Here is a 72089-nt window from a genome sequence, read left to right on the forward strand (position 1 = left end):
CTTCGCGAACGGCGCTTTCGCCCCTATCGTCGCATTGCCCGGCGGCTTCTTGGCCGCTTTCTTCGCCATCTTTTTGGGGGCTGTCGGCGGCGCCATGGAATGGGGAGAGGGTAGCGGCGGCGGGTGCACGGCGGGAGGGAGAAAGAAATCGGCGGGATAGGAGAAATGGATCGGCGGCGAGGATATGTTTTGGGAGGCCTGTGCGCGGCGGTATAGGCGCGATTTGGCGGGAGCGGCGGGATTTGGCGGGAGTGTGAGACGAATTTTCCCTGTGCCGCCGACGGGTCGGGCCCGCGTCGGTTGGCCTCGCTCGTTGTGTCCGGCGTCCCCGGAGCGTCCCCGTGGGACGGGGACGGGCTCGGGCGCCGGACACCGTATCGGGGCGCGCCGGACAAAAATGGGCTTTGGGGGACGCGGCTGGAACGCTTTTTTTGTCCGGCGCGCCCCAAATCGCTTTGGGGGACGGTTTGGGGGATGCGACTGGAGATGCTCTAAGACCTGGCGGAAGCTGCAGAGCAAGCTAGCTGCAGCTTGGTAAACGATCCAAGCGTACGGCGGATCAGATTTACGCACCGTCCTAGCTGCAGATTAATCCGTCGACCGATCTCGTCGCGTGCGCGCGGCATGCGCGCACGCTCGTGCCCCAGAGACCGACAGTGAGGTGATTTCATCAGTTATTAAGAGCTAACAAATGAAGGACGGATCGATGTGCAGCAGGCGTCCATGTCGCTCCGCTCCTGTAGAGATTCGGGACGGGCTTGTTCGATCGATCCGTTACATCGCGTACCCTGACGCGAGCATTTGCTTCGCCTGGCTATCCAGGATGATTCATAAATTTGGTTGGAACAGGACACAGGAGTAGCTTCTAGCTAATCTCCTGCCGCTTGCTCGCTACTATGGGAGATATATTAACTCCGGGAGCCGATCGAAAACCCTCTCAGAATGGTTTAGTGTGTATGGGCCCGTCTTCAGTTTTCTGCACTTGTTTGCCATATATTGATTATTGAACCGGTTTGGTGCTTCGGTGCTTGTTTAGCTAGGCTTCAGGGGAGGGAACTGGAGAAGATGCTCCCCGCCTTGCAAACCACTTCAAGCTCGATTGTGTAAAAAAAAAACCACTTGAAGCTCGAACCAATTCCGTGCTCCGGATGCGTGTCTTTGTACGGAAGAGAAGACAGAGTTTAATGGCCTCTTTTGATAGTAGGAATTAAATTTATGGGCACAGCTAGTGATCAGCCGACTGAGATTTACTAAATCTCAGTCACCTAACGTCAGGCTGACTCATTTTGGCTTGTTTTGACTTCGGATTGAATTGCCTAGGCGTTAGCATGCATATACAGGTCTAGAGACAAAGCGGCTATAAAAGCAGTCATAATTTTTTTTAATGCTTGAAAATAACAAAACTCAGTACTGGAATTTTTTACAGGATTGTTTTGGTTGAAAAAAAGGCTCAGCTACAACCCATACATAACTTGGAAAAACTTAGTTGTAATATAGACGTAACAAGAAAAATTTCAGTTGCAATCCACGTGAAACTGAAAAATCTCAGTTACAACCTACATGGAACTGGAAAAAAAATATCATAGTTGCAATGTACGTGCAACTTGGAAAATAAATCTATTACACCATTGCGCAGGAAAAAAATTTAATCACAACCCACTTGTAACTGGGAAAATCTCAGTTGCAATCTATGTCCAACAAAGAAAATCTAAGTTGCAACCTACATGCAACAGAAAAAAATCTCAGTTGTGTTCCACATGCAACTGGAAAAATCTTTGTTGCAACCCACATAAAACTAGGAAAATCCTAGTTGCAAGCCACATTCAACTAGGAAAAAATCTCAGTTGCAACCCACATGCAAGTGGAGAAATCTAAGTTACGACCCAAGTGCAACTAGAAAATCTCAATTGCAATTGTACAAAAAATATCAGTAAAGACCAACATGTAACTGGAATTTTTTTATTTGCGATCCACATGCAACTAGGAAAATCTTAGTTGCGACCCACATTCAACTGGAAAAAAATCTCAGCGATCCACATGCAACTAGTAAATATCTCACTTGCGACCCACATGCAAGTGGTAAAATCTTAGTTACGACCCACATGCAATAGGGAAAATCTCAGTTGCGACCCACATGCAACTGCGAAATCTCACTTGCGACCCACGTGAAACCCCGGAAAGAATCACAACTGCAAACCAATGTATAATTTCCTAAACTAGCACGAGTCAGGATGTAACCCAATGACCTGGACCAATTTTCTCAACTGCAACAGATGTATCGCTATTTCTTTTTGCAAAAAAATAGCAAAACACAGGGGAAAAATCAACAAATATTTTTTTTTTGCTAAACACCACATGCTATAGAAGGCGCGACAGATACAAAGCAGCGCATGACAAAACAACATCCACGTCAAAGTGTGCAGCGCCGTGGAGAAAAAATTTGGCTGGCACAAAACATCAAAATTGCACAAATCTTGATGCACTAAACTAAATGGTGGATTAGGTGACTGAAATTTAATAAATCTCAAGCGCCTGATTTCTAGCAATTCCGTAAATTTATAGGGTTAAAGTGTCAAGAACCGTAGATTCCTAAACAGATCTTGAAACACAGGAACTTTTGCAAGTAAGTTTTGGATGGTGCATAGGAAATGAAGAGAGGCAATGGGCGCGTTTGGTAGCCTGCATGTGCACCACTGCGCCAGCGAGATGAGTCTTCCTGCGCGTTGCGAATGAGCTATGAGCCATGAAACACATGTCATTTGGTATCCTGGGCGGCCTTTTCTGCGCTGGAGAAGGAAGCCAGGCCCCATCGTTTTGTTCCCCGTTTTCAGCCCAAGTTGCACGCAGGAAAACAGGAATCAACTATTTGGTTGCTCAAATCACAGTTCTGCATCCTTACCACAATTCAAATAGAGTGAGATTACCATGCCATAGCATGTTACATACGATCAGACAACATTCAGAAGAACAAGATCCTCACGATCACCACAATAAGGAAGACGATGATGTAATCTTTGACCCGACTAGGACGTACCATCGGTGGTGCTCCTTGTAGAGCATGTACTTCCTTCGGCGGTAGCTGTGCTAATGACACTGTCTCATCGATGACCTGATCTTCCAGGAACTCCTCTTCCAGGAAGGTGAGGTACTCTTGATGTGCCTCCTCCAATGTTTCATACACTCGGTAGTTGTTGTTGGAGTAGCCATTGACCTGGTCTTGACAGACCCTCAATGAGCTGTAGATTCCTCGAACCCTTCCGCGGAACACCACATACCACTAGAACGACATAAGAAGAACATGTAACGATCACAACCATGAACCAATTCATAACACAGCAATAGAACCACACAAGTGTTGACATCAAATGATAAACTAACAAGGCATGCATGATCATTCCAAAAGTGGATCACAAGTTCATCCTACACTACCATGGTGTCATCCTACCACCATAACAAAAGCGGGTGACATCCTAACACCGCAAGTTCACCATCACCTAAGGGGTTAGTATATACCACCTCATCATAGTTACAAAAAGGGGCCAGGTTTTTCAACCCTAGCTACTGCCAAAATGTACCATCATCATCATCAAGAAGTTCATCACCTCCATGCATGCATCCCCTAAACCACCCCCTCAAGGGCACCACTACACGTTGCAGTGGTACTTTGCAAGGTAGTTCCTTAGCCAGAGGATGCGGTGTGGCTTGATCATGCCCACAAAGCTGCAACCCTGGGCCTTGTGGTCGACGAGGTGGTTGAGGGCGGCCATGAGATCATCCTCGGCGAAGCCAAGCATGTCCAGCTCGTCGTTGGCGAAGGCGCCTCTCTTCCTCTTGCCGACGGTCACCTTCTCAGGCACGTCGCCAGCCTTCTCAGGTGGCCCATCGAGATTGATCGTGTTAGACTCCTGGGTTTCAGCATCCTCAGGTGAAGGATTTGCTGCAGCCGAGCCCAGGGGCTCACTGGATCCCATGGTGTACTTGCCGGTGGCGAGGCCGAAAGAGAAGATGGTATGCATCTTGTCGTAGTTGGCAATGTGCACATTCAGGAACTCCGCGTCCTTTGGGTGATCCTACGGTACGGAGGAACAATGATGTTAGTTCTGCTAGTGGCTGATCAAAGAGTTAGTGAGGTGGACTAAGCATGCTCACCGCAACGTGCCCGCAGTAGTGCACACCCTCGAGGATGATGCATTTGGTATCCTCGCACCATTGAGCCCCGCTTAGATCGCGGAGCCTGCTAATGGTGAGCCACCTCTGCCTCCACTTCCTCAGGTGGTTGTACACCTGAGTGGAGCACACAGACACACCACAGTGTTCAAACAGGCCCTTCGTCGCACCAGTCAGATGGACTTCCTTGAATCCTTTATCAGTCCTCACTCCAGTCTTGATCAATGTGCACATCTTCTCCAAGACGAAGCTGGACATGAATGGAAACCATTTCATGGTGCCAGTCCCTTTCTGCGAGGCCTTCAAGGCCCTGTCCGCTTCCATGTGGTTCTCTTTCTTCTTTGTGGTGGCCAACCTAGTCGCGACCTCTGCCGCTACCTGAGCCACCAGGTCAGCCACAGGCCCATTGACAGACGACAGAGGGGTGACCGCCACCTTGGAGTCATAGGCGGGTCGTGAATCGGGAACCTGCGAAGGGATCTGAGAGTCCCCAACGCAGACAAGTGCTTGGCTGAAGTCATCACAGAAGGAGTCCTACACACATCATAGTACATATAACGTGAATCTACTTGCAAGCAAAGACATGCCTAAAGTGGACAACACAAACCATACCAACAATCATCCTAAATCAGACAAGCAGTTCATTGCAACCGTGAATAGCATAAACCCTAGCAAGATCATGGTAGGTGAGCACATTTGGGACAAACAAGCAATCGGAAATGTCGAATCCTAGAAAGGTCATGATAGCTCAGCACAATCCGGACTAACCCCTGCTACAAGACCAAACCCTAGACAAGATCCGACAACTCCTAACCTAGATCTAAACATTACCGCGGTACCGGGATAAGGGGTTCCTTACAGTCATCGCCGGAGGTGAAGATGTGCTGCACCAGGAAGTAGATGAAGCAGCCCAGATGTAGTCGCCGCCGCCGCCACCGTCGCCGACAGGAGATGTGTGCGCCTCTTCCTTTCTTGCCGACGGGAGGATGACCTCGAAATTTGGGGGGGGGAGAGAGTGGAGGAGGAGGGTAGAAATAGGCCATGGGGCGCGATGGGAGGTGACGGAATCCTTTCCGCCCCCCTTTTCGCTTTTCGCCAATGCGCGCCGCAGCTCCCGCCATCTCCATCCTCATCTCCGCGCGTGCGCCGCCGAAGATTCGGTTTTGCATCAGCTGCGTTGGAGATTTGCCTGCACCGCTAGGAACTGCCGAACCGGGTGTTCCTCCAAGGCCTGGTCCGAGGGTGCTTTGAGAACCGGTCGTGCAACAATGCCACTCAGCCCAGGCAACCAAACATGCCGATTTTTGCTGGGCTGATGCGAGCCAAGGGCCGCACAGCCTACCAAACGCGCCCAATAGGAAGAGAGTGCATCTGGGATTCTCAAAAATAGAATAGAAGGTGGCCTTACTTAATTGGGTTTGCTTATGTCGACTCAGATTTTCTTAAGTCTAAAATTTCAATTTTTTTATGGGTGAGTGAGACTTAAAAAATTCTCAGTCGATTGTGGCATAGCAAATCCATACTTAATTTTTGTCGTAAGATTGCATTAAAAATTACAGCGAGCATTCTGACAAACTCAAAAACACCCAAAAAAGACTTTCGCCAACCGGATAATTCCAGCATACGGATCGCTCCAACAACGAAGTTCTTCAAAATTCTCTAAGCCAGATGTCCGCAAAGGCAAATACGGATACCTCAACACAAGGTGTTGGACTCCAGTAAAAAACGCGGCGATGACGCTCCTTCAGAACATTCCACATCAGGTAGATCAAGTGTCCCACTGCGGTCTCGATTGCCGGCCTTAGGGTGCAAGGTGACAGTCCTTCCACGCACTAGCGGAGCTTAGTGGAGGCCAACATATGGGCCATGCCCCTCCAATTCAATTGAAATTTACATGCCAATACAATGTATTTATCATCTTTTGACCATACAAAACACAAATATTACAGGTTAAATCCTCGCGTGTAATCTCCTTTGGCCTGTCCCGTGGTAATGGTCTTCTTCTAGCAACAGCTAATCTTAGACTCGTTGTAAAAAACTAGGCCAGACGGAAAGAGCCCCTCAATTTTCTTAGAGCATCTCCAACAGGCGCGCTATATAGGCCGCGCGGCATAAAAACGTCCGATATAGCGCGCGCGGGAGGGAATGTGGCGCTCCAGCAGGCGCGGTAAACGGCGCGGCACTGTAAAAATTTTAGAGCGCGCGGCGTTTTGCACAAACCGGAGCGGCATATCTGGCGCGTCGGCTACAGCGCGCGGCAACGCTCGTCCAAGCGCGAAAAATCCCCCGCGCTGAAACTTCCTCTTCCGCGTCGCTGCCCCGAGCGCCCAATCCGTCGTCTCCCCGCGCCGCCGGCGATCCCGACGATGGACGACCCCTCCGGCAACCCGCCGACCCCTCCCTACTCTGTCCCACCCTCCGCCGCCGCCACTTCCGCCGCGCCACCGCCAAACCCTAGCGGCGGCGCCGACGGCGGCAACCCAACGGCTGCTGCGCGCGCGCTCTTCGTCCCGCCGCGCGGGGCACTGCACGCAGGCGCTGCCACGGCGCAGATGGCCGCGCAGGGCGCCGGCAACGCGCGGCCCGCGCCGAGGAGGGGGAAGGCGCCGTCGACCAAACGGCCGCACCTCGGCCCCGCCGCCGTCGCGCCGCCGAAGAAAGCGAAGGCGCCCGTCCCCCGCCGACAGCCTCCTCCTCCGGCGCCGAACCAGGCGCCTCCTCCTCCTCCTCCTCCGCCGACCCAGCCGACGCCTCCGTCCGGCAACCGCGCGGGCGCACATATGGTGGATGGTGAAATGCCCGAGAGGTAAAAAACACTACTTTTTTGTCGAATTGTGGTTTATTAGATGCATACCTAGCCGTATAGTAATGAATTTCATTGCAATGTAGAGTGGATGATGCGGCATTCATGGAGACAATGAATGTTGGATCCTCGTTCTTGCATGATGAAGCCGCCGATGGGGAGGAGGAATATGAGGATGTTGATGAGGAAGGAGAAGGGTTGATTGAACCTCGCCCTCCCGGCCGGGCCGCCAACTACACCATAGCGGAGGACAAGTTGCTTTGCAAGACGTGGTTGATAATTGGAATGGATCCAACAACCGGTACCGATCAAACAAGAGAAACATATTGGATGAGGATGACGGAGTACTTCAACACACACACAAGTGGGATCGAGCGAACCATGCGCTCACTTCGGTCCCGTTGGTCCGGTATCAACACCGATTGCCAAAAATGGGCGGGCGTGCAAGCCAACATCGATGTTCTCAATCCAAGTGGCACTAATGATAATGATAGGGTAAGTCATTCTACTATGTTCACCATATGGCTCATATGAGAAGAATACGGTTGTACTTCATATGGCTCATCTATTTTCTTTTCCGCATATGTGTAGAACTCCATGGCTCAAGGATTGTTTAGGGATGTGGGAAAGAAGAACAAGAAAGGCAACAAGATTCTTGGCAAGCCATTCACCTTGCATCATTGCTATGACGTGTTAGGGAATGAAGAGAAGTGGAAGACGCGCGGCAAGTTGGATGCGGCAACTATGGAGGCCAATGCTACCGGTGATGCAACAATCATCGATGATGATGATTCAAGTGATGAAGGGAAGAAGAGAAGCTCCACTCCTCACTCCGTCAACAATGGGCGGAGGAATGTGCATGGTAGGAAGACCGCCAAGGAAATGAAGGGAAAGAAGGCCGGAGATGATGACATTGCCATGGCTATGAAGAGGATTGCAAATGCAAGGTTGCAAGCAAATGAAGATAGAAAGATGCAACGAAACTTGGAGAAAGAGGCTATGGATGCTATTGAAGCTAGGAGAGCCGCTTTGGAGGAGAGGATTGCCGCCAACGAGGAGAGGAAGTTGGCTTTGGAGGAGAAGAGGCAAGCCACCGAGGAGCATGCACGCCTAGCGGAGGAGGAGAGGAAGCTTTTCTTGATGGATACTTCCCATATGGATGAGAGGCAAACGGAGTACATCAACCTTCTTCGCGATGAAGTGTTGGCCAAAAAGAGATTGTTGGTAGCCAACATGAACACTTCCACTACCGGCATGTTTGGAGGAGGCATGTTTGGAGGAGGCATGCCGACGTTTGGAGGAGGCATGGGAGGCATGGCCGGCATGGGAAGCATGCCCATGCCCACCATGGGAGGCATGGCCGGCATGGGAAGCATACCCATGGCCGGCATGGGAGGCATGGCCGACATGGGAGGCTATGGAGGCATGGCCGGCATGGGAGGACCAAGCTATGGAGGAGTGTTTGGAGGGACCATGGGAGGCTCCGTGAGTGGTGTGTATGGGAGTATGGGAGCACCACCGGGAGGCTTCGTGTCTTCCATGAATGCTACTATTCCTCCTTCAACCCAAGATGACGAGGAGGAAGAAGAAGGTGTTGACTTGGAAAATGCGGAAGTGTGATATGCATTATCTGTTCCACTTTGTCCATTTGAACCATATGTCGTGTGTCATTGTTGAACTACGTCATTTTGTGTGTCGTTGTTGAACTATGTGATGTTGTTGCACTTTGTGTCATTTGTTTCATGAATTGTGAATGCAATTATGTGTGTTTATTAGATCTTTGTGAATGCAAAATAGTCTAGAAATCTGTTTTCCGCGCCCGCGCGCGCTGTATTTTGCCGCGCCTGACGGAGGACCATTTTTTCAGCCCGCGCACGCGCTGCATATTAGCGCGTCCGGCGGAGGAAAAATCGGCACAGCGCGCGCTATCTGTTTACCGCGCGCGAATTCTTAGTTTTAGCGCGCCGCGATATAGCGCGCCTGTTGGAGATGCTCTTAATAAAAGATTGGTGTGCATGACACCGTGTTGCGAGTGCAGACTCGGACCCAGACAGGCTAGGACGCATCATCCTGTTCAAGCCACTAGGCTAAGAATCTTCAGTCGCGTCCCCCAAATCGTGCCGGATTAAGCATTTGGGGGACGTGTTTTGTTCGTGCCACGTTTGGGGACGTCGCTCCCTAGCTCCCCTAAACGCCGCCCCCAAACATTTTTTTAACACACAATCATTTATCAAATGTAACATAGGAATAAATATATTTGCAGAGATAGTTGCGGTCATCCTCGATGATCATGTTGTGCATGATCACACAAGCCTGCATCACCTCCCACATTTGGTCGTGAGATCAGCTTAGAGCAGGCAAATTATGCTTGAAGCCTTTGGCAGTAATTTGCAATTGTTTTTATTTGTAAAAACACTTTGTTCTCATAAAGAAAAATGGTTCATAGTAATATCACTTTACTTTTGTGATTCATGGTTTATTTCAAAATAATTTGAAATAATAGAGTTACCTTTATATTTTTGGAATAAGAAGAATAGAGTATTTTCCTTTGGAAAATATCTTTATTTTATAGAAATGACTTGGAATAATAGAATTTCATTTTGAAATCTTTGAAAACAAATATTTGAACTCATTTAAGATTTTTCCTTGATTTTAAAATACAAGGAAATAATTGTTTAAAATTCCAAGTTTTAATTTAAATTCAGAAAATTCCAAAATTTGAATTTGTTTCCTAAATTCCATTTCTTATTTTATTCTTGTTAAGAATGATTTATCATTTACAAATCCAATTTTTCATAGATTTTTAGAGGTATATTTTATTTACTAAAATTTGATGAAATTCTAGGCTATTTTCCAACATGGAAAAGACTAAAATACCCCTCTGGCCCCAATTGGGCCAGCCCATTTAACTTGGACCATTTGGACAGCCCACCACGGCTTGTCCAAAATGGTTCGGTGGAACCGCTGCGGCCCACCTCACTCACTCGCACGCTCTCCTCTCTCTCTGGTGACCTAACCCTAGCCTCTGGCGACGAGCGTGGCGATGGAGTCGCCGCCATGGCCGCCTCCGTGCTCCGGCCACCTCCGTGCTCCCCTAACCTCGCCGCCGATACGATCTGAACCGCAGCGCGACGATCTATCGATATGTCTGCGTGGTTCCGTCGTTCTCTTCCTCCTCTGGCAGATCGCCACCTCTCTGGATCTCGTGGAGAATCGCCTCCGGCGATTGGCGATCTCCGACGAGCTGGCGTCCTCACCGTCGTCGTGAGCGCGTGTCTAGGACTGACCTGGCGCGGGTGCTGTGCTCGCAGCGCCTGTGCCATCGTCTCTGGGTGCTGTGATGCTCGTGGTGTTCGTCGGCGTAACGCCGGCGTCTTCCCTGGCTTTGCAGCTGTTATGGCCGCGCGGGCACTACCTCGCCATGCCATAGCTTCTGCCTCCAGGCGTGGGTAAGGTGCTTCTGCTCCTCCTCCTTCTCAACGCCATGTTTGTGCGCCTCCCATGCCTCTGTGCTTCTTCTACCTCTTGGTCTCTGGCCTCCTGATGATCCTATGATCATACATGCCTTGCTATTGGTGCCTAATCATCCTATACTTCTTCTCTGCAAGCCCTGACCAATTCACCAAGCTCTGGTTACTGGCCAGTGTGTGATGCTTGTTGTTTATGTCTTGTGTTGCTTGCTTACTGCTTCTATCATGCCATGAATTACTATGCCATGATGTACATGATTATGAGCTTACTTGTGCTTACTGGCATCCTATGCTTGCTTGTCTAGGTGTACTGATATGCCTTACTGTGACACTTGTGATGCCTGTGATGCTTGTGAGGTGCTTCTGTGCCTTCTGTACGATCCAATGATCCATTGGATCAATAGTTTCTGTTGGCTAGACTCTCTGTGTTGCTTGACTTGATTCAGTTGATCTATTTGATCAATTAAATGTCAGTGACTTGGTTGCTGATGGGTTCTTTGGCTAAGTGGATGGTTTGCTTACTGATACTGCTACTCAAGCATGCTTATGCTTCTGTGTGTATGTGCTGCTGCTACTGTAAAAGTATTGCATGGATTTGTTATGTATTCATGCCTGGATGAATTAATTATGGATGAACTGCTTATATATGCAGTCTTGATTACATGACTTGCTATGCATGATCTGATTTTCCATGATTAATTTGGAAACAAATAGAGTCTAAATCCATTACTGGATAGTGATGCTTAATTGTTTGGCTTTGCTTTGGATGGTTCTATGTTTGTTGTGACCTCAGTAGCCTTGCTACTGACTGGTTGCTCACATAGTTGGCTAGATCTGGTGGTTCCTCATCTTGGTTTGCATATTTGGGAATCATAATCAATATGAATGCCAATATGCTTGCTTATGAAGATATCTAGGGTTTTACTGATGGTTATATGTTTAGGATCTTACTGTGTAGTTTCTGGTAGCTGCTAATCCTAGTAATTCATCTACTGGTGCTGTATGTGCATGTGTTCTTGCTGATGTGTGCATCCGTGTATGTACTCTAGCTTCTGTGCATAAGACTTGTATCTAGATGGTTTCTGTTTTAGTGGCTTTCTATACTGCCAGTGATCCTTGGTGAAAACCAAGTGATGATCTACCCATTGAGCATCTGCTCAAGCCCATGACATATGTCATGCATAATTTTATGGATTGGATCCACTGGATCCCTTCCAGGAACCAGGTATACCTTGTTCCAGCTCCTAGAATGAAATCTTTTGTTGATGCAGACTTCTGGTTTGTTTGTCACAGCCTCGCACCTCCAGTTCTTGGTTGATCTTCTCAGGTCAGCATGATTTCTGGTGGTTGGTTGGGTTATGTGTTGGGTTGTGATGTTCTTGAGCAAGAACAGGATGAACTCTACCTATTCTTTCTTCTGCTTACCTTGTGAATCTTTATCTGGTCGACTATGCACTGTTTCTAGGGTTTGTGCCCTTTTATACCATCTCTACTTCTCTCCTTGCCATGCCACACAAGCCTGGCTTGGTTTGGTGACTAGGCCAGTGCATGGCCTTGCTGTTGCTTGCACAACACACATGAGCAGTGTGCTCATATGCTGAAACTTGAGCCCCTGGTGTGTGCTCAGGTTTGGTCTGCTGTTGCTCTTATCCTGTATTGTCCAAGTCTTTGGACAAGCACAAGTGTGCATGACACTTGTTTCTGTCCAAACTGAATATTTGCTAATTCTTAACCCCTGGCTAGTGTTTTGGTTTGTTTTGCAGGTTTTTGAAGGTGAATATGACCATAGAAGAATTCCTCCAAGTCATTAGTCTAGATATTTAGTGTAGGATCAAATCATGTAATCTTCTATTTATTTCGGTTTATTTTTCCTTTAATTCTTGTATCAAGAATATTGTAAAGACAATGTATATTGTGTTGTGATATCAATAAAGCTCAAGTTTTGCTTATGAGCTTTTTGGTTTATGTAATGTTTATATTTCTGAATAATTGTTGTATGTATAATTCAATTTGAAATTCAAAGTCATTTGAATTTATAAGTTGTATTTAAATTGTGAATTCACTTTCTATAATCATTATTGCTTATTGTTTAATATTATCAATGTATTATTACTTGTCTACTGGAATCAACTCCCAAATCAATAAGATACAAAAGAGATCATGTCGAAATTCACACCTCGACATGCCTAACCCTAATTTGCAATTCGAGAGAGAACCTCGATCCCTCTTAGGTTTAGATGCAATAAGGCGCGAAAATTTCCCCCGTTTTGCGATGAAATGCACATCCCATTTCTAAATCTACCCTTCGTTGTTCCTATGTCCTGGGTTATTACAACCTCTCCCCCTTAACAGAAACTTCGTCCCGAAGTTAAGATGGGTACCTGAATAGCTCGGGGTAAGACTTCATGAGCTCCGCTTCCGTCTCCCATGTTGCTTCTCTTTCAGGGTGATGTTGCCATTGAATCTTGCAGTATTTGATTGCTCTAGTCCTTAACTTCTTCCACTGTACTTCCATGATCTTTTCAGGCTTCTCCACATACGTTAGGTCTGATTGCAATTCTATTTCTTCATGTGTGATGGGGTCATCTGGTGCCTTGAAACACTTTCTTAGTTGTGATACATGAAATACATTATGAATCAGACTTAGTTGCTTGGGTAGTTCTAACTCAAAAGATGTTCCTCGATTCTGACTGAGTATCTTGAATGGTCCTATATATCGAGGACTTAACTTTCCTTTTACTCTGAACCTCTTGAGTCCTTTCATTGGGCTAACCTTCAAATTTACCATATCTCCTACCTTTGGTTCTCAAACTCTTCTCCTTTGGTCGGCATAACTCTTTTGACGACTTTGAGCTATTTTAAGTCTATCCCGGATCACCTCGATGACTCCTTGTCTCTCCTTGATGTAATCCGGTGTAAATTCCTTGTTCTCTCCGGTTTCAAACCAACAAATTGGGGATCTACACTTCCTCCCGTACAATGCTTCATATGGTGCCATCTGGATGCTACTCTGATAACTATTGTTATATAAGAATTCCGCCAATGGTAGATGGTCCTCCCATGAGCCTCCAAAGTTTAGAGCACAAGCTCTAAGCATGTCTTCAAGTATCTGATTGGTTCTTTCGGTTTGTCCTTCGGTTTGTGGATGATATGCTGTACTGAAATCCAACTTGGATCCCAAAGCTTCTTGGAGTTGTTTCCAAAATGCTGATGTGAAAATCGAACCTCTATCTGAGACTATATTCTTTGGGACTCCATGCTTGCTAACTATTTCCTTAACATATATATCCACAAGCTTTTCCGAAGTATCCTTTTTATTTACAGCTATGAAATGAGCACTTTTGGTAAGTCTATCCACTATTACCCATATCATATCCTTCCTTTTACTAGTCATTGGTAGACCAGTAACAAAATCCATTCCGATTTCATCCCATTTCCACTCTAGTATCTCTAGTGGTTTGAGTAATCCAGCAGGACTTTGATGTTCCGCCTTCACTCGCTGACATGTATGGCATTCTGAGACATATTGAGCTATCTCTCTTTTCATGTTGTTCCACCAGAACATCTCTTTCAAATCCATATACATTTTAGTACTTCCCGGATGTATGGAATAAGGAGTTTCATGTGCTTCCTTTAATATGATTGACTTAACTTCTGGATCATCCAGTACACATATTCTTTTCTGAAAGTATAGTGAATCAAACTCCCCGAGATTGAATTTCGATGGTCTACCTTCTCCAATCCTTTTGATTTCTTCTTGAATGAATGAATCATCCGCGTACTTTCGAATGATCTCATACTTTAAGTCTGAATACATCTCATCCATGATCCTCATGGTTGCTATACTTCCCATGGTATCACCTTGAATAAATAAAATCTGGGCTTCCTCTAGCTCTTTCCGAAGTTCTTTTGGAATTTCCCATTTCGTAGGTTGATTTTCGGTACTCTTTCTGCTTAAGGCATCTGCTACTACATTAGCCTTGCCTGGTGTGTAATTGATTGTAAGGTCATAATCCTTAATAAACTCTAACCATCTCTTTTGTCTCATGTTTAATTCCTTCTGAGTGAAGAAATATTTCAAACTCTTATGATCTGTGTATAACTCACATTTGGATCCATACAGAAACTGTCTCCAACTCTTCAGAGCATAAACAACTGCCGCTAACTCTAGATCATGTACTGGGTAGTTATGTTCATGTGGTTTTAACTGTCTTGATCCATAAGCTATTACTTTCCGATCTTGCATAAGAACACATCCAAGTCCATTCTTGGAAGCATCACAATACACCGTGTAATCCTTTCCGGGTTCAGGAACTGCTAACACCGGTGCTGTGGTTAACTTCTCCTTAAGTGTTTGGAAACTGGCTTCACACTCATCAGTCCACACAAATGGGGTGTTTTTCTTGAGTAACTTGGTCATTGGTCATGCAATCTTCGAAAATCCTTCAATGAACCTCCGATAATAACCTGCCATACCAAGGAATCCTCGTATCTCCTTAGCATTTTTGGGTGACTTCCATTCCAATACTGACTGAACCTTGCTTGGATTCACCGCTATTCCTTCTTTGGTTATGACATGTCCAAGAAATTCAACACTATCTAACCAAAATTTGCACTTACTGAACTTTGCATATAGCTGATGTTCTCTCAAAATTTGCAGAACTATCTTCAAATGCTTGTCATGTTCTTCTTTATTTTTGGAATAGATTAGAATATCATCTATGAACACTATCACGAACTTGTCCAAATACTTCATGAATATCTTGTTCATCAAATTCATGAAAATAGTTGGTGCATTTGTTAGTCCAAATGGTACAACCAAGTATTCATGGTGTCCATACCTTGATACAAACGCTGTTTTGGCACATCCTCCTTCTTGATCTTGATTTGATGGTATTCTGACCTTAAATCTATCTTCGAGAAGACTCCAGCTCCTTGAACTTGATCAAAAAGATCTTGTATTCTTGGCAAAGGGTACTTGTTCTTGATTGTTACTTTGTTAAGATTCCTGTAATCTCCACACATTCTCTTTCCGCCATCTCTTTTATCCACAAAAATGACTGGTGTACCCCATGGTGACACACTTTCTTGGATAAATCCCTTCTGTTCCAGTTCATCTATTTGAGCTTTCAGTTCCACTAACTCCTTTGGTCCCATCTTATATGGTGGTTGAGCTATTGGTGCTGTGCCTGGAATCAGATCGATTGTGAACTCTATCTCTCTATCGGGTGGCATTCCCGGTAGTTCCTTAGGAAATACATCTGGAAATTCATTTACTACAGGGATATCTTTAATCCTCACCTCCTTTCAAACTATTGAGCTCCAATCCTATCTCCAACTGAGTGTATTTGTCTCCTTGGAAGACTATTTGACCTCCAATAGAGTTGCGAAGTGATACTGTTTTGTTTCCACAGTTGATCACTGCTCCATTCTCCATCAACCAGTCCATCCCTAGGATGACTGATATGTCTTTCATGGGAATGATGAATAGGTCCGCAAAATACACACAGTCACATATGGTTTATGACCTGTGCTTCTTTCACGTGGGTTACTAAGATCGTTCCCCCCGCAGATAGGACAGTTATAGGGGTTTCTAACTTAGAACATCTAAGCCCGAATTTTTCCACAAATTCCAGTGCAAGAAATGATGTGGTTGCTCCAGTATCAAATAAGACTTTGCCAGGATTAGTAAGAATGCTGAGCGTACCTAAGACTATTTGATCCGACTCTTCTGCTTGCTCCAAAGTTGTGCAATTCAGCTTTCCATACGGCTTGCCCCTCTTGTTGTTGTTGTAGTTGCGGTTGTTGTTGTTGTTGTTGTTGTTGTTGTTGTTATTTTTGTTGCCACTTCCACCTCGTCCTCCTGAGCTTTGTCCACTCCACGACGCCTTGTTTGGACACTCTGGCTTGATGTGTCCCTCCTTCCCACAACCATAACATATGATCCTGGGTTTCTGACAATCCTTCTGCACATGACCTTTCTGTCCACAACTGTGACAGATGATCTGGTTATTTGGGTTCTGACTCTGACCTCCCCGGTTGTATTGATTACCAGTAGGTCGGAATCGGGGTTTAAAACTCCGGTCAGGTATTGGTTTGCTGACTGGGTACTTCCTTGGCTCGATACGAGCCTTCTTCCTCCTATCCTCTTGGACCTGTCTATAGTCATCCTCGAAAGTGATTGCCGAGTCAACCAGTTCCTGGAATTCAGCAGTCCGTGCCAACCTCAGTTGCATCTTCATGTATGGATTCATGCCTTTCATGAATCGCTTCTTCCTTTTCTCATCCGAGTCAACTTCCTCAGGTGCATACCTTGACAACCTGTTGAAATCTCGAACATACTGTATAACAGGTGCAGTGTTCTGACGTAATTCGTCAAATTCTCTCTTCTTCAACTCTACCACACTTTCCGGAACATGAGCATCCCGGAACTTCTTCTTGAATTCCTCCCAGGTGAACACCTTCTCTGGAGGGTGTACTTCCACCAGATTCTCCCACCATGATGCTGCTGGTCCTGACAGCAAGTAAGTAGCATACCGAATCTTCTCCTCATCGTTGCATCCAACGGTCTTTAACTTTCGTTCCGTATCCATGAGCCAGTCTTCTGCATCCATTGGTTCTGGAGCTGATGCAAAAGGTAGTGGTCTTGCATTTTGGAAGTCTGATAAGGTTACTCCTTTGCCTTCATTAACCCTATCGGTGATGACTTGGGTAAAGAAATCTTGCATGTTCTTGCTTTGACTTTCCTGGTACCTCCTCCTATCTTCTTCCATTTCTCTCATGTATTGTTGGAAGTCCGGATGCATCATTGGATGTGGTGGTGGTGGTGCATTCTCCGCTCTCGCTGTTGCATCTGCCTCCTCTTTTTCTCTCGCCTCCCGCTCTCTCCGAGCATCTTCGGTTTCAACTAACGCCATTTCCCCCTAGTCCTGTAACAAAGAGCGATTACTCATAATTACACCATGCAAATGTTTTCTGAGCTCAACTCATTGCCCAGAACTAGTCACACAACGAAATCAAGAAGCAAATACAAACAAACATTTATTATGTATATACATCGTATATCACATAACATACACACTTATATTACATGTGGTACATATATAACCACTTATTTGGCTTCAAGCCCAAGCCAACGAAAATTTAAAATACGTTCTATTACAATACCACCTATACTACTTTATTCTTCCTTGGAGCTCTACTCCTCGTCATCATAACTCGCCTCCGCGTACATCCCTGGGGTCCATCCGGTACAACGATCCGTCTTCCGAACAGGTATGTAATCTGAATCGGACGAAGTGCCGAGACAGAGATCTGTCATGCCAAAGTAACTGGATAATGACTCGTATGTATCCCCAGTAGGATACAACTCCCCTTCTTCTGCCATCCATTGAGGATTTCTATTCACCTGCCCTCTCATCTTCTTTTTCTTCTTCTTCTTCACTCCCGAACTCCCACCTACTTCGTACTGGGATGTTTTGGGTAGTCCCATCTCCAGATCTAAAGAAATGGAGTTGGTATCTTTCTCTTCCTGCCCATAGCTTTGGTTAACGTCTTGGTTAACCTCGCCTCCTTCATCCTCTGTATCACAAGTGATGGGTTCTCCTTCATCACCAAATGGTTCCCCGAAACGCCAACCAGTCGAATTCTCGATTGGTGACTCCAAGCAGTTTAGGTTTCCGGAATCATCTCCCCCATATCCAGATTCATACGACGCTGACACATGCGGATAGTGTGGGACAAAGTTGGGTGTGAGTGGGTCTCTCTTGGGCAACTGGTCACTCAAATCTACATAGCTGTTTAGGCTAAAGAAAGGTGTAGTGTGTTGTGGTTGTGCCCTTAGATCATGCATCCGAGCTTGGATTTTATCAGGGTCCGTGAACTCAGCTAGCATGTGGTCAAGCTCACCCACCATCTTCATGTGTAAAAGGTACATCGTGGTCAATAAAGACTTACATCTGTCCATGTGTTGTGCTGCAGCTTCAGGACTTCTGTGTGCCAACACCAGATGATTCAGTGTGGGATCCTCATCTTCCTCGGCATGAGCTATATGAGAATATTCTGAACATAGCAGTTCAACTGACTTGTGCTGCCTTATCTCAAGGATTTCCTTGAATAGGGCCATGTGATATGCTGTGGTGATGGTTTTGGCTTCTCCGTATGGCATTATACGACTCATCATCAGTTGCATCGGTAGTTGGACTGAAACCCTACACTTGGCTAGGATCTCTCCGTCATAATAGGTATACTTGAGAACAGGTATCCGAGTTTCACAATGGAGTTCCTTCAGCATCCCACGCAGGAGATCTGTAATTGGTCCGTCATAATCACCGAGCCAACCCTCAACCTTCCTCAAAGTCCTCTTAGGAAACGTGTACGCCATTATGGCTGTATACAAAAGCAGAATATTATTAGTGATGATGTATCATAATAGCTATAATAAAGAATTATCGCACTAAAAGATATGGTTTTGCTATTCTCATGTGAATAATCACCATATTTCTAGAGAATCCTTTACTATTTCTACTTAACTCCTACAGGTTTCTTCCCTATACTAGGTTTTTTTCCAACCTAAGGTCGCAACATTTGCTCTGATACCAGCCGCGGTGACCCAGCATACCACTGCATGTTGTAGTATACAAGTCGTTGATATGATCTTTGTGAAGGGACTTCTTCACAATTGCCATATCCCTCAGAGTGGTACAACAGAAACATTGCAGGTCATAACACTCCACATATTATTACAAACATTGTCTTAACAAGTTGATATTCTCACAGGTCCGATGAGAACACCCTAAGATACTACTTAAGTACGATTACAACTCACATCTAAATATGAAAGAGAGCTCGGCAACTTATTTAGGTAAGTTCTACGCTGCTCGGCTCTATGATACTAGGTTATATCATTACTCCTCCGCCTCAATCTCGTCGGGTCCGTAGACTATCCCATAGTCTACTCCTTCAACTCCTCCGGTAAGATCAGGTTCCTCGTAGACCAGCTCGTAGCTTCCTTCTGGTGCTCCATCGGCGATGGCCTCCACTTCCGTATCACAGTGTAGCAAGGGTGTCGAAAGAAAGTGAGTACAGGGGTACTCAGCAAGTTCAAAAGAGTAAAAGGTGTTTGATGCACTAGCTATGACCATCGATCAGGAAATCGCAGGTCCATGCATGTTTTGTAAACATTTCTTCAAAATGTTGCTTTTATTATGAAAACTATGCCCGTCAGTCTTCACAGGTTGACCAGAACTTCGTGGAGTTCCTTTCCTGCCGCGTTCGCAGTTCCCTTCCTGGAACAAGGAGTGACAGCCACAATTTGATACACTCTGCAGAGGTGCGTTACTTTTCCCACAAGAGATTCCATCCTTTTTGCCATCCGCAGGGACTTGCCCCCATTCACACTTCCTTTGGTGTGAGGCCAGGTATGAAAATCCAAGCCCACACCGCCTTCTCCGCGACCCTGCAAACCCACCCTTTTGTCCACCCGTACACCCCCGGTAGATGTCTCCCGATCATACGGCTTTACCCACGGTGTACTTTGGACAATCCATCATAGACGGTAGAGCCAGTCATCCACACGGATGGGGATTTAAAAGGCCATCCCAACCTACGGCGAGTGCCTCCGAGCACCCCGCAGCTCTAACCAGTCCGTTGGCGTGCGAAGGAAAAGATACAGCTGGCTTCCCTAGAGCCATTATAGATCTTATGGTTAACGCGGTATGTACGGTGCTAGAATCACTGGACGGCATTGGTAATTATTCCTAGGTTAATATAACCCATGCAATGGAACCTCCACCATATCAACACATACCATGGTTCCATTGCCAGCCACATAGTCATATTCATAATTCGAAAAGTAACATTTTATTTGCCATGCAGGAGTGGTAAGTATATAGCTTTGCAGTAAAGTGATAGAAAATACTCAAGTTGATATGAGCAAGGGTGAACTTGCATGTGGACTGCGAGATAGTGCAGTTCAATGAAGTGGATGGAACCTGGACCTTGGGTTCTGTAAGAAGCATCTTTGTCCGGTAAGGACAATGTTATAAAATCCAAATAATGCATGCTTGGATGTATTATTCTATGTTGAATCCCTTACCCCAAGTATTTATTAAAATTTAGGGTTGAATTAAGATTTATGCCTTTGGCAGTAATTTGCAATTGTTTTTATTTGTAAAAACACTTTGTTCTCATAAAGAAAATGGTTCATAGTAATATCACTTTACTTTTGTGATTCATCATTTATTTCAAAATAATTTGAAATAATAGAGTTACCTTTGTATTTTTGGAATAAGAAGAATAGAGTATTTTCCTTTGGAAAATATCTTTCCTTTATAGAAATGACTTGGAATAATAGAATTTCATTTTGAAATCTTTGAAAACAAATATTTGAACTCATTTAAGATTTTTCCTTGATTTTAAAATACAAGGAAATAATAGTTTAAAATTCCAAGTTTTAATTTAAATTCAGAAAATTCCAAAATTTGAATTTGTTTCCTAAATTCCATTTCTTATTTTATTCTTGTTAAGAATGATTTATCATTTACAAATCCAATTTTTCATATATTTTTAGAGTTATATTTTATTTAATAAAATTTGATGAAATTCTAGGCTATTTTCCAACATGGAAAAGACTAAAATACCCCTCTGGCCCCAATTGGGCCAGCCCATTTAACTTGGCCCATTTGGACAGCCCACCACGGCTTGTCCAAAACGGTTCGGTGGAACCGCTGCGGCCCACCTCACTCACTCGCACGCTCTCCTCTCTCTGGTGACCTAACCCTAGCCGCTGGCGACGCGCGTGGCGATGGCGTCGCTGCCATGGCCGCCTCCGTGCTCCGGCCACCTCCGTGCTCCCCTAACCTCGCCGCTAATATGATCTGAACCGCCGCGCGATGATCTATCGATCTGTCTGCGTGGTTCCGTCGTTCTCTTCCTCCTCTGGAAGATCGCCACCTCTCTGGATCTCGTGGAGAATCGCCTCCGGCGATTGGCGATCTTCGACGAGCTGGCGTCCTTGTCGTCGTCGTGAGCGCGTGTCTGGGACTGACCTGGCGCGGGTGCTGTGCTTGCAGCGCCTGTGCTGTCGTCTCTGGGTGCTGTGCTGCCCGTGGTGTTTGTCGGTGTAACGTCGGCGTCTTGCCTGGCTTTGCAGCTGTTATGGCCGCGCGGGCACTGCCTCGCCATGCCATAGCTTCTGCCTCCAGGTGCGGGTAAGGTGCTTCTGCTCCTCCTCCTTCTCAACGCCATGTTTGTGCGCCTCCCACGCCTATGTGCTTCTTCTACCTCTTGCTCTCTGGCCTCCTGATTATCCTATGATGATACAATCCTTGCTACTGGTGCCTAATCATCCTATACTTCTTCTCTGCAAGCCCTGACCAATTCACCAAGCTCTGGTTACTGGCCAGTGTGTGAAGCTTGCTGTTTATGTCTTGTGTTGCTTGCTTACTTCTTCTATCATGCCATGAATTACTATGCCATGTTGTACGTGATTATGAGCTTACTTGTGCTTACTGGCATCCTATGCTTGCTTGTCTAGGTGTACTGCTATGCCTTACTGTGACACTTGTGATGCCTGTGATGCTTGTGAGGTGCTTCTGTGCCTTCTGTATGATCCAATGATCCATTGGATCAACAATTACTGTTGGCTAGACTCTCTGTGTTGCTTGACTTGATTCAATTGATCCATTTGATCAATTAAATGTCAGTGACTTGGTTGCTGATGGGTTCTTTGGCTAAGTGGATGGTTTGCTTACTGATGCTGCTACTCAAGCATGCTTATGCTTCTGTGTGTATGTGATGCTGCTACTGTAAAAGTATTGCATGGATTTGTTATGTATTCATGCCTGGATGAATTAATTATGGATGAACTTCTTATGCAGTCTTGATTACATGACTTGCTATGCATGATTTGATTTTCCATGATTAATTTGGAAACAAATAGAGTCTGAATCCATTACTGGATAGTGATGCTTAATTTTTTGGCTTTGCTTTGGATGGTTCTATGTTTGTTGTGACCTCAGTAGCCTTGCTACTGACTGGTTGCTCACATAGTTGGCTAGATCTGGTGGTTCCTCATCTTGGTTTGCATATTTGGGAATCGTAATCAATATGAATGCCAATATGCTTGCTTATGAAGATATCTAGGGTTTTACTGATGGTTATATGCTTAGGATCTTACTGTGTAGTTTCTGGTAGCTGCTAATCCTAGTAATTCATCTACTGGTGCTGTCTGTGCATGTGTTCTTGCTGATGTGTGCATCTGTGTATGTACTCTAGCTTCTGTGCACAAGACTTGTATCTAGATGGTTTCTGTTTTAGTGGCTTTCTATACTGCCAGTGATCCTTGGTGAAAACCAAGTGATGATCTAACCATTGAGCATCTGCTCAAGCCCATGACATATGTCATGCATAATTTTATGGATTGGATCCACTGGATCCCTTCCAGGAACCAGGTATACCTTGTTCCAGCTCCTAGAATGAAATCTTTTGTTGATGCAGACTTCTGGTTTGTTTGTCACAGCCCTGCACCTCCAGTTCTTGGTTGATCTTCTCAGGTCAGCATGATTTCTGGTGGTTGGTTGGGTTATGTGTTGGGTTGTGATGTTCTTGAGCAAGAACAGGATGAACTCTACCTATTCTTTCTTCTGCTTACCTTGTGAATCTTTATCCGGTCGACTATGCACTCGTTTCTAGGGTTTGTGCCCTTTTATACCATCTCTACTTCTCTCCTTGCCATGCCACACAAGCCTGGCTTGGTTTGGTGACTAGGCCAGTGCATGGCCTTGCTGTTGCTTGCACAGCACACATGAGCAGTGTGCTCATATGCTGAAACTTGAGCCCCTGGTGTGTGCTCAGGTTTGGTCTGCTGTTCCTCTTATCCTGTGTTGTCCAAGTCTTTGGACAAGCACAAGTGTGCATGACACTTCATAGAAGAATTCCTCCAAGTCATTAGTCTAGATATTTAGTGTAGGATCAAATCATGTAATCTTCTATTTATTTCGGTTTATTTTTCCTTTAATTCTTGTATCAAAAATATTGTAAAGACAATGTATATTGTGTTGTGATATCAATAAAGCTCAAGTTTTGCTTATGAGCTTTTTGGTTTATGTAATGTTTATATTTCTGAATAATTGTTGTATGTATAATTCAATTTGCAATTCAAAGTCATTTGAATTTATAAGTTGTATTTAAATTGTGAATTCACTTTCTATAATCATTATTGCTTATTGTTTAATATTATCAATGTATTATTACTTGTCTACTGGAATCAACTCCCAAATCAATAAGATACAAAAGAGATCATGTCGAAATTCACACCTCGACATGCCTAACCCTAATTTGCAATTCGAGAGAGAACCTCGATCCCTCTTAGGTTTAGTTGCAATAAGGCGTGAAAATTTCCCCCGTTTTGCGATGAAATGCACATCCCATTTCTAAATCTACCCTTCGTTGTTCCTATGTCCTGGGTTATTACAATGGAGATGAGCGCTTGTTAGCATTCCCGATGTATGTCAGCGTTGATCACTGAACCGTATTACCAAATATCGTCCCCGTCTACTTTCTGCAATGATCGAATTGCATATAATACTAACAATTTGTAGTAGAGTGAGCTTGCTAATTGGATTCATGATGTGGATGATCTAGGCTAAGGTGAGGTTATGGTTGTTCTGAGGGTGGCGGTCTTCTGCTAGAACGGAGCAAAGCACCATCAACAAGGAATGCCATAGATCGCGGGAGTGACGACCCCACATGCCCATGTGGTTGAAGCATATCGGATCGACAAGCACCACCAACTGGGTTGCTTGTCGCCAAAGTTGGCGGGAGCTCGTACCGCTGAAGCAATGAAATGGGATCGAGAGGCCGGACTGGCCAGTCACTACTAGGGAAAGCCTTATTGCCGGTGCACCAAGAAAGGCTATTACCAGCGCACCAGAGCCCGCCAGTGGAAACAGGCCGGTGGTAATGGGTTACCACCGACACACTAGCTGGTGCACCGGAAGTAACACGAGTCATCCCCGGCGCACCAGGCCTGGTGCACCGGTTGTATGGTTTTTCAATTTTTTTTAAAAAGGTCGATCTAGATCTAGCTCGGGTTCGTCTAGCTCGGGTTCATCCTCGAAAATCGTGGCCATGGGCCACCTTGTTTTCATTGCCGCACCGGTGTAGGAGGAGGTGGAGGAGGCCGGAGGTGGAGGTGGAGGAGGAGGCCCGAGGTGGAGTAGGAGGAGGAGGTCACCGAAGGAGGAGGAGGCCCGAGGTGGAGGAGGTGGAGGAGTAGGAGGAGGCCGTCGGGGAGGACACAAGGAGAAGGAAGGAGAGGAGGATGAGGAGGGAAAGAGGAGAAGGGGAGAATTAGGGAAGGAGAAGAGGCAGAGGCCGGTTTTGCATACATGGCGTAGGTTACTGCCGGCGCACCTAATATGCTGGTGCGCCGGTGGTAAATTTAATTTTTTATCAAAATCTAACAGCTAAAAAAACTCATGTTTCTGTTTTGAATTTGACGAATCCAATTTTTGTCTAAACAACCATAGGTGGTTGAAATCCAATAGGAAATTTCGTGTAGATACATTTTGATATAAAAAAGATTTTCATCGGAGGTCGTATGCAACCAGAAATCCCGTTTTACTGAAACATGACCCCATTTTGCATAATATACCAAAATTCATGTTTCTAAATTTTCATTGAAACTAGATGACATAACACATGGCCATTTCGAAGGATTTTATTTTTTTGAGTTTTCTACCATTTTCTTTTATTTATCAAAAAACTGAAAATGCGATCCAACAGGGGGGTGTAAGGGTATATTACCCCTATGTGTGGTTTTGGTAATTAGTGACAACCCCTATGGACTAATGTTTTCATTAAGTTTATATGAAGGAATATTCCATAAGTACTACTTGTATTCCATGTGTTGGATTCAAGTATGGATGCCATGAAGATAAAGATATACCTTGTGTATTGGCATCAAGATCATCGATTTGAAGATATATATGTGATATGATCAAGAAGAAGAAATGAAGATGGAGTTCTTATGTGGAACTCAATATTAGCCATTCTCTAGCTTATGTGATAAGAAATGAATGATCAAGATCTCGAGTGCTTGATTCCAAGTGAAGAATTCAAGTTATAGCTCTAAGTTAGTGTTATGATAGTCTCATAAGTTGAGCTATGGTTGACTAAGATTTAGAGCATGCAAACAAATGAAGAATTCTATATACACCTAAAGATAGTATGATAGAGCATGAGGAGATACAAGGTTGACCAATACAAAGAGTGAAGAATAGATTCAAGTTTGGTCAACACATGAAGCATGAAGAATGTGCCACGAGAAGTCATGTGGTATGGTAAGCCGTGTCAATTATGCTTTATGAACTAACCCATCGTATATGTTCCCTTGTGTTGTCTATGTGGGTTAGGTATCTTTCCATGGGCATGCATCAAAAGTGAGATCTCATATAGCCCATGAGAGGATGGCGTCAAGTGGTGATCGTCATCAAGATTGAGTTGGGCAAGTTCAAGTTGAGCATCTCAAGAGGATCATATGCTTGAAGCTTGCTGTCCATTTGGTGATAATGGACATGTGAAGATGTGCATCAATGGAGCTTTCCCATCATGGTGTGTGGGGGAGCATTTGTGAGTCTTCACGAAGCAACAATGATCAAGTGAGGCATTCCGGCTTGAGTGGAGCTTGAAGAGTTATCATCAACATCAACCGGGATGCGCAAGGCAAAGGTATGGCCTTGCTAGGTTTCCCTTTTACCGGTCTCAAGGTGGTTGTTGGAAGACCGGGTTATAGGATACATAGCCGCACTATTAAGAGGGGCTTTCGGTTGGGTAACTTGATCACATCGTCTTAGGGAGCTCAACCCTTTGCATGTTTTGCATTCCATAAAATATTGTTGCTTCTTGGTGTTTCTCTATGTGAGGTTCTTAAGCTTGTTGCTAGCTTTACAACAAGCCCAAGTTCATCGAAAACGGAATTCGTATGCATCTTCTATTCCGTTTTCGAGCTTGGAGGTTTTACCAGTGTCTCTTTTATAGGTAGGTCAAAACATTCATCTTGTGGTTTTTACTCCGTGGGTGGACAATGATGTTTCTATGCATACAGTTTTACGGCTTGTTGTTCTGATTCCAACAAGCCCAAGATCATCGAAATCAGAGTCCGGACGCAAAAGTTATCATGGTTTTTGCAAACCATGTTTTCATGTTTGGCCCAGTGGCGCCGGTTGTCTCACCGGCTTGTCCGGCACAGACCGGCTCCCACACCGGTGCCAACCAGATGTTTTCCAGGGGGCTATCAGGGTCGCCCGGTCCCTGGCCCAGTCTGACTAGCTCTCCCACCAGGCGGCCCGGTTTTGGCCCGGTTTGCTAGGCTGCACAGAAAACTCCCAGATCTGTCCCAAACGATCATATTTCGTTTGGATATAAAATGGTCTTCTTCCCCAACAGGTTTTTAGGGTTCTTGAGCACTTTTTTTACCACCATTGTTGAACCTCTTGAGCTTGCTTCCTCTCCCTTCCCTCCTATGATTTTTGCATATTCTTGGGGTATCTGTAAGAGGAGATCTAGATCTACAACCTCCACCAATCCATTCCTCCTCTAAGTGAGGGGAACTCTTGGGATCTAGATCTTGGAGTCGTTTGTTGATTTCCTCCTTTGTTCTTCCTCTCTACTCTCATCCTAGCGTTGGTTGCTTTGGTGAGATTTGAGTGTGAATGATTTGAACACCTTTGGTGTTCCTGCTTTGCATCATTGCATAGTCTTGAGATCTCCACCACGATTAGTTCAAGTGAGAGACCGTGAGCTTGTTACTCTTGGAGGGTGACCTCCTAGTTGGCTTGGTTGGTGTCCCGGTGACCTCTTCGTGGAAGATTGTGAAGGGGCCCGGGCTTCTCCTTCGTGGAGCTTGTGAAGTGGTTGTGGATCTTGCCATCTCCGGAGTGGAGGAAAAGCTTGCCATAAGGAAAGGGCTATTCCTTCATGGGATAGGCTCGGAGAATAGGGTGAGCCTTCGTGACATTGGGGAATCCTTCGTGGGACCTCCACGCCTCCAAACGTGACGTACCTTCTTGCAAAGGAAGGAACACGGGAATGCATCTTCGTCTCCGCGTGCCTCGGTTATTTCTATACACGAGCTTACTTTCCTTGTGATAGCCATCGTGCTTGAAGTAAATATATCTTGCTATCACTTGTGCTACATATATCTTGTGCCTATCTTGCTTAGCTCTAGTTTTTGTTTTTGCACTTAGGTGAACCTAGCATATTTAGGGTTTGTGCTTATAAAATAAACGTTAGTTTAATTCCGCATTCTTACAAGCCAAATCCGTAAGAGTTTTTAAAACGCCTATTCACCCCCTCTAGGCGACATCTCATCCTTTCAGGGGGCGAGCAAAAATGGCAGCTCCTATGGTGCGCCGACGGTAACCAAATTACCCCCGACACACCAATATGGTGGTGCGCCGACCGGAGGAGGAGCTGCCATTTTTCCCTGCCCCGAACATGGCCGACCATTAGCCCCGGCACACCAATATGGTTGTGCGCCAGCGGTAAGAGGAGCATCACCGACACCCCTATATAGTGGTGCGACGGTGGTAAATAGCACTAAAGTACCTAAAATGGAGTGCGTCGGCGGTAACCCTTGCGGCTATAGGCCTTTTCCTAGTAGTGGGTTCAACAGGAGAGGCCAACACAACGAGAAGAGAGATGCGTGTTCAACAAGGACCCGATGAGTCCTAATGTTGTCATGGTTGGGTCCCTGGAGCATGGTATGTGCGTGTGTCGCGTTACAATTCAAATGTATTTGGTGGAGGCATATAGTTCAATTCGACAAAGGTGAGGACCAACTCAGATAAATTGGTGCGTTTAATGGAACAAAGGAAGGCCTAGTTGGATGATGAAAGGCATGCATTGGAGCTAAATATAGTCATGTGCGGTTCGGAATGGAGGAGGAGATAGATCTGAACTATCTCGAACTAGGATCGCTCGGTCACTCTCCCCTTCCCGGGTATATGCAAGTCGAAGACCAACTCGGATAGGACTCTAGTTGGCGGTGGCGTATGCACCACGAGGTCAATATAAGGAGGGGCTAAGGGGCAATGAGCCAAAGAGCTCACGAGTTGCCTAGACCCAAATATCGAGCATGGGAATTTCGAAAGTGAGGTTGTACCTACGAGAAGGCTATACTTAAGCATAGGAGAAGTTTGGGTCAGTTTGATCGCTCTGACCTAAACAATTCAATTGGCGGCTATTGATACAATGAAAATGTATCCATGAACTTTCGTGATTTTGATATAATATTATATGATATATGCATGATATGTGAGTGTCGTCTCTATAGGGACCAGGGGTCCCCAGATCTAGTGGGAGGAACTTGACTCCTGAGACTCAAGGATTCATGGCGGAGCCCTAGCCAGGGGCATCCTCGAAGACCCGACGACCATGTCCTCGGGAAAGGCGGCCATGATGGCCGTTATTGCCTAACCGGGATGTGACCGGTGGACAAGACCTGACCTGCACCTATGCGTCTGGCACTGCAGTGCATCTCATCGGGTGAAAGATCTGCACTGCCACATCGAGCACATGCACACAACATCTTGCCATGTGGATCCATGCAACGCGATGTGGTGTCCCCTTGCCATTATAAAAGGAGGCCCGAGGCTGCCTAGAAGGGGGGAGGAGGAAGGCTTAGAAGGGAAGGAACCAACACCTCCTTCCCCTGGGAAGGGTGCCCACCATGTTTATGTGGAAACCTAGATCTCCATGTGCCAGATAGATTACCTCATGAAAGGAGTTAAAGGCCGCACACAAGGCCGACGGTGAGGGATGAATTCGAGGGAGCCGAAGTAAATCTTCTACCTAGAAACCAGAGAGTCGTAGATCGCCGAGGCTAGAGCTGCCGAAGTCGTGACTCCAACGCACAGATTTCCCATAGACATCGCCAATTGACGTGGGGTCTTCACGTCAATGTCCATGGTTGATGGACTTAGGTTTTAGGGGAAGAGGTGCACTGGCAGATTCATCAGCTGATAAGCAAGCAGGAGGTGAGGTTTACCTAGGTTCGGCCCCTCTTGATGAGGTAAAGACCTATTCCTGCTTGTTTGTTCTTGATTGTCGATGAAGATGATTGCAGTGCTGCAGTTATGGCTACGGGTGTTTAGAGTTTTGTCTACGAGGTCTGCCTTGCCTGGCGACCCATCCTAGCATTTATGTAGGAGGCTAGGTTTCAGGTCTCGTGTCGGGGTCATATACAAGTTGAAGACAAACTCTAGGGTTCCCTATCTTGGCCTATCTTTGTTTCGCACATTAGCAACATAGGCCTTGAATTCTTCATAGTTGCCAAATCATCTTGTGCTTCATGGTCCTTAGCAGGTCAGGTGGGCCTCCGGTTACGTCTCACCAGGTATGTTAATTGTGGGCATTCGAAGGGTCATGCCCACGTCACTATCAGCTTAATTATATGATTTATACCATACGTGTTCAAGTATACCATACATGTACGATGTTTAGTGTATTATATGACTATGCGCTGACAAATACCATACGAGGCACTATGTATTTGCCGTCATAGTACGTAATGTCACGACATATAATTTGCAATGCAAGTCCATGTAACACATCATTAGACGTGTCTTCCACGTACGAGATGCGCACGGCGAGCTCGAAGTGCCGCGTGAAAAAACCGTCACGTGTACACTTTCTCTACGAGGTTATCCTTAGCGTATTTTAATTTGTTGTGGCTTGCGCGAGCGTGGCGATTATGGGCGTGTCTCCATTTAATAAAAATTCAGGGCACACCCATTGTGTTATAGTGCATCGATCTTCAGTTCTAACATCATAAAATTTTCAGAGTTGATGTCACAGTACATGAGCACAAATTCCTTGTTTTGACGACAAGGGAGCTTGGAAAATTCCAGGTGCAGGTGTTCTAGAGTTAAGTCATGATGCTTCTACTATCAATCGATAAAAATGGCACTAACTGTAATTCTACCATCAAGAGGGCTTCTGTTCGACACCCGTGGCGAATCTTCAATTAAAATCCAGATGCAGTAGATATCCTACGGTTACCAACACATATCCACATGATTACTACATAAATTGAATCATTTATTAAAGTAATAAACATATCTGAGAATAAATTCCAATTTTTACCATCCAGGGACGACGGACGACACATTCACATGGCACAAAGCTGATAAGCTCTGCTTTCTGTGACCTTTGTCTCTGTTTCACCCTTCCCACAATTTCCTTTATGTGACCTCTTGATAATTACAAAAACACATATCAGTTGTAACTAGTTTCGAAATAAAAGTATCGAACCACGAGGAACTACTGGTCAGGGTCTTAGTACCCATTGCTACTTTCTACTAAAGATAACTTAATAATTATTTTCTAATCTCAAAATGATTAAAGGGGGTATTGTAAATAGTTACAGCAAAAGTAAATAAAGCAGTAAAAACATTGTAAGGAAAATGTTGAAACTTAATAAGACAAAGTGTTCTCCGGGATTATTTGATCCACCTCTAGCGCTAGGACTCATGTTAATTAAGATAAAATATGCTTTTAAGCATGTTGTGTGTGGGAGAGCTCCGTAATAAGATGCGTCCAGAAAGTCATCGGTCATCGCATCTCTAAATAACCACAATATCTAGCCTTCTGCAGCCACATATGGACTAGTGCTACTAAGGAGTGTACCCCATGGTCATAGATATGAGCTTTGTGAATCCCTCTTATCCCCCTATTTATGTGTCAAAGCGCTGATACGGTAACGTCACTTCCCGTCGTTCAGTTTACCACACTTCAAAGTGTAGTTCCCTCTCGAGACCAATAGGCAATATTACATGGTGCACAACTAACATCAAGAGATAAAATTAACACACATTAATACTTAAAACCATAGATCATTTTAAATTCATCTCATATTCATGCTAGGGTTTCTCCATCTCCCCAAGAACTAATATGACTAATTACACATGGACACAATTAAGAACATCATCATAATCTTGTGGAAAGAATTAAAGGAATAGAATGAATTCGAATACAAATCCACAATAGCAATCAAGATTACAACTATGGTTGGAGGATGATGATGGAGGTGCAGCGGTTGATGATGATGAAGGGTACGATGCCTTGTCCTCCGAGGTTCCACGTACCAGACCAGATCTTGTCTTCTCCAAAGTTCCCTCTTGAGATCTGATCTGGGGCGGTGTTTCTCGGTTTCGCGGAGTTGTGTGTGTCTGATCTATCAGCCGTGTGGTGACCCTGCATACCACTGCATGTTGTAGTATGTCAGTCGTTGATATAACATTCACGAAGTACCAATCCGCAAATATTACATCCCTCAGAGTAGTACAACGGAACATAGCAGGTCCATAACTCATTCATTTATTATTACAAGCAACATGTACATATCATCTCGGAGCTCCTCTTGGGTCCTAAGAGGGATACTCCTGGGTTCGAGGCGAACCCAACTTAACTTACAATATAAGAGTCTTACTAGGTTATACATTTATTCTCCTCGAGCAGTTAAGTACTAAGAGTTCGTACTGCTCGGATACTACTACTACTCGGTAGGTCTAAGCTTGCTCTCCTCCGGAACCCTCCCCGGTTCTGTAGACTATGAGATAGTCTACTCCTTCGATACCTCCAGAGAGGTCTGGTTCTTCATAGCCGATGACTTTGGCTCCTTCAGGGTCGCCGTTGTCCTCCTCCAGTCGATTCAGACAATCTAAGCAGGGGATTTAAGAGTGGTATGAGTACGAGCGTACTCAACAAGTTCATTATAGAAAAGAGGTGTTTAATGCACTAGCTACAATATCAGACCAGAAAGTCTAATACCAATGCAGGTTTTGATAAACATTTCTTCAAGAGGTTGCCTTTATTAAGAAGAACTATGTCCGTCAGCCTTCACCGGTTTACTAGAACTTCATGGAGTTCCTTTCCGGCAGCGTTCGCAGTTCCAAATCCCGGAACAGGGAGTGACAGTTCACGATTCATTACACTCTGCAGAGGTGTGTTGCTTTACCCATAAGAGATCTTAACCTTGGTGCCAACCGGGCAGCTTTCCCGTCCACACTTCCTTCGGTGTGAGGCCCGGTATAAGGTCATAGCCAATCATATTCCTCCGCTACCTCGCACATCCACCCTTTGTTGCATACCCCGACCCTGGGTCCTCGCCGGTCCTCTTATACCAATTAAGGATGGACCCCGACCACGACAACATTTCTGGGCTCTTACCATAAACTCCTTCGCCAGTAGCTGCAACCCATCATAGACCGCAATAACCGTGGGGAACTTTTGGCTTCCCCAGCCTACCGCTTGCTCCTCGGGCGACAAGTGTCTACGGACAATGCCGTGGGGAACTTTTGGCTTCCCCAACCTACCGCTTGCCCCCTTGGATTACAAGTGTCTACGGTAAAGCACGTCCGTTGATGTACAAGAGGTGGAAATACGATTGAGTATTCCGTCCCACTCCAGATCTTATGGTTAACACGGGTATTACGGCACACGAATCACTGGACGACATTTGTTGTTTAATCCTAGATGAATATAAACCCTTTCAATGGAACCTCCACCATATCAACACATACCATGGTTCCATTGCCCACCACTTAGTCATATTCATAGTTATGAAAATATTGGTTTTGCTTTTTATGCAATAGTGATAAACATAGTACTTTGCAAGTAATTTGGTAAAAATACTCAAATGATATGAGCAAGTGATGAACTTGCCTGAACACTGCAAAGTGTTGCAGTTGGATGGTGTGGACTGACCCCTGTCCTCTGTTGCTGAAAAATAGCATCATTGTCCGATAAGGGCAATGGTTAAAAAGCAATTATGCATAATTCAACTTTTAGGGTTGTTCCCTCCTTCCGGTGTTTTTATCATTTCATGTGAGAGGTTAATACTAAGAATGATTTAGGGATATTCTGTTTAGGGTAAAATACAACCTTGAAATGTTGTCAAGGTGTTTTTAAAGTCCAAAAACATTTATGGACTAATTTTCATTATTGAAAAGATAAGGTGTGCCTACCCCAACTTGTTTGGGACCGAAAGGCTTGGTTGTTGAAAAGATAAGGTGTGATTTAAATGATTATTTTAATCATCAAATTTGGACTTAATCTTGTTTGTCTTCAAAAATTCCTTTTCATATTTTATTATGATAGAGAATTTTATCCTGAGTAGTTTTCATATTTTTAATTATTTTTTTAGAGCTATTTATTAATTTTTATGCATTTTCAAAGTTTCAGGGTTAAATGGATTGGTGAAAAGTCTAAAATGCCCCTGGGCCCACTTGTCAGGGTGACCCAGCGGGTTGAGTCTAACCCGAGCCGCTCCAACCGGCTCGGTCGGACTCAGTCGCTCTCTTCCTCTCCCCTCTCGCGAAACCCTAGCTCTCTCCTCTCCCGCGACGCCGTGGTCGCCTGCGCCATCGCCGCTTTATTCCGGCCGGCTCCGGCCATCCCCGCCGGCGAGATCGGTCGCAATCGAACGGCCGCACGACGGCGCACCGATCGGTCCGCGCCGATGTGTGTTTCTTCGCCGCCACCGCTCGCCCCCAACGCCTCTGCGACACGGCCGTGGTGATTCTCGGCGATTCGTCGCCCGCCGACGAACCTGGCGCCGTGGCGTGGCCGTGTGCCTCGCCGTGGTTGCGCTGGAGCCGCTGCGCTCGGCGAACGCCTGGCTTGGCCATGGCTTGGCACTGCCATGGCCAGGTTGTGCCGCCACGGTGACGCCTTGGTGCTCTGCTCCAGGTATGTTCGCCTCCGTCTTCTTCCTTCTCTCCTTCTCCTCTTTGTCTAGCTCTGGCTACTGGTCTTGCTTCCCCCCGTGGAGATGCTGGCCATGCCATGATGCTACTGCTGTGTCGTGCTAGGGCTTGGCATGCTGCTGCGCTATTGCTGCTGTGCTTGCCATGGATGCGCGTATGCTGCTGTGCTGTGTTGCTGCCATGAATCCAAGCTGATGTGCTGGTGCTATGCGTATGCTGCTGTGATGCTGTTCTTCATTATAACTTGCTGTTGTAACTCATGAGCTCTTGCTCATGAGCATACTGTGATGCTATGGCTCTATTTAATTGTTCCTGCTGTTGCTATATGACTCCTGCCTCTCCTGTGTGTGCAATTCCTTGCCCCTGGCTTGATCATCATGCATGATCCTTGCACTTTTGCAAGTGCCAGTGCTCCTGGTGTGCTATCTCTTGTGCTTATATTCATGGACATGCTCAATTGAGCCTAGCTGTTGACTTGACAGCTCCATCCCTTGATGGAGTGCTTCTGGATACAATTGTAATGCTTTTATTCACTTATCTGTGATGTAATTGTTCAGGTTATATGGTTGATTTAATTATCTGGTCCATGCATTAATACTAGAATTGATCCTAGCATGATGTAGCATGCTCTATCAAGCTTGTGATGATCATATGATCATCAGTTGCTTGTAAAAGCTGCTGTGCTTATTACTGTGCCTTACTGCTGCTCAATCTGTGATGTGTGTGTGTCATAGACATGTGCTGGTGTGTGCTGGTGCTTGCTCAAGCAGTTGATGTTGCTTGCAATGCTCCATTGGATCATCTGCAAGGCTCTGGTGCTTTGATTACTTGTATGATTCACTTATCTGTATTGCCTGGATTTACTGAAATGGATAAGTGATGTGAACTGCTTGCAGTTGTGATCATTCTATTAACTGTGGCAGGGCTAGATGGATGCCAACACTTGGTTGTGTACCCTAGCCCTCCTTTTGAACCCATATGGGTGATGATAACTGTGCAAGGCTTAATGGTTTGGGTTGTTTCAGTGATTGAGGTGACCCTAGCAGTAATCATATACTGCTTTTGGGTAGCTCCCCTCTTGTTGGCTTGCTGTGGCTCACTAGATGCTCTCCGGGTGATCCTTTTGTTGGATTGCCAGTAGCTTTTGATGTTGACAAATAAAAATAGACACAATTTGTCTATCTGTCTGATGGTGTAGTGGTCATAGGTGCTAAGTAATTCTGGCTAGCTATATAGGATCATTTCCTTGCTGGATATCTTTGATTATGCCACTGGTTTGGCATAATCAATGTTTCCAGGGTGCCTTCCTATTGGTTTCTCTCTTTTTTACTTGCACCAATTGGATGTTAGCCATATGATGACTCACACAGGGTTTCTACCCTTTTCTGTTGTTGTGATTATGCATATGCTTATTTTATGAGCAAAACTTTGGCTTGCTCATGTTCATCAGTGTATACCTCACTCCAGCTCCTAGAATGAGTTGTTGGTGTAGAGGATTGCTTCTGGTTGGTTTGGTTTGCTTGCCCTGCTCCTCCTTGCAGGCTTGTGAATCTTGGTTGGTTTCTGGTGGTTGCTGGAATAGGTGGAGCAGCTCTTGCTGGTCACCTGTTCTAGCTGTTCTTGATATGTTCTTGCTGTTCTTACCCTGATGCTTGTGTCGATGAAATGACTAGGGTTTGGTGACTGAAAAGTTATTATACCCCCTGTGCTCTTCTCCTGGGTCGACAACAAGGTGCTGTGTGTGTGATGACTCTCCCTGTGTGTGAGTGTGCTGGTGAGCATGCACCTCACCTTGTGAGTTGCTTGCACTGTGCCTGGTTGGGACTTGTGTGTTGTGGATCAGCTCGGCTGATCATGGTCATATCCTCTCAATTTACCATTTTCTTACTAACCTGCCAAGTGGCCACTTGGCATAACCTTTGTTTGATCTTTGTTTGTGTGCAGGGAACTTTAAGAGGATCAAGATGAAGATCAAGATCATCTTGATCAAGGATTTCATGATGATCAACAATGTAGTTTAGGACATTTCATTAACTTGTAATTTTCCTTTTTCTTTTGCTATTTCTACAATTCTTGTAATGTGTTGTAATATTTCATAATTCAATTCCGGATATTGTAAATGACAATGTATCATGTGTGATTATCAATAAAGCTCCAATTTTCCTTAATGAGCTTTGTATAATAGTTGTAGTATTTATATTCTTGATTATTAATAATTTGTTTAATGAATTTCCTCAATTTTGAATTATGAGATATTCATATGATGTTTAAATTTGAAATTCAAACACAAGTTTGTTTGAATTCAATCATGCAACTTAAAGTTGTAATGCACTAACTCTCCTCTCTTCTCAAAACCCTGATTGAGCTAAGTGAGGTGCAGGTTTATCGCACTCTCGAAACCCTAACCCTGTAAGGTGTCGAGGGAGAAACTTGTCCCCCTTCGATGTAGTTTTCTTTTAAAAGCGCGGAATTTCCCCAGAATTTACGATGCAATGCACATCCCTTTCTAAAATCTACCCCTCGATCGTCTCTAAACCTGGGACATTACAATCCGTCCGCGGGAGGTGAAAGTATTTGACGAGGCGATGCTCCTGGAGGGTGGTACAGGCGAACGGTACGAACGGGCTTTGTTCGTACTACTGCCCGTTAAAGCCACTGGAAGTTGTCATCGCATTGTCCTTTCGCCCATGTGCATTATTAAGTGCAAAAGTGATTTTTATCACATCAACATGCCAGGAAATGACAATTTTCATTGATATTTCATTATTGACTTATTATTAGTTTTTCTAATGAGTTGTACATGTGTTTAGTTACTAATGGAAAATTTATGACATAGTGAGTAAATCTCTCATGTGTGATTCCTACATTAATTGGGAAACGAATCCAACATTTCAAAGTGAAAGAGTATGATGTTGGACGTAATTCGGTGAGGATTGTATTGAGCCTCTCGGACGAGTTATAAGCTCTCCTATAGATAAGGTAGGATATGGAATAAAAGTACTATACAAATATCGTTTAATCTAGGCTACCGAATATGTCTCTAGCACTCCTGGTAGTCATAGTGGTAGTGACGTGAACAAGCATGAGTGACGTAACACCGTCCATGACATCCTCGAAGTAGGAGAAGAAGAACCTGACGACGTGACGAAGAACTTGCACAGACGTGATGACCCACACGAAGAAGGCGGCACGGTGGTAGCTAGAGACGTCAGTGAGCGGGGACGATGAAATTGACTGCGTGCAGGGGCGCTAAGCCCCGAGGGAATGGCATATCTGCAGGGCGTGAGTCGTGTAGCGGCGGGACACCACCGGCATGTACACGTCGGAAGGCGCGTTGGCGGCATGAAGTGAGGATAAAGGGTGGCATAGTTGTGGCCCGAAGGGGAGACACAACAGCAGCCCGTAGCTCGATCGGTGGTAGGAACACGTGCTCTATGACGAGGTGGACACGATCTGGCGGGACGACTGCTGCAGCCTGCTGATGGGCCGCAATTGTCGCCCGAGTGACGGGTCAACGTTGTGGTCGTAGTAGAGGCGAGCGAATACGACATGCGATGGGAGACTCAATTCTATGTATGACGAGTTATCCAAAAAAAAATGCCTTTCGAGCGACCGGTGGAAAAAAAAGAAAAGTGATCTACATATTAAAAAAAAAATACTCGAGGGCAGCCAATCAACCGATCGCCATATGAACCCTACCCCGGGTTGCGTGGGATTGAGCTTCGGTGACTTTGCCAGGCTGACTTTACCGTGACTTTGGGTTACTGACATGTGGACCCTTCATTATATGGGCCCCACTTGACCCCACTTGTAAGTGACACAAAGTCACTGACTTTGGGGGCTAGCAAAGTCACCAAAGCACTGTCCGGTTGCGTGGCCCTGGAGAAGCTCGTGAAGACCGACCTCCCTGGGGGTGGCACGTAAGCGTGTTTAGCGGCTAGATTTAGGATCTGCTGTTGGTACCACGAAAGAGTACGATATTTGGCGTTATACGGTGAATGATGTATTGAGTCTCTTGGACGAGTTATATAGTACAAGACTTGGAGACGAAAAAGCTCTCCCAGACATACGGTAGAAAATGGACTACAAATTCCGTGTGATCTAAACTACCAAATATATCTCTAACACAAAGGAGGACATAGTGCTAGTCTGTGCACGTGCATAAGCATTGCACTGTGGTTCAAAAGAGGCCATAGTTGCTAGTCTGTGCATTTGGATTTTAGGATTGGACTGTGGTGCGTATAATTCACGTGAGGAAGAAGAATGGCATAAAGCCCGTAAGGGGAATAATACCTCACGTCTTGCCTTCTCACAAGCATACATCCTAATCAAAAGTGTCATTTTCCCACAGCAATCTGCCACCAAACACCCTTAAAGAGAGACTGCATGGAATAGAAAGAAGAGGGGAGGTAGAAGGAAAAAATGGGAAGAACGAAAGTAAAAGAGAGCGGATAGTGTCTGGACGAAAAGTCGAAAAGACCAATCTATATCTTCCATCCTAGGCCACCGCCAAGCAACAAGTTACACTCTCACCTCTTTTTCACACAACACATCCAAACAGACACTCCTGTCCTTCACCATTCCAAGTTTCCAACACTCTTTCTCTTTCTCCCTCTCACTCTCCCCCCACCCGTGGACTCCTCTCCCCTCCTCTCCCCCAAGCAGCAAGAAATCCTCCAAGTTCCACCTCAATTTCGGCCATAACCCAACGAGCATCCGAATCAAGAAACCCCTTTTCAACTCCTTCTCGATCTCTAGCTAGCCACAAGTCAAGGGCAGCAGGCATCACACCACACCACCTGCTGTTTGCAAGTTGCAAGAAGTAGAGGAGAGAGATCAATGGAGCTGTTCCCATCACAGCCAGACCTGCAGCTGCAGCTCCAAATCAGTCCTCCCCCTGCCACCAAGCCAATGGACTTAGGGTTTTGGAAGAGGGCTCTCGACACCACCACCGCGACCACTACAGCATCAGCGGCAGCAACCATCGCCGCTCCGTCCATCAACAGGGCATACTCCTCCGCCGTAGCGGCAGCCGGCAGCGGCTTCCACGCAACTGGCGCCGATGGCCTCTTCGATGGGCTACAGTTCTTGCAGCACACCCAGCCCATCCTCAATCATGAGGTGCAGGACCTGGCTTCCATGAGGCCCATCCGCGGCATCCCCGTGTACAACACCTCGCAGTCGCTCCCTTTTCTCCAGAGCCAGCTCCACCACCACCACCTCCACAACCACCAGCATTGCTACGACGCGATCGGTGGCGCGGCCGGCGGGCCGAGGTCGCCCGGCAAGGCCGGCGTGCTGCGGCTGGCGGCGCCGCCGGCCAAGCGGGGCTCCCGTGCGCCGAGGATGCGGTGGACGACGTCGCTGCACTCGCGGTTCGTCCACGCCGTCGAGCTGCTTGGAGGCCACGAGAGTATGTGCTGCTCTTGCTACTGCTAACTGTTGCTCGCGCACACAAGTGCGCATATATCTTTTCTTCTGCTTAATTTGCTTGCTATTAGTTTCTGATTAATTGTTTCTTAGCTATCTAACTAGACAAAGGATCATTTTTACCGTTGATCGAATCTATCAGCTCTCCTGCTAGCATTCAAAAGAACTGGACAAGGATGCATATATGGGGTTCTTGCATAGTACAAGCTAGAGCTATGCTAAGCTCTTTGTTGGTGAATTATGTGGTGTGTTGTTTTCTCTGATATTTTGTGTTTTTTGTGGTTGTGCAGGAGCAACACCCAAGTCAGTTCTTGAGCTAATGGACGTGAAGGATCTAACCTTAGCACATGTCAAGTCTCATTTGCAGGTAAATTTATAATACATACGTTCTCCATGACCATGTTTGGTTCACTAGCTTGTTCATTGAGCTTCCAGTGTGTATGGCTCCCAAATAAGGAATATAAATAACACCTTGGAATGGAAGAAAATACTACACGCAGACACTAATCGATCGATCATATCTGATTTCTTGCCGCTGAATAATATATACTAGAACTTGCTTGTTCTTCGTTCCTCTCCCATTTTGAAGTCTCACTACTTCTCTCTATCTCTCGCCTATGCATGGAAGAATAGTCATTTTACAGTTCACTTTCTGAGCAGTAAATTCCCGTCTTGTACCTTATCTCCCTGTTATAGAGAGAGAGACTTTACCACGATGGGTGAGAGGGAAGAGGGAGAGAGGAGCTGGGCGGGTTCGCAGCTTTTCAATAAAAACTCGAGATCAGCAGCTGAGCAGCACAAAGCTTAAGCAAGCAAGGCGAAGCAAATGCTCGCCATTAAAAGAGGATGAGAGCTATGGCGTCGTGGACGATCGACGGATCACGCACACATGCACACAGCAGCTCAGCAGAAGCACATTGATATGATATACGCATCCATGCATTGCTGCGCAAGAGCAGAAGGCCAAGTACAACCCTGCATCATTTCTCAATAATTAATTTCTGCCCCTTGGTGCTTCTCTGCCTTGCCTGCACACAGTAGCTGATCGAGCCATCAATGCCCCAATTGTGCATATATGCTGCTGCTGCTGCTCCTGCCGGAGTTATTGCTCCACCGTAGACCCGTACACACCTTTGACTTTAATACTGCTACACATATCTAGCTTTAGTTTAGTCGTTTGTTTATGTGCATCGGAATTGTGTTTGATGATCTACATCCATGAACATATGGTTAACTACAGTAGTTGATTAATATCTTGCAGATGTACCGGACCATCAAGACCACTGATCACAAACCAGCTGGTGCTCCATCCTACGGTATATATGATTGATCGATCGATCTCCTTGCTGATCGAAGTATCATCGGATTGGATTAGTAAGCAAGAATATTTATTTTTCAGGGCAAGCCAAGACAATCATAGACATCCCTGACGACAGCTCCTTCGACATCACCAACACCAGTGGATCTGAGTGTTCAGTCCAGCAATCAAATCTTGACGGGAACGACCATGGATCCAACATGTGCGCTCTCTGGAGCAACAACTCTTCGAGGTGACAAACACACACCATGCAAACAAAGCCATTGCTAGCTTCTTAATGAGTAATGTGAACTTCTATACTTAGTTTGGACCAACTTGGTCACATTTTGCATTCTCACATACTAGTATGAGCTATATCACATGAGAGAGCTAGCTAGATTGCAACACCTAATTCCTAGTTCTAATACTCTTCCGGTGATGATTGGTTGAAGTTTGAACCAAACATTAGTAGCACGATTTATGATACATGGGTCACTTGCCCTAATTATGAATTGCTTCATGTCAAACTAAATGTTCCAAGCTAGTGGGCTATCAATGGATATCAGCTGCTACTTAGCTTGCACTTTAGAATTACTCCATACTGCTGGGCTCCGTCTTTTCTGCCATTTCAGGCGAATGGCAGAGAGGCACAGCTAGCGCTAAGTAGCTAAACATTCCCGTTGAGCCAGAAAACTGCTTTGCAGATCGATATAACTACAGAGCCTTACAGGGTCAAAAGCTGCTGGTAATTTCCCATAGAGTGCTAAAGCAACACAGTACGCCTAACTATACACAGAGGTCGCAGTAGCACCCATGTTTGGGCTCTTCATCTCATGCATGATGATGTCTACGTATTCTTCAAGAATCAACTGTCACATTCCACAATTAAATAATGGACTATATATTTTGAGCAGTATATTAATGATCTAAAGAGGGCAACTTTTTGGTTCAAACCAGTCTAGTCTACTGCCTGCTTTAGGCAAAACAAAAACCTATTCCTTTGCCTCATTTTCTTTGTTACTACCATATCAACCACCTCCAAGTGCTCACAAAAAGCACCAGGGTTCTACCTTTGTTCCATCTGCTCCCCATGATGGTGCAATCATCTCTCGAATATATTTTATTAATCTATTTCATTAAACATATCCATCTACCCATTGGTCCAAAGTGCACACTTATATACTTTCCATAACTATAATTAATTAAGGAGACAATATAGTAGCACTACACTGGAATCTTGACCAGAAGTTACATCAGAAGCAACATCATGATATCCTACTAGTATAGTATGAAATTAATCTCTCTTGCATGGCCAGGGATAGCTCTTAAACACATACAATCTGTATGTATATTGTACTATCTCATCCAAGCGTCCATGTAGGCGTGTACCAGCACATGTATACACACGTATTGGAGTATTTGTGGACTCTGCATGGTCACTGTAGTTGTATTGGAGACATATGCATGTATTTTGTTTAGGTGGTGACTGGAGTACATGTATGTACATGTGCATAGCATACACACAAGCATTGACCAGTGCCAGTGTGTGTGTGGTATCACATGGCAAAGTAATTAATAAAGGCAAGCAGCTAACTACACACTTTTTTACCTCCAGTTAATCTATCTGATAAAGCTAGCTGCTTGTCATTGACAGCATCTTAACAGTGAAAGTTGTAGTTGCTTGCTTTTGTTCCCTACCTTTTCCCCCTCCCTTGTGTTGCATGCAAATGGACTCCCACTGAAGAAAGAAAAGATGTCGATAGGCCGGCATTTGATTCTTTCATCAGCCCATGATATACAAAAAAGAAGGTGATACTTAATTCAATTCCTCTCTTTCTTTCTTTTGCTCGTGCAGCGGAGGGGCCTGGTTCCATGGAAAATCAAGAGATGCCAACCCAGGCGACATGAAATCCTTTGAGGTTCGTACACCCCTTTTTTTCCAACGCAAGAGATCATCATTACTATCTCCAATACCTCATCACCCAATGGCCATGATATGCTTTGCTAAGTTAGTGCAGTAGCGATCATTCCTTCTTCCATTTCTTGCATGCATCTTTTCGACGGCTTCCTGTTGAGTCATGATCAGAGCAAATTGTCGGCAGCATTTTCTTACAGTTATCACGTCATCCCAGTCTACTTAATTTGGTCATTTGTTCATTTCATTTGCACTATTGACAATTGCAGGACGTCCAATCGCAGTGCCTCGACGTGGACAATGCCTCCTACCTGATGTCGTCACCGTTCCGACTATCTGAATTGGTCGTCGGCGCCAAGAAGCCGAACCTCGACTTCACCCTAGGACGAATGTAACCTGTCGCTGATGCGTGTTGATCGATCCATCGCAGTGGAAGATGTCTAGCTAGTTAGCTATATGATCACCTATAGGTTAATGAGATGCATATACTCGTGTGGCGCCAGCCCCATATGCATGTGTGTATGAAGCGGAGGAGGGAGCCAACAAAGCAAGATGATGAGAAAGCAAAAGAGGCTGAGAATTAAAGAATAAGACGAGACAACCGTTGATCTAGGAACAAAGTGCAAAAGGGGAGAGGGAGAGACATGGGTGCGTGCAAGTGTGCGTGCGTGGTAGAGAGATGGATAGCGAGAGAAATAGGCTTTATCAAAGGCAGGAAGGCAAGCAGGAGCATGCAACAGGTACCTTGCCTGCCTGCCTAAAGGGCTTGCAGATATATGTGCCTATAATCCTACATATCGATCGCTTGCTTCTGGTGCACACACGATGGAACTAGCTAGGAGAGTGTAGTATGTGCGTGCATGGTGCCTGATGAGACAGAGCTGCATGCTAGGTTAAGAAAGGTTTCATCTTTTTGTTATGCACAAGAAAGGTGCAAAGTTGATGTGCTTATGTTATATATTTATGTGTATGGTCCATGCAGGCATGTATGATGGATTGATCAGTCTTGCTCTTTGCTATCTCCTAGTGTATAGCTACTAGCTTGGAATATATTCTTTCACTGGATTGGATATCATTGGAGCAAATATGGTTGGATTTGCAGTTCATGAGCTAAAGCAAATCAGTAAAGTTGATCTATCAACAAAAGGGTATTCTGAGTAGTACGTTTGATGCTCTATGTAGTTATGCTGCTAAGTGGACTGAACTTTTTTCTATCTACATTGATGCATGAAACTTACATGAAACAAAAATGACCGTGTGCATCGTCATGATGCAGAAGCCGGGGTATACCCCCATTTCGAAAAAAAAACATGAAACAAAAATGGTGTAACTAGAATAGCCGTAAAAAATATTTTCTTATGATTGTGACATTTTTAACACACATAGGCCATAGCACATATAAGTAGAGTAATTATTGGTCAAAGTTTTGTCTTAACCAATCAAAATAAGTCATATATACTCTGCCTCAGGGAAAACATTTATTTCCCGGGGGTTTTGGCTATAGTTTTAGTTGCTGCAAGTGTTCATGAATTCTAGCAAGTGTCGACTACCCTTGACCAGTTGAAGTGCCATTTGGGAAAATGTAAGATTCAGTTTGGCGGACAAATTTTAAGTTTTACAATGAATTTATTTTTTATATTTTGGTAATAGCTACAAAGTCAATCATGAGGTGAATTTGAACATCAATTCAGTCGCATCAGTTGTGGAGCAAAACCCACATACTCTCCCCTTTTAAATAACACTGCATAATAGGTTTTGTTAGAACAAGCCTTGGACCAAAAAAAAATACACTACTAGTTACTACCTCCATCGCAAAGTTTAGGCTATATTATTTTTAAAAAGTCAAACTATGTCAAGTTTTATTAAGTTTTTATAAAAAAATAATTAACATGCAAAATACAAAATCAATATCATTAGATAGATAATAAAAAACATTTTTGTATGGTATCTAAAAAATATTATATTTGTTGATAGATTCTTCTAAATATTTGGTCAAACTTTACTTGGTTTGACTTTTCAAAAAAATAAAAGCTTTAAGCTTTGAGATGGAGGTAGTATGTAACTTTGAAGTGTGGTGGCGTACAAAAATTATGATATCTATTTATGTCACATGTTTTAGGACATGTTGTACTAACATGTCCTAAAACATGAAATGAGAAGGGAAATACTAAAAAAGGTGTTGTCATGCATGACAATCTTCTCACTTGGCCCCTAGTAGATGTTCTCGTTTATCCCAAGATGCGCGTATAAAAAGGGTGCTAGTTGCTATTGTTGTCACATAGTGATACCGTTTATGTCATTTGGAGACACCCTCCAATACTGCAAACATCTACATACAACATAGTCCTTTATATAAAAACACACATATAACAACACATGCAAAGGTTTATTTGCCGTGCCTCTCCTTCATCCCTCTCATTTACCTACACTTGGCATTGTCAAACACCTCATGACATGTTGAAAAGAAGGCATTGCCACATTTTTAACTCAATAACATTAACCAATGCAATGGAAAGTCATAATGTGCTTATAAAATTTGACAAGCGTTATAAATTCCAACAAAATGGTAAATGCATAACATGTACCATCTCACACCACAATAACCACCATAGGAATTAGATCTGTAGAGCCGTAGTCATGTTGGGCAGCCCATACAGATTACTATAATGACAATACATAGAGAGATTTGATCAAGATACTACCACAAGCCAAATTCCAAGGGGCGGACTACTCCCTTCTCATGGTATAGAGCGATGTGCACGTGTTGGTCAAGGAGGAGAAGCCACCGGAGGCGATTTCGGCAGTGGTTCCACCTGTAGTCTTCCTTTGGCGATGAACTGCAGTGTCTGTGTTTCTTTGTTTTTGATGTCCTCCTCCAGCCTTCGCGAAATAAAATCCATGAAGGTATATACATGCTATTTTAGGGCAAAACATATCCTAGGGCAGTGAATCGGTGGCAACCGAGGCTCGAGCCTCCAGCTCCCCTTGGTGGCGCGGCTGGGGTAGGTGTAGAACATGTATTAAGGATAAACAATTATAAGCAAATCATGAAGTTATATTTCACCAAAAACAACAAGATCATAAGAAACACAAAATATCTTGCACCATAGCATTACTATCCAAATGAGCAATAAAACAATACTTTTGGATGTTTGTGCATAGTGTATATTTCTTTCTTTTCCTGTTAGTTGATCATAAGATAGAATATGAAAGAAGTGCAAGTGGTTGTGGGAAAATTCATGTGCAAAGTAAGAGTATGTTATTGTTTGTTTCATACCAAAACTTAGGTACTAAGAGTCGCTCATGTACTAGGACTCTTACTTCTTCTTTTTTCATAAATGCACATGAGGACATAATTGTGATTCGACTATCTCAAACCAACAGATCTACCTAGCTAGAACAAGAATAGCATGATATCATGATCATATTTTTCAGGTTAAGATCAAATGATACCCTCTATCATGACAACTTGGGTTTGGATTAACAGTTCAATCCTATGACACCCTCAATCACGCTCATTACGAATTTAACTTGAGAAGGAGTTTACCTTTATTTGTTTATTAGTTGGAACCAAGCATTATGTTGCCAACTCTCAAGCAAACTGAAAAGACATATTAGTCATGCTCATGGGGGGTGCAAACAAAGCTTCATATGAAAGCTCAAAAATTATTTACACCCTTTCCAGGAATAAACATTGACACCGAAAAACTCGGAATCAAAGTCTGCATTAATATGCAAAGTTTCCTTGGTATGGTATTGCTACCATTGGATAAGGCATATTTGACTCGTATAAAAACTTCAACTTGGCTCAAAGGGAGTTGGCTACACAAGCAGAGTTCATGCTTAGTGTTTGAAAGTCTAGCAAAGCGGGAATATTGGTCGCTGCTTAATTAAATCATGCAACTTTTCTCATTTGGGTAGTCCAATCCTTAAAGTGAAAATTAAATTATGTAACTCACAACATTGAGCTAAATGAGACCCACCACTAAATAAGAAGATTTGTAAGCACCCTTTACTCATAATAAAAGAAATATTCGATGAACAAAATAATCTATTTTTAAATTATTTTCAAAATTTTGAAGAAACTTTATTTCTTGAAAAAATTATATTCCAGTAGTTATTGAAAAAAAGCATACTGGGGGCAAAGTTTATTCAAAGGTAGATATGCAACTCAGAAGCAAACAAAAACAAAAGGATACTTCAAATTCTGAGATTTCCGCATAGTGCTCAAAAAAAGTTTGAAGATTTGCAAATCGAGATTGTGTTGGTGTAGAGGTATTCCATGGGAATACCAAGCTTAGGGTATTAACCATTCTTGGATTCCCTGTGAAAAGAATAACTAGAAAAACTTATCACACTCTTTTCTGCAGGGTTACTGGCACAAAGATACATAGCATGCAACAACAACCAAATAATACCATGAGGGTCGTAAAACTTAATGGGAACTCAGAAGAGCCACGTAAGTAACTAAAGCAGAATCTTTCAAAAAATAACGGTTGCAACGAAACAACTTTTGGAACGCCGCTTAGGAAAATCAGAAGATCAGAAAATTTATGGACACACATAGGACAAGAATATACATTTTGGAAAAAAATACAACCTATTTAGCGTTATGTGAATTTAATTTGGGGAATTTTTTCTTGTAAACATCAACACGTAGTAAAATGCAACTCAAGCAATTATAAACATGTCTTAAAATCCAAATTGGTTTAACATGGCACTTAAACTTAGAAAACTCAAACTGAACAATAACCAACCTAAAAGTGCTACTGCAAGAACTCAAAGAAAAAAACTAGAAGAAAATAAATCAGGTTGCCACGGTAAAGTGCTTTCATTATAGCCTTATAGCTAGTCTTCATAACTTTCTTTATTTAGGAGGGCTTGTATATTGGGATAAACGATTGATTTTAATTCATCTCTCCTTCTTCCTTCGAAAGTACTCCATCACAAGATATCAAGATCCCATGGTGTGCTCGCATCAATGAAAGTAATAGTGAAACTGAAACATGACAACACGTACAAAGCATAAAACATATAACAAGCAATTTAAATTCCTTCCTATGCATTGGCATATTACATATGAATAAGTCACAGAAAATGGGATTATAAAAATGCTTATTTCCAGTAAATGCATGCAACTTATAATTATTAGTATCATAAAGATTGAGGGCACTTATCACCCCACTGGTAGAAAAAGAGGCTTCCGTCCAGCCCCATTAGTCGCGAAAGTATAGGAACCGCGACTAATGGGGTCTTTAGTCGCGGTTCGGGTGGCGAACCTGTAGGATAACGTTGCATAGAAAACAAAAATTTTCCTACCGCGAACACGCAATCCAAGCCAAGATGCAATCTAGAAGACGGTAGCAACGAGGGGGTATCGAGTCTCACCCTTGAAGAGATTCCAAAGCCTACAAGATGAGGCTCTTGTTGCTGCGGTAGACGTTCACTTGCCGCTTGCAAAAGCGCGTAGAAGATCTTGATCACAATCGGTTCCGGCGCCACGAACGGGCAGCACCTCCGTACTCGGTCACACGTTCGGTTGTTGATGAAGACGACGTCCACCTCCCCGTTCCAGCGGGCAGCGGAAGTAGTAGCTCCTCTTGAATCCGACAGCACGACGGCGTGGTGTCGGTGGTGGTGGAGAAATCCGGCGGAGCTTCACTTAAGCGTGCGGGATATGGTGGAGGTGAGAGAGACCGCTAGGGTTTGGGGAGAGGGGCGCCGGCTAGGGCACCCTTGAGAGGTGCGGCCATGGTGGTGGCTTGAGTGGCCGGCCAGCCCCTCTCTCCCCCTCTTTATATAGGTGGAGGCCCCAAGGTTTAGGTCAAAGAGTCCGAATAAGACCCCAACAAAAACCTTCCAAGTGTCCAAACCTAGGGGGAGTGGGACTCCCCCTTTCCTTGGTGGGGTGGCCGGCCACCATGGTGGGGAGTCCACTTGGGACTCCTCCTCCCTTAGGTTGGCCGGCCAAGGTGGGTGGAGTCTCTCTGGGACTCCACCTTCCATCCTTATTTCTTCCGGACTTTTCTAGAACCTTCTAGAACCTTCCGTAGAACCTTCCGAATCATTTTAATTCACATAAAATGACATCCTATATATGAATCTTATTCTCCGGACCATTCCGGAACTCCTCGTGATGTCCGGGATCTCATCCGGGACTCCGAACAAATATTCGAACTCCATTCCATATTCAAGTACTACCATTTCAACATCCAACTTTAAGTGTGTCACCCAACGGTTCGTGAACTATGCGGACATGGTTGAGTACTCACTCCGACCAATAACCAATAGCGGGATCTGGAGATCCATAATGGTTCCCACATATTCAACGATGACTTTAGTGATCGAATGAACCATTCACATACGATACCAATTCCCTTTGTCACACGATATTTTACTTGTCCGAGGTTTGATCTTCGGTATCACTCTATACCTTGTTCAACCTCGTCTCCTGACAAGTACTCTTTACTCGTACCGTGGTATGTGGTCTCTTATGAACTTATTCATATGCTTGCAAGACATTAGACGACATTCCACCGAGAGGGCCCAGAGTATATCTATCCGTCATCGGGATGGACAAATCCCACTATTGATCCATATGCCTCAACTCATACTTTCCGGATACTTAATCCCACCTTTATAACCACCCATTTACGCATTGGCGTTTGATGTAATCAAAGTACCTTTCCGGTATAAGTGATTTACATGATCTCATGGTCATAAGGACTAGGTAACTATGTATCGAAAGCTTATAGCAAATAACTTAATGACGAGATCTTATGCTACGCTTAATTGGGTGTGTCCATTACATCATTCATATAATGATATAACCTTGTTATTAATAACATCCAATGTTCATGATTATGAAACTAATCATCCATTAATTAACAAGCTAGTTTAAGAGGTATACTAGGGACTTCTTGTTGTCTACATATCACACATGTACTAATGTTTCGGTTAATACAATTATAGCATGATATATAAACATTTATCATAAACATAAAGATATAAATAATAACCACTTTATTATTGCCTCTAGGGCATATCTCCTTCAGTCTCCCACTTGCACTAGAGTCAATAATGTAGTTTACATTTGTAAAGATATAACACCTTGGCCTTCTGGTGCTTTATCATGTATTGCTCACGGGAGAGGTTTTTAGTCATCGGATCTGACACGCTCGTAAACGTATGTATTTTGTAATTCATTTGCGTCTCAACGCATCACTCATTTCCAAATGAGTTGGCATTAAATATGTTTGATCTTCTGGTGGAACCTTAATTCCGCTGTCTGAAATATGTCACTAATATTGTCACACACAACATAGCTTCAAAGTTCTGACTCTGTCGGAACTACACCAAGTTCTCAAAGAACCTCTTGACTTAACATCCTTTGTCATTGCCAAAATAATGACATAATCTGCCTTCTTTTGTAGAATCCGTCACAATATTTAGAACTCTTCTAAATCTAGCATAGACAACTTCTAGCTCATTGTGCTACCTTTTAAACAACACTTAGTCTAATTTGAGATTGAAATTATATTTTATATGTGACAAAACCAATATCGGTGTAACACCTTACAGCGATTTGTTTGTCATTTCTTCATACAAATATATATATATATCCTTAGTTCTTCTAAAGTACTCAAGGATATTCTTACTGTCGTCCAATGATCATCATATGAATCATTCTGGTATATGCTCATAACACTTTATAGCACATTATATCTGATTGTGTACATATTATTCGTGATCTATAATCACTCATGTGTTTTTACTCATTGAGTGTCAGATACACTCAAGTCTTGTTAAACCTTCACATGACAAGAACATTTTCTTAATATTTCTATATTGAACTACTTCAATATCCATCATATGTACTTTGACTTAAACTTATTTATGTGTTTTAATCTATCTTCATAGATCTTGACACTAAATTTGTTTCAGTCCATATCCTTTCATTGAAGTTAATTCTCAATGAAACCTATTTAATCAAGTATATAATTACATCATTTATAACCAACTATATGTCACCTACATAAAGTATTATAAATGTGTCTTAGCGCTCCCACTTAATTTCTTGCAAATGCAAGCCTTTTCATCGTCTCTGATGAAATCAAAAACTCTTTGACTATTTCATCTGGTGAAGATTTCAACTCCGTGATACTTACTTCATCCAATTGAAGCTTGTATACCTATCTAGTATTCCACGGACCAGCAAAACTCTTGGTTGTATCTTGTATACATACTTCTTTAAGTAGTGTATTTTGCCATCCTACTAGCATATCTCATAAAAGAAATATGTAGTGATTACTAGAATAATCCACATAGACTATAAGCATTGCTACGGAAGATCTAATCTTATCGTATTCAACTCTTTGAACTTTGTCGTAAACAATTTTTTCGATAAGTCAAGCTTTCTTCAAGGATATTTCATCCAAATCTATCAATTTCATAGATCCATTTACTTTCATAAAGTATTCATCTATCTTGGATTTCATGGCGCATGGCCATTTTAACGGAGTTAGGGCCCATCATAACTTCTTTGTTTTGTAGTTGGTTTATCATTGTTCAAAATCAATCCTTTGTCCACAAATCATTTATTTGATCACAAAGTAAACCATACCTACAAGGTTCAATATGTACTCGATCTCCATGGCTAAAACACTTTGTAGTCATGAGAGCCATGATCGTCGTGGCCGCTTCCGAAACCAATTCCGATGCTGCGCTACTCTGATCATTATGCTCAGGTTCATAAACCTTATCAAATTATATTGTCCTCCCACTCAAATACTTCACTCGAAACAATTTCTCGGAAATAAGAAACATTGACAAACACTTTTGTCTTTGTCTTGTGGGAAGAATTCCCAATTAAATCTCTTGGGATAACCAACAAAGACATTCATCCGATTTTGGTTGACTATTAGGGTTTATACCCATGCCATAACTTGTATGGTGTCATTTCAACGGATCATGATGATGCTCTATTCGAGTGTAAAAGCGGTAGTCACTAAAGCATAATCCACAAAAATATAATGGCATCAATATTTTATCTCATCATTGATCCAACAAAGTTTGGATATATCTCTTGGATACTTCATCATCACTATGATACTCCAAGAAACGTAAGTTGTAGAACAATTTCATAACTCTCTTAGATATTCGCTAAAACTCATAATTCAAATATTTCCACCATGATCCAATCATAGATATTTGATTTCTATTACGATGATTTCCACTTCATACTGAAATTTATTTGAATCCATTCAAATGTTTCAAACTTCTTCCTTATTGAATATATCCATAAATATATACTCAATTCATTGTTGGAAGTTTTTATGAAGTAGAAGAATCTCCCGCACACAACTATGCCCAGTGAACCACATACATCAGCATGTATGTTTCCACTAAGTTAGTTGCCCGTTCAACTCTTGGCCTATGAACGGTATTTTAGTCATTCTTTTTAGAAAAGATTTGCAAGCGCCAAATGATTCAAAAATCAAATGACTCCAAAAATCCATTTGCATGGAGTTCCTTCATGCATTCCTTTCTAACATGACCTAAATGGCGGTTCCACAAATAAGTGGAATTCAAATCATTTGCCTTATGGCATTTTAGCGTCAGTGTTATGTATGTGTGTTTCACCATTAAGAATTATAATAACTTATCCATCGTACATGGAGTAATGTCATAATTTGAACAACTCATTGTTTTCATTTGACCAGAGAAAAATAACAATTATTAAGTTCTTTATTATAAATTCTAAGGGCTAGATAGAATGCTAACAACGAACATAATAACACTTTATTTTGTTCCAGTCGTGCATTCCTATCATATTCCTTGTCAGTCACTTAGGCCATTGTATTCTTGTATTGCGTTGTTTTGTATGACACTTCATACCAACCAATATAGTACTAATACCCAAGAATTTCATAGTGTGACTTAACTAGGAATACAACCATAACATGTATATCATTTATATACACCTGAGCTAGACTTTCTAGTCTTTTCTTTTCTTTTTGCCAAAATATCTTTCGCAGTTTCTCTTTTAGATTTCCTCATTATTCAGAAAACACTTCAACATCATTAACTTCTAGGTTTGTTGGTCAAATACCAATAACCTTGAGGTTCTTACTTTGAAGTTGATCATCATATGATAAGTGTTCCGGATTTCACTATTAGTAACCTTGTAATATGATGAACAATTTTACTCATAATTTTATCCATTGTATCATGATAACTTTCTGAGACCATGTCTGTACATGCTAGGCTCATAAAGTTTTAACCTTGGTATTCGCATGTGCAAATCTGGCTTGCACCCGTTGTATGCACACGTAGAATCTATCACACCCGATCATCACGTGATGCTTCGATACGACGAGTCTTAGCAACGGTGCATACTAAGGATGATAACTTCATGGATATGCGAATATCGTTAGTGCCCCAATAGTTGGAGGATTGTGACGCCTAGCGTCTTCAACCTTCATACATTCCCATAAAACTTATGAGTTTATGTAGTCTCACCATATAATATTCTATCATCTTGCAATAAGGTCTTAGATATCTCATATATCTCATACCTTGATTATTTCTGAAAACTAAATTTTCAGCTCCTTACTTTTCAAACAAATTTGAACTTCAAGTTTGACGGAGACAAGATAACTTTAGGTACTAATTGAAACCATAGCTTTTTGAATCAAAAATGTGAGGTTTACTAAAAGTTTGCAATAGGACTTAATCATTTCTTGATTCATTAACAATACGGTACCAATCCGTAAAGTTTCTTATCAGATTTTAACAGTATTTCTATCTCAATAACAAGACTAGCGCATAGTAGAAAACGGATGCCAATACTACAAAAAAAAAATTCAAAATACTACTCAAACTATGTTTATGATAATTAGTTCATGTTCTAATCTTATTACTAATGAACTCCCACTTAATACAACATCCCTCATAGTTGTTAAGTGGTACACGATCCAAATCCACTACACCAAAACCGATCATCACGTGAGATGATGTAGCTTCAATGGTGAACATCAACATGTTGATCATATCATCCATATGACTCGTGTTCAACCTTTCGGTTTCCGTTGTCCCGAGGCCATGTCTGTAGATGCTAGGCTCGTCAAGCAAACCCAAGTATTCCGCGTGTGCAACATGGCTTACACCCGTTGTATATGAACGTTGAATCTATCACATCCGATCATCACGAGATGCTTCGAAACGATGAACTTTGGCAACGGTGCATACGAGGGGAGAACACTTTATTATCTTGATATTAATGTGAGGGATCATCTTATAATGCTACCGTCGCGATCTAAGCAAAATAAGATGCATAAAGGATTAACATCACATGCAATTCATATGTGATATGATATGGCCCTTTTGTCTTTGCGCCTTCGATCTTCATCTCTAAAGCACGGACATGATCTCCATCATCAACGGGCATGATCTCCATCATCGTCGGCGTAGCGTCAAGGTTCATGGCGCCGTCTTCATGGTTGTTCACCTCATGTAGCAACTATTACAACTACTTTGAAATACTACTCAACATGAAATTTAAAGACAACAATAAGGCTCCTGCCGGTTGCCACAATACAATAATGATCATCTCATACATATTCATCATCACATTATGGCCATATCACATCACCAAACCCTGCAAAAACAAGTTAGACGTCTCTAATTTGGTTTGCATATTTTACGTGGTTTAGGGTTTTCGAGTAAGATCTAATCTACCTACGAACATGAACCACAACGGTGATACTAGTGTTGTCAATAGAAGAGTAAATTGAATCTTCACTATAGTAGGAGAGACAGACACCCGCAAAGCCTCTTATGCAATACAAGTTGCATGTCGAACGAGGAGCAAGTCTCATGAACGCGGTCATGTAAAGTTAGCCCGAGCCGCTTCATCCCACTATGCCACAAAGATGCAAAGTACTCAAACTAAAGACAACAAGAGCATCAACGCCCACAAAACCATTGTGTTCTACTCGTGCAACCATCTATGCATAGACACGGCTCCGATATCACTCGTAGGATAACGTTGCATAGAAAACAAAAAATTTCCTACCGCGAACACGCAATCCAAGCCAAGATGCAATCTAGAAGACGGTAGCAACGAGGGGGTATCGAGTCTCACCCTTGAAGAGATTCCAAAGCCTACAAGATGAGGCTCTTGTTGCTGCAGTAGACGTTCACTTGCCGCTTGCAAAAGCGCGTAGAAGATCTTGATCACAATCGGTTCCGGCGCCACGAACGGGCAGCACCTCCGTACTCGGTCACACGTTCGGTTGTTGATGAAGACGACGTCCACCTCCCCGTTCCAGCGGGCAGCGGAAGTAGTAGCTCCTCTTGAATCCGACAGCACGACGGCGTGGTGTCGGTGGTGGTGGAGAAATCCGGCGGAGCTTCACTTAAGCGTGCGGGATATGGTGGAGGTGAGAGAGACCGCTAGGGTTTGGGGAGAGGGGCGCCGGCTAGGGCACCCTTGAGAGGTGCGGCCATGGTGGTGGCTTGAGTGGCCGGCCAGCCCCTCTCTCCCCCTCTTTATATAGGTGGAGGCCCCAAGGTTTAGGTCAAAGAGTCCGAATAAGACCCCAACAAAAACCTTCCAAGTGTCCAAACCTAGGGGGAGTGGGACTCCCCCCTTTCCTTGGTGGGGTGGCCGGCCACCATGGTGGGGAGTCCACTTGGGACTCCTCCTCCCTTAGGTTGGCCGGCCAAGGTGGGTGGAGTCTCTCTGGGACTCCACCTTCCATCCTTATTTCTTCCGGACTTTTCTAGAACCTTCCGTAGAACCTTCCGGATCATTTTAATTCACATAAAATGACATCCTATATATGAATCTTATTCTCCGGACCATTCCGGAACTCCTCGTGATGTCCGGGATCTCATCCGGGACTCCGAACAAATATTCGAACTCCATTCCATATTCAAGTACTACCATTTCAACATCCAACTTTAAGTGTGTCACCCTACGGTTCGTGAACTATGCGGACATGGTTGAGTACTCACTCCGACCAATAACCAATAGCGGGATCTGGAGATCCATAATGGTTCCCACATATTCAACGATGACTTTAGTGATCGAATGAACCATTCACATACGATACCAATTCCCTTTGTCACGCGATATTTTACTTGTCCGAGGTTTGATCTTCGGTATCACTCTATACCTTGTTCAACCTCGTCTCCTGACAAGTACTCTTTACTCGTACCGTGGTATGTGGTCTCTTATGAACTTATTCATATGCTTGCAAGACATTAGACGACATTCCACCGAGAGGGCCCAGAGTATATCTATCCGTCATCGGGACGCAGTGGCGTTTGATGTAATCAAAGTACCTTTCCGGTATAAGTGATTTACATGATCTCATGGTCATAAGGACTAGGTAACTATGTATCGAAAGCTTATAGCAAATAACTTAATGACGAGATCTTATGCTACGCTTAATTGGGTGTGTCCATTACATCATTCATATAATGATATAACCTTGTTATTAATAACATCCAATGTTCATGATTATGAAACTAATCATCCATTAATTAACAAGCTAGTTTAAGAGGCATACTAGGGACTTCTTGTTGTCTACATATCACACATGTACTAATGTTTCCGTTAATACAATTATAGCATGATATATAAACATTTATCATAAACATAAAGATATAAATAATAACCACTTTATTATTGCCTCTAGGGCATATCTCCTTCAGAACCGCGACTAAAGACCTGGGCCCAGCGCGCTCGCTGGCCAGCTGGTGGACGGGAGGGGCTTTAGTCGCGGTTGGCCAGGCCAACCGCGACTAAAGGTCCTCAGGCCTGGCCCGAAGGCCTTTAGTCGCGGTTGGCCGAGCCAATCGGGACTAAAGGCCCATCCCTATAAAAGGGCCTCGACTCACGAGCACTTAGCCATTTGGTGCCACTTCTCTTCACAAGCTTCACAAGGGGGTGTAGGTTTGATTTTGGCTCCTCTTATGCACACAAGGTGTTTGATGAAATGCCCCAAGAGCATGAAACCAACATGATATGAAGTGTCGGAGCCACACTTGAGCTTCCTCATTTATTTTTTCCTCCTCGATCGCGGTTAGCAACTTGAACCTTTCATATGTGTCATTGATAAAATATGCATGTGTGTAGTTCGTTGTTTAATTTCTATTGTTTATAGCTAGTTAGTTTAACAAATGCATGATGGTTAATTATATATTTTATATTATAATAATGCAGATGAATCGGCAATGGATGTACGGTAACCGACTCTCCGGCGAGTTCACTACGGGTTTGAAAGATTTTCTCGGCTAATGCGAACAAGCAGAAGGGTTTTGTTATATGTCCATGTGTTAACTGTAAGAATCAGAAGGGTTACTCTTCCTCAAGAGAAGTTCACATGCACCTGCTTCGGCACGGTTTCATGCCAAGCTATAATTGTTGGACCAAGCATGGAGAAAGAGGGGTTATAATGGAAGAAGATGAAGAAGGGGATGATTTCATCGATGAAAACTATCTTGATCATTTCGGTGATACTTTCATGGAGGATGCTGAAGGTGAAGGGGAAGGTGAAGAAGAGGCACGTGATGAGCCCGTTGATGATCTTGGTCGGACCATTGCTGATGCACGGAGATGCTGCGAAACTGAAAAGGAGAGGGAGAATTTGGATCGCATGTTAGAGGATCACAGAAAGTCGCTGTACCCCGGATGCGATAATGGTCTGAAAAAGCTGGGCTGCACACTGGATTTGCTGAAATGGAAGGCACAGGCAGGTGTAGCTGACTCGGCATTTGAAAACTTGCTGAAAATGTTGAAGAATATGTTTCCAAAGAATAACGAGTTGCCCGCCGATACGTACGAAGCAAAGAAGGTTGTCTCGCCCTCTAGGTTTAGAGGTTCGAAGATACATGCATGCATCAACGATCGCATCCTCTACCGCGGTGAATACGAGAATTTGAATGAATGCCCGGTATGCACCGCATTGCGTTATAAGATCAGAGGCGATGACCCTGGTGACGATGTTGAGGGCGAGAAACCCAGGAAGAGGGTTCCCGCCAAGGTGATGTGGTATGCTCCTATAATACCACGGTTGAAACGTCTGTTCAGGAACAAAGAGGGTATGCTCCTATAATACTACGGTGGTGGTGGCGGTGGCGGCGGTGGGGTGGTGGTGGTGCTTCACCTACACCTCCTTCACGTGAGCCGACGCCGCCCCCCAATTCACCTCCGGCGGGTAAGCAGCCGCCGCCCCCCAGTCCACCCCGGGCGGGTAAGCAGACGCCGCCCCCCAATCCACCTCCGACGAAGAAGCGAAGCAGTCCTGGACTATCAACCCGGACCCTTATGTACCTAAGACCACAAAGGTACCGGAGCCATCACTGAAGCCTCTCCCCACAAGGCCTTGGGAACGTAGTGCCGAGGAAGTCAACGCGGCCGCGACTGCTGATTATGAGAAATGGAAGGCGGACTGCAAGAAGAAAAGAGAGCCCGAGCCCAAGCCAGTTTTTTCTGATGAGCAAAAGAAGTGGACTAAGTCATTTTTGAGCACACCGTCCCAAGCCGCGAAGAATCTGCCTGACGACTATGCACGTGAACTTCGTAGGCAGGCACTCATGTTGAAGGATAAGAAAGAGCGGGCGGAGAAGCAGGAGAAGAAAGCCTTGGAGGAGGCCGAGAAAGAATTAGCAAGTAAACAAAGCGGGAAACGAGTTGCCCAGCTCGGGGAACAAAGTAAACAATCGATTGCCCCGCTCATAGTGAAAGCCGCCGGTCCGGATGCCCCCGATATCATAGCAGCTGCGGCAGCACAGAGATTGACTGTAACGAGTGCCAGAGAACAAGCGGCCAACTTAGGTATGACTCTTCGTCAACTGTTAGGCCTTGATGAGGCGCCAGTGAAGGAGGTAGTAATTACATATGTGCGGAATGGGCCCCTCGTCGAGCCAGCGCAGGAAGAGGATCTACCTCAACAAATGAAAAATCTGCTAAATTGGTACAAGCGTTACATAAAAAATAAAAATGCCAAAGAATATATTTATGCGGAAGTTAGACATGAGCATCACTTCAAACATTACTATGTAACAATTCATCTGAGTGAATTGTTCCAGCTTCTCAATCTACGCGAGCTCGACAAATCTATCATCAGTTGCTACGTTACGTAAGTGATTTATTTCTACCCCATCTCGTTCATTGCCCGCACTATATATATGTCCCGACTATATTGTTCCGTACTCTATAATGCAGTAATGAAGATCAAGGAATGCGAAGTAAGGAACATCCATGATGTTGGGTTCATTGACCCACACATCATTAATGGATATGTGTTAAAACATCACCCCGCCGACGTGGAGGAAGACCTGTGGCGGTTTCTTGATAAGCAGGAACTCAAAAGTGATATTCTATTTCCTTACCATTTTGGGTGAGTGTTTCTGTCTTGAGCACATTCTCTTTTGTTTACTCCATGCATGGTATGTGGCTAATCGATGAGTTATGCATGACTGTGTATGTATCGTGTCCGCAGGTTCCATTGGATTTTGCTAGTAATTAAATTTCACGACTCCACAGTAATCGTCCACGACTCTCTGAATATGGATTCAAAGCTTTGGACCGACATGAGAAAAATGATGCAGAAGTAATTATTTTCATTCATTTGCGCTTTATATCGATTGGCCTATTTCGTTCATTTCCTAATATCAAGTAACTAATAACTCTCTTGTTCATTTAATTTTCTTTACCTCGTAGGGCTTGGAGACGGTTCGTAGATGCCAAGGTCGGTGAGTTCAAAAAAGAGCTACATTTGATGCGGTCAAAGAGTGGGACTGGGGATATTCAGCCAGCGGGGACCAATCTATGTGGATACTATGTTTGTGAGATGATCCGGAGATACACCTCTGAGCGGGTTCCGAGTGACAACAATATCAAGAGGAATAACCTCCGGATGATGCTTACTCCGGAAGCTCGCTTCCGACCACTTCAAGAGGAACTAGCTGGATGGTTCGTGAGGGAAGTCGTCGATCCTAAAGGAGAACACTATGTAGAGGACTTAGAACTTTATATGCACTAAATTGTGTATGGAAACTTGTTCAAAATTGTATATGCTGGTCATCCGATATTGAATATATATTGTATATTCCTCTTGAATTCTCTTTGGTTCTAATTTCAAATTTGTTTGAAATTGTATATTCATATGCATGTATGTAGTACCGTAGAATATGTGAAACTCCTTCAAAATTAAAATAAAACACAAAAGAAATAAAACAATACAAATTAAAAAGAAAACAGGTTTAGGGGGGGGGGCTAAAACCCTAAACCTGCGGTGGCCGTTAGTCGCGGTTGGCCAACCGCGACTAAAGGTCCTCCGCCCCGACGGTCGCCTGGCGCCCACGTGGACGGGCCTTTAGTCGCGGTTCGTAAGCAACCGCGACTAAAGGGGGGGGCTTTAGTCGCGCTTATTTGGTCGCGGTTGCGCAACCGCGACTAATGGCAGTTGCGAACCGCGACCAATGGCCCTTTTTCCACCAGTGCCCCTTTTTTCATAATAGTTGCAAGCATTAGAAGCAAATTTAATAGTGTAACCGTTTGAAGCATGCAACTTAGAAAAATTTGACACATGAATAGGATCATGGAAATAATTATTTTCTCTTTCAAAGTAATTTGTAATTTTACTTTCAACTTTAATATCATGGTTGAAGAAAGGGTTTTCATAAGCAAAGATAATTGCAAACCATATAATTATTTCTCAACATCAGCATATAATTATTTTCTCGCATGGTTCGGGGGATCTAACCCAACTATGTTATGGTTAGAAGAGTTCAAGATTAATATAGGACTCTGATAAATGAGAGTATCCTCACAAACAATAAGCTTATAGTTTTTATCCTCCCATGAATTAGTAAGAATTGTTAAACACGGAGGTTCATCAAGAAATATAGGACCATCATCAAGAGCATTATCATATAACATATCTAATACATACTCCTCAATGTCATAAAAGTCATTATTTGGACCAACAAGATCATCTATAGGCATATAATCATCAGATTCATCACTATGGCAATAGTGATGAATAATACTCATGCATAATATAGAGTTTTCAATGAAGCTGGAGGATCCAACACGTCCCCAAGCTTAGGTGGGTCCATGACTTCTTGATATTCTTCTTCCTCATCACTCTCCTCTTCTTGGGTCTGCATGGGATCCTCAAAGCTTATGTTTTTAGCATCTACTTCCTACAAAACATTAGTTCAATGGCACTTTCAACAAAATTTCTTTCATCCAAAGCGTTAGTAGCACAAGAAATATTCAAAAAATTATACACATGAGCAATGAATCATTGATAATCTTAGAATTTTATGGAAGTAAACTAAAGTAAATGCAAAACGGAAAGGTAAAAGAAACTTACAACCAAGCCAACTCAGACTGCACCTCCACAAGATTAGATGATTGCAAGGTGTGCAACTAGCTGAAAATAAATTTAATGCAAACAAGAATAAAATCTTTAGCGCTATGCTCCCTAGCAATGGCACCAGAAAATTTCTTGCTAACTCCCAAGTGCAGGGGATAGTTGTAGCACCTGCCGCTGTAGAAGTATGGGGTATCGGACCACGGAAACAAAAAGGTAAAGCAATATATTCAATCAAACAAGAGTGTCACAATTCTAGTTATCTGTGCACTAAACAATTTAAACATGTTTGTGAAGTGATGGTGGTGATGTTGTCATGACATATACTTAAACCACCACATCGGCAGGACGGTGTTTCAATGCAACAGTAGCGTCGAGTACTTCATCTACTACCCCTTATGTACTGTGATTTTATCTTCCCCACTTCTCTACCTATGTTCATGGTGTCATGTGCTGCAAGCTATTGCTCCAATTCCAGTGTGGTGTTGTGTTGCAAGCTATTGCTTAAAATCCTAGTGGTGTTGTAGTTGAGCTAAATAGAGCTATTGATTTAATCATGTCCTTCAAGTTGATGTGATTGTCATTGTCCTCTATGAGGTGTGTCTTCATCACTTCCATAAACTTGATGTTGTCTAAGTTATAGCTCAATTGCTATATGCTTAATATGTGTAGTGATGCCTCTGCTTGGGATTACTTGCTCATCCCTGGCATGTGTGTCCTTGTGGGATATTATTATGGTGAAATTGTGTATTAATTGTTCACTTAAAATCTATACAATATTTCCCTTACTTTTTTTGGCTCTAGACGGTCATTCTAATTGCTTCTTTTGAACTGAGCTCCAATAAAGCAAATTAATAATATTTTTATTGTGCTCATGGAATCAGTTATTGGTATGGGTACCATTTGTGTTGTTGTGTTGTTGCAGTGCAAATATTTATCGTGTTCCAATTTATTGCTCCCTTTATATGTTGTTAAGAACAATGTCATTATTATTTTGTTGCATAATCAACCTGTTGTTGTAGAGTAGCTTGGTCTTTTGGATTCTCGAATACCCTGCACCTTGAGTCATGCCCGCACCTCCTTGCTTCTTGATCTATTTCCTAAGATCTAAATGATGCTTGGCTATTCTTTGTGTGGAATGAGATATGATGTTGTTGACGCGTTCTTGATGTTCTAATCTTTGCTAGTGTATTCATTTAGTGGTTTGTGTTCTTGATGAACAACTTGTATAATGTTAGGTTATGACCCTTGTTCTAAGGTTGTTGGTGAAAGGACATGGATGTCACCTAGAGGGGGGTGAATAGGAGGTTTAAAACTTTTACGGGATGCGCTTAATAAATGCAGAATAAAACTAGTGTTGACTTTGTCAATCCCAAAGCATATATACTATGGTTCACCCATGTGCACCAACAAATTATGCTAAGCAATACAAGCAACAATGTGATAGCAAGATATATAACTTCAATCACGATGGCTATCACAAAGTAAAGAGCTTGGGTATAGAGATAACAGAGGCACGCGGGAGACGATGATTTATCCCGAAGTTCACACTCTTGTGAGTTCTAATCCCCGTTGGAGAGGTGCGGTGGCTTAGTGCTCCCGAACGCCACAAGAGGCCTCACCTTGAGGTGTGGTTGCTCGATGCACACCAACTAGGTCACGGTTCCACTAAGGGATTTCCTTCAAGGCGAAAATCGGTCCTTACACAAAGGTTGAGGCACACATCCACAACTTAATTGGAGGCTCCCAACAAATCACCACAAAGTCCAAAAAGCCGTCTAGGGTTCCAAGAACCCAAGAGAAACAAGCTCCTCACTTTCACTTCCAGGAATCACCGTTGAAAGCTCACACCGATGCACCAAATGCAATGGCAAATCCTGCACTCCCAAATTCCACCAAAGCTACAAAATCTTGTGGGGGGGGGGAAGAGAGGAAGAACAAAGGAAATTCACAAAGAACTCCAAGATCAAGATCTAGAGGATTCCACTCACAAAGAGAGGGATTTGATTGGTAGAAATGTAGATCTAGATCTCCTCTTACTTTTCCCTCAAGAAGATTCAAGAAGCATAGGAGGAATGGAGGGTAAGGAAAAGCTCTCAAGGTCAACAATGGTGGAGAGCGCAAAGGGGAAGAGGTAGATGCCCAAGGAGGAATAAGGGGGTCTTAAATACCCCCTCCCACTGAAATATGACCGTTTGGGTCCTCTCACGGCAGATTATCCGGGGCTGGATTATTGAAAAAACCGACCCCAAAAAACATCTAAGGACTTAAGAAAACTGCTTGCAGTAAGGGGGCTGGATATTTGGCCAGATATTTCGTATCCGTGCCGCATTATACCCCCCCCCCCCTCCCCCAAAAAAAAAACTGGCAGAAACATGAAAATGAGAATGAGCATCCAGACTTCGATTTTGATGATCTTGGGCTCGTTTTGAAGCTAGGAACAAGCTCTACAAGATCATGTAGGGAACCATCATATTACAACAAGGGAGGATTGAAACAAATGGGGAAAGGTTTAACCATCTATAAAAGACATACCGGTAAAACCTCCAATATTGAAAACGCAATAGAAATTGCATATGAAATCCGATTTCGATGAACTAGAGCTTTTCGTGGAGAATAAGCACAAGCTCTGCAACATCACATGCATAAGATACAAATAACAACCAAGAAAGATGATGCAAGGATGCAAAGTTTTGAGTTCTCTGAAGGATACGATCGAGTTACTCACTCGAGAGCCCTCTTGATCGTACGGCAACTAAACTATAAACCGGTCTCCAACTACACCATGACACCGGTAAGAAAGAAACCCTGTCAAGAGCAAAACTTAAGCTTACGCGTTCCTCTTGAGCTCGATGATGACGATCTTGACCTCAACAAGATGGAACGCCTTTCTTGATAGTGCTTGCTTGACGAAGTCTTGTGGATTGCTCCCCCATAATCCACCATGGGAAAGCTTCTTCTTCGGCGCATCTTCACATATCCATGATCACCATATGGATGGCAAGCTTCAAGCAAATGATCACTTTGAGATGGCTCATCTTTAACTTGAACTTGCACTTCATTTCTTCTTTCTTCATCATGTTGATGTCTTGAAGTTAACTTTGAGGGCACACTTCATCTTCATCTTCAAGACATACTTGACGCTTGATATTCTTCATCAATTTCTTCTTATTGCAACCTTGAAGCCAACATATGGTTCAAGCATTTCCCATGGACAACTCATACAAATATAATTCAATGCAAATATTAGTCCATATGGATTGTCATCAATTACCAAAACCACACATGGGGGCTCCATGCACTTTCAATCTCCCCCATTTTGGTAATTGATGAAATCTCTTTGAGAGGTTTATATAAGGAATTTAAGTAACCAACAAGTTGAATACATAGAGCAAACTCCCCTATAATATATGCACGTGTGAATGAACTTGAATTTCATTGCATATATTGGTATTCAAAGCCAAGTGGAGTTTCCTATAAATATTCAAAGCAACAAGATGCAATGCGTGAAAGGCAAATGCTTAAGACAAGGGAAAGACATAAACCAAATTCCCTTAAACCCTCCAAACTTCTCCCCCATTGGCACCAATTGCCGAAATGGGTGAAAAAATTAGAAGGCCAAAATAGTGAGAGTTCCTCCATATGGTGTGCATTTCTCATAATTTGAGGGGAATCAAATGCACGTATCCAATGATGAATATTAGGAAGGAATCACACTATGACGAGGATCAAAGATTGCAAAAAGATAACAAATTCAAGACGCTTCAACAAATGAAGCAAGCAATCAAATGAACCACAAAGAAGATACCAATAGAAACATAGATATTATGATAAGATCAAGAAAATTGCTCTAAATAATATGAGGAAGCTCCCCAAGGTTTGTGCACAAAACTAGACAATTTTCATTGGAGTATAAAGTGCACAAACATGGAATCATCACTCCCACAATATCATTCAAAACAAAAGATACCAAGTGAATTAAACTCTAATGATCACCACAAAATAGTGCTTTAAATAAAATGAGGAAGCTCCCCAAGGTACATTCATAAATTAAAATGTTGCATTTGAATACAATATGCATAACATGGAATCCTCACTCCCTCATTACCATTTTAAAGCACAAACATTTGCAATAGATCATAGATAGAAAATTAAGCTTAACACTTGCAACAAACAAATGGTTGATCAACAAGTAAGAGGCACCATAATAAAAGGCTCAACCAAGAGGATATGTGAAAGGCATGACAAATCATATTATAAGACTATTACAAGGATGAGCAAAAAGCATCATCATAGTCTTCAATGAATTATATTGCTTAGCATGACCAATCAACACACAACAAATAAATAAGATATCAAATGGAGATGTATCATCTCTTATGTGTATAAGTTTCTCTAAGTGGGCACTATCACGAAGATGTTTATCCACAAAGAAACATGTACACACAAAATATATACACAAGAAATATAGCATGATATCCAAAACAAAGTCATGCAATATACCAATAAGAATTTTTGCTTAATAGCATGGCCAAAGGCTCAATTTTATCTTATTGTACATTCATGAACTTCAACCACAAACACATAAAATACATCACAAATATCAACAAGGAATAGAATATAGTTGGGATGCTTTGAGAGAGGCAACCAATATATCACAAACGAGGATACCAAAAGAAATAACTCAATTTGCACTTTCATCGATATTGCACATGTGAGAGGCTTGAGGAATTGATATGCAATAAAATTGCTAGATAGGCATAGTTGGGATGGATGAATAATGAGCATGATTCTATATACTTCCCAACATATGTTCTCATCTCAATTTACTCACATTTTCAATAAAGAGGTTTCATTAAAATATTTGCAAGAAGCATAATATTTGAAAATCAGAAGATTCGTGCCAAGATGCAACCACATGGTTGGATGCTAGAAAAATATGCATGAGAAGATACTTGTTACCAAGATAGCATTGGTGTGGATGTAGTAGATATATATGAGTTCGTTGACCATCCTAGCTTGCCTCAAATTACCATTGAGTTGCCACTTCTTCCTAAGAGTGAAACAAGAATCCATTGTACCTAACACAAAGGTAAGTACAATATGGTCCCCAAACTAACTGGGTCCTAAGTAGTTAGACACACTACAACATATAGGACAAACTCCACATAACTATGTACATATAGATATCAAATTGAATTTCATGCAAATCTTAGCCAAATTAGGATTTGATGGAGTTTACTAAATATTGGATCAAAGAAAGTAACACATTCCATAAGATATACATATATTAAATATGCGTGCACAATACTTTCAAGAACCAAAGAAAGATACTATTTGGACAAAACACCAATCAAATCAAGAAACAATCTTTATTAAAATTAAACCAATGTTATCTTGGTAACAAGTATCTTCTCATGCAAAAAAAATTATAAGAAGATAACTAAAATTTTATACTTGTTAGCATTGGTGTTAATTTGATACTTGTTAATTATATCAAAGAATCAAATTAACACAAGATTGACTCCAAAGAATTATCTTATTATAAGAAGATAATTAAAATTAAAAACAAAGGAATGAGATAACCAACTCCCAAGAGAGCAAGGTTCCAACAAATAAACCAAACTCTCAACACTTTTTATGATGGCACAAAGTACCAAAAAGAAAAGGTTTGTCTTCCAATATCAATTACTTGATAATAATCAAGATATGTTAAGCATTCTAACAAATATAGGAGAGCTCTCCCAAGATTAGTGCAGTATCTAGGATTATGCACTTAAATACAAAATGCACAAAATTGGGATCGTCATGCTACCTATATCTACTAAAACGCTAAGAAAGTTTAAATAGACAAATTAGATCCATAAGATGCAAGGAAGACACATGGGAGTCAAAGTACAACAATTCATGGAAATAAATAAGGAAATTAAGCACAAGAGACAATGTAAATATGATCAATAAATATCTACCTCGTATTGTCAGTTGTCCTAGGATAAGAGGTATTAGGAAATATTTCCCGGTGGTAGTTTTTAAGTATACGTAAGATCATATTTACAACAAAAAAAGCATATGGTAAAAGATAAAAGTTTACCATCATGCAAAGAGAGTTTCTTGATAGCTTCAATTAGTCATACCAACATGCACATCAATTAATAGTAGTCATACCAACATGCAAAGCAATTAATAGCATAACTTGAAGCACATGGTTTTCCAAAAGTATATTGAGTGACACGTTGTGAAAAACTATCCCAAGAAAAACTCTCACAAATAAGATCCACAAAGATGTTAGCAATGAAGCCATTTAAACAAATTTGAACTTGTTTGGGAAAACATGCCACATCAGAGAGAGATAATTTACAATATCAAATCTATGCGATACAACCTCAAATGTTCACATTTTCTAGGCTTTAAATATGCACAAAGCTTATTACTCCTTGATACGTCTCCAACGTATCGATAATTTCTTGTGTTCCATGCCACATTATTGATGTTATCTACATGTTTTATGCACACTTTATGTCATATTCGTGCATTTTCTGGAACTAACCTATTAACAAGATGCCGAAGTGCCGGTTCCTGTTTTCTCGCTGTTTTTGGTTTCAGAAATCCTAGTAACGAAATATTCTCGGAATCGGACGAAATCAACGCCAAAGTTCCTATTTTCATCGGAAGCATCCAGAACACCCGGGAAGGACCAGAGGGGGGCCACAGGGCCACCAAACCCTAGGCTGGCGCGGCCAGAGGGGGGGCCGCGCCGCCCTATGGTGTGGCCCCCCTGTCAGCCCTCCTGTGCCGCCTCTTCGCCTATATAAAGCCCCTGGATCAGAAAACCCGATAACAATTGACGAAACCCACAGAAACCTGCCAGAGCCGCCGCCATCGCGAAGCCAAGATCCGGGGACAGGATCTCTGTTCCGGCACCCTGCCGGAGCGGGGAAGTGCCCCGGAAGGCTTCTCCATCGACACCGCTGCCATCTCCACCGCCATCTTCATCACCGCTGCTGCTCCCATGAGGAGGGAGTAGTTCTCCATCGAGGCTCGGGGCTGTACCGGTAGCTATGTGGTTCATCTCTCTCCTATGTGTGTCAATACAATAATCTCATGAGCTGCCTTACATGATTGAGATTCATATGATGATGCTTGTAATCTAGATGTCATTATGCTAGTCAAGTGAGTTTTACCTATGTGATCTCCGGAGACTCCTAGTCCCACGTGTGTAAAGGTGACGAGTGTGTGCACCGTGTGGGTCTCTTAGGCCATATTTCACAGAATACTTACTCATTGAATGGCATAGTGAGGTGCTTATTTATATCTCTTTATGATTGCAGCATGTTGTATCACAATTTATCCATGTGCTACTCTAGTGATTTGTTATTAAAGTAGTTTATTCCTCCTGCATGTGTGCAAAGGTGACAAGTGCGTGCACCGTGTTAGTACTTGGTTTATGCTATGATTATGATCTCTTGTAGATTATGAAGTTAACTATTGCTATGATATATTGATGTGATCTATTCCTCCTACATATGCATGAAAGTGACGAGTGTGCATGCTATGCTAGTACTTGGTTTAGTCTCGTTGATCTATCTTACACTAAAGGTTACTTAAACATGAGCATTATTGTGGAGCTTGTTAACTCCGGCATTGAGGGTTCGTGTAATCCTACGCAATGTGTTCATCATCCAACAAAAGTGTAGAGTATGCATTTATCTATTCTGTTATGTGATCAATGTTGAGAGTGTCCACTAGTGAAAGTCTATTCCCTAGGCCTTGTTCCTAAATACTGCTTGTTTACTACTACTGCGTTACTACTGCTGCGTTACTACTGCTTGTTTACCGTACTACTGCGTTACTACTGCTGCAATACCACCACCATCAACTACACGCCAAGCACTTTTCTGGCACCGTTGCTACTGCTCATACTTATTCATACCACCTGTATTTCACTATCTCTTCGCCGAACTAGTGCACCTATTTGGTGTGTTGGGGACACAAGAGACTTCTTGCTTTGTGGTTGCAGGGTTGCATGAGAGGGATATCTTTGACCTCTTCCTCCCCGAGTTCGATAAACCTTGGGTATCCACTTAAGGGAAACTTGTCTGCTGTTCTACAAACCTCTCGCACTTGGAGGCCCAACACCGTCTACGGGAAAGGAGGGGGAACGTAGACATCAAGCACTTTTACGGCGCCGTTGCCGGGAGGAAAGGTAAAAGGCTCTCATACTACGGTCTCAGGTAAAGTATTTTTCCGGCGCCGTCGTGTGTGTGCTCGAAGCTATTTCCTTTAGATCCTGCAATTGCATCTTTTTGTTTCTTGTTTACACTAGTTTGGCATAATGTACAAGAGTGAGCTTCTTATTCTATTTCCTGATTTAAAACATGGATTGTTTGATGCGAAAATTAAAAAACCTATGAAATCTTCTTTGCATGCTGGTAGTAATATTAGTATGAACGCTTTGAACACCATTGTTGACAATAATATAGAAAGTTCTAAGCTTGGGGAAGCTGGTTTTCATGATATTTTTAGTCCCCCAAGCATTGAGGAGAAAATTTTCTTTGATGATACTTTGCCTCCTATTTATGATGATTATAATGATAGTGGTCTTTTGGTGCCACCTACTATGGAGAGTGAATTTGATTATGATTACAATATGCCTCCTACACTTGATGAGAATAATAATGATAGCTACTTTGTTGAATTTGCTCCCACTACAACTAATAAAACTGATTATGCTTATGTTGGGGGTAGTAATAATTTTGTGCATGAGACTCATGATAAGAATGTTTCATTTGATAGTTATATTGTTGAGTTTGCTCATGTTGCTACTGAAAGTTATTATGAGAGGGGAAAATATGGTTGTGGAAATTTTCATGTTACTAAAACACCTCTCTATGTGCTGAAATTTTTGATGCTACACTTGTTTTATCTTCCTATGCTTGTTACTTTGCTCTTCATGAACTTGTTTATTTACAAGATTCCTATGCATAGGAAGCATGTTAGACTTAAATGTGTTTTGAATTTGCCTCTTGATGCTCTCTTTTGCTTCAAATACTATTTCTTGCGAGTGCATCATTAAAACTCGCTGAGCCCATCTTAATGGCTATAAAGAAAAGAACTTCTTGGGAGATAACCCATGTGTTATTTTGCTACAGTACTTTGTTTTATATTTGTGTCTTGGAAGTTGTTTACTACTGTAGCAACCTCTCCTTATCTTAGTTTTGAGTTTTGTTGTGCCAAGTTAAGCCGTTGATAGAAAAGTAAGTACTAGATTTGGATTACTGCGCAGTTCCAGATTTCTTTGCTGTCACGAATCTGAGCCCACTGCCCTGCAGGAAGCTCAGAAAATTATGCCAATTTACGAGCATGATCCTCAGATATGTACGCAACTTTCATTCAATTTGAGCATTTTCGTTTGAGCAGGTCTGGTGGCCTAATAAAATCCATCTTTACGGACTGTTCTGTTTTGACAGATTCTGCCTTTTATTTCGCATTGCCTCTTTTGCTATGTTGGATGAATTTCTTTGATCCATTGATGTCCAGTAGCTTTATGCAATGTCCAGAAGTGTTAAGAATGATTGTGTCACCTCTGAACATGTTAATTTTTATTGTCCACTAACCCTCTAATGAGTTGTTTCGAGTTTGGTGTGGAGGAAGTTTTCAAGGGTCAAGAGAGGAGGATGATATACTATGATCAAGGAGAGTGAAAGCTCTAAGCTTGGGGATGCACCCGGTGGTTCACCCCTGCATATATCAAGAAGACTCAAGCGTCTAAGCTTGGGGATGCCCAAGGCATCCCCTTCTTCATCGACAACATTATCAGGTTCCTCCCCCGAAACTATATTTTTATTCCATCACATCTTATGTGCTTTTTCTTGGAGCGTCTCGTTTGTTTGCTTTTGTTTTTGTTTGCGTTTGAATAAATTGGATTACATCATGCTTGTGTGGGAGAGAGACACGCTCCGCTGGTTCATATGAACACATGTGTTCTTAGCTTGTAATATTCATGGCGAAGTTTCCTCTTCGTTAAATTGTTATATGGTTGGAATTGGAAAATGATACATGTAGTAATTGCTATAAATGTCTTGGGTAATGTGATACTTGGCAATTGTTGTGCTCATGTTTAAGCTCTTGCATCATATGCTTTGCACCCATTAATGAAGAAATACATAGAGCATGCTAAAATTTGGTTTGCATAATTGGTCTCTCTAAGGTCTAGATAATTTCTAGTGAGGTGTTTGAACAACAAGGAAGACGATGTATAGTCTTATAATACTTGTAATATGTCTTTTATGTGAGTTTTGCTGTACTAGTTCATCCTTGTGTTTGCCTCAAACAACCTTGCTAGCCTAAACCTTGTATCGAGAGGGAATACTTCTCATGCATCCAAATACTTGAGCCAACACTATGCCATTCGTGTCCACCATACCTACCTACTACATGGTATTTCTCCGCCATTCCAAAGTAAATTGCTTGAGTGCTACCTTTAAACAATTCAAAATTTATTACCTCTTATTTGTGTCAATGTTTTATAGCTCATGAGGAAGTATGTGGTGTTTATCTTTCAATCTTGTTGGGCAACTTTCACCAATGGACTAGTGGCTTCATCCGCTTATCCAATAATTTTGCAAAAAGAGCCGGCAATGGGATTCCCAGTCCCAAATTAACAAACTAAAAATAGACACTCCTCCATGGTATGTGATTGTTGGACGGCACCCGAAGGATTCGGTTAGCCATGGCTTGTGTAAGCAAAGGTTGGGAGGAGTGTCATCATAATAAAACTAAAATAAAAAGGTACTCCTTCATGGTATGAGATTGTTGGCGGGCACCCGAGGATTCGGTTAGCC

General features: G+C 43.0%; 1 protein-coding gene across 1 annotated transcript; it reads left to right on the forward strand.

Moving 5' to 3' along the window:
• Positions 1-38761: 38761 nt before the first annotated feature.
• Positions 38762-43804, forward strand: LOC124688104 (probable transcription factor KAN2). Its single transcript, XM_047221819.1, has 6 exons — positions 38762-39624; positions 39932-40008; positions 40903-40957; positions 41041-41191; positions 42794-42857; positions 43123-43804. Exons 1-6 carry the CDS (start codon positions 39051-39053, stop codon positions 43246-43248), a joined length of 1047 nt encoding a protein of 348 aa, XP_047077775.1. The 5' UTR covers positions 38762-39050; the 3' UTR covers positions 43249-43804.
• Positions 43805-72089: the final 28285 nt, after the last annotated feature.

This window comes from Lolium rigidum, chromosome 2 (genome assembly GCF_022539505.1).
Source record: "Lolium rigidum isolate FL_2022 chromosome 2, APGP_CSIRO_Lrig_0.1, whole genome shotgun sequence".
Lineage (NCBI taxonomy): Eukaryota > Viridiplantae > Streptophyta > Magnoliopsida > Poales > Poaceae > Lolium > Lolium rigidum.

Bases quoted from the DNA above. Each gene is read 5' to 3' on its own strand.
- LOC124688104 (XM_047221819.1), top strand. From the start codon at position 39,051: ATGGAGCTGTTCCCATCACAGCCAGACCTGCAGCTGCAGCTCCAAATC. The intron at 39,625-39,931 runs GTATGTGCTGCT...GTGGTTGTGCAG, and splicing joins GCTGCTTGGAGGCCACGAGA to GAGCAACACCCAAGTCAGTT. The intron at 42,858-43,122 runs GTTCGTACACCC...TGACAATTGCAG, and splicing joins GCGACATGAAATCCTTTGAG to GACGTCCAATCGCAGTGCCT.